This window comes from Bos indicus x Bos taurus, chromosome 5 (assembly GCF_003369695.1).
Source record: "Bos indicus x Bos taurus breed Angus x Brahman F1 hybrid chromosome 5, Bos_hybrid_MaternalHap_v2.0, whole genome shotgun sequence".
Lineage (NCBI taxonomy): Eukaryota > Metazoa > Chordata > Mammalia > Artiodactyla > Bovidae > Bos > Bos indicus x Bos taurus.
In genome coordinates, this window is record NC_040080.1 from 59,925,862 (window position 1) to 59,997,183 (window position 71,322).

Sequence of the window (71,322 nt, forward strand, 5' to 3'; positions counted from 1 at the left end):
TCTATGCTGCAGCTCCACCACCTTCAAGAACGGTTCCAACCTCATGATACAATATGACAGAGTGCCAGACATCAAGTCTGCATTCCACATAACAGAATTTTAAAAGTGTTTTTTAAAAGTCTCTCTTAAGGACACTTTCTAAAAGTCATAATTGACAATTCTGCCAGAACTTAGTTACATGGCCATGACTTCAAAGAAGGCTGGAAAATGCAGTCTACTGAGAGGCCATGTGTCCAGATAAACATTGAGGGTTTTACTACTTAGAGATGAAAAGAAATATATATATTGGGGAATAGTTAATGTTCTCTATGTGTCAGATATATAATCTTGAGAGGAAAGCAAGGCAAACTGTTAAGGAGTGTGTGCAGCACTGAATTAAGCTTGAGAATTCTCTACTCCCAGAATTGTTCTTTTTGGTACTTTGGCCACCTGATGCAAACAGCTGACTCATTGGAAAAGACCCTGCGGCTGGGAAAGATTGAGGGCAGGAGAAGAGGATGGCAGAGGATGATATGGTTAGATAGCATCACTGACTCAGTGGACATGAGTTTGAGCAAACTCAGGGAGATAGTGAAGGACAGGGAAGCCTGGCGTGCTATAGTTCATGTGGTCCCAATTTAGCGACTAAACAACAACAACCAGGTAGAGTCATAGAGCAGTAGAGCTGAAATGCCTACTGTTCATAATGCCCTGTAAATATATGTACATTTCTTTTCATAGAACTTTACGTAAATCATCTTTTTCATCCTTAGTAAAATCTCCTTTTGATGGGAGTTTGGAATTAGCAGAGGCAAACTATTATATGTAAGATGGATAAACAACAAAGGCCTATTGTTTAGCACAGGGAACTATATCCAATATCCTGTGACAAATCATAATGGAGAAGAATATGAAAAAATACATATATATACACATATATACGCATATATATGTGTGGGTGTATACATATAACTGAGTCACTTTGCTGTACAGAAGAAATTAACACAACATTGTTAATCAACTGTCAGTTCAGTTCAGTTCAGTCGCTCAGTTGTGTCTGACTCTTTGAGGCACGCCAGGCCTGCCTGTCCATCATCAACTCCCGGAGTTTACCCAAACTCATGTCCATTGAGTTGGTGATGATATCCAATCATCTCATTCTCTGTCGTCCCCTTCTCCTCCTGTCCTCAATCTTTCCCAGCATCAGGGTCTTTTCAAATGAGTCAGCTCTTCGCATCAGGTGGCCAAAATATTGGAGTTTCAGCTTCAATATCAGTCCTTCCAATGAACACCCAGGACTGATCTCCTTTAGGATGGACTCGTTGGATCTCCTTGCAGTCCAAGGGACTGTCAAGAGTCTTCTCCAACACCACAGTTCAAAAGCATCAATTCTTCCGTGCTCAGCTTTCTTTATAGTCCATCTCTCACATCCATACATGACTACTGGAAAAACCATAGCCTTGACTAGACGGACCTTTGTTGGCAAAGTAATGTCTCTGCTTTTTAATATGCTGTCTAGGTTGGTCATAACTTTCCTTCCAAGGAGTAAGCGTCTTTTAATTTCATGGCTGCAGTCACCATCTGCAGTGATTCTGGAGCCCATAAAAATAAAGTCTGACACTGTTTCCACTGTTTCCCCATCTATTTGCCATGAAGTGATGGGACCAGATGACTTCAATACAATTTTAAAAATATAAAATTAGGGCTTCCCTGGTGGTTCAGGGGTTAAGAATCTGCCTTGCAATGCAAGCGATACTGATACAATCCCTGATCTGGGAAGACCCCACATGCTGCAGAGCAACTAAGCCCAGGTGCCACAACTATTGAGCCTGTGCTCCAGAGCCTGAGCGCCACAACTACTGAAGTCTCCTTGCTTAGAGCCTGTGCTCTGCAACAAGAGAAGCCACCACAATGAGAAGCCTGGACACAATGAGAAGCAATGAACAGCAGCCCCTGCTCACTTCAACTGGAGAAAGCTTGTATGCAGCAACAAACACCTCCCACAGTCAAAAAATAAATCTTAAAAAAATATATATATATAAAATATAAATCTCCTGTTGCATATACACCCTCATAGAATCCTCATTTTAGAAAAGCAATGGAAAGCTTCATTTAAAAAACTCAATCCACCTTTAGATATGAATGACACTCCTATTTGTGAATTGCTATTATTGTACACTTATTTTTGGGTGTCCGTGGTATCATAGAAAATAATTCCTATTGTATATTTGTCTTTTGATTAATCTATTAATCTGTTTGAGGGATTCATATGTGTTTGTCTGTGGATATCTCTTCTTTAACACAGAGGCATAAACTCTATGGGTTCCTGGTGATTAATAATGGAAGATGATGATATTGACATTCTCTTAGTAAAACAAACTATCCTTTCTCCACTAGGAAGATAATTTGATTGTATATTCTTTTGCTAAATCAATTCTAGTGCATCATATTTGTTACCCTAGATTTGGTGACACCAGGAACCCTTTTTATGCCTCAAAATGTGTTTGCAAATGCCAATCATGTCATAGATTCTTAGGCTCTATGGAGTTAGGATTTATGCATGTGTAAGGTATTGGATTTCATAGTTTGAGAGGCTTCATTTTGTTCTCCTTTGGCTTGCAGGGGCCAACACAAGGATATCCTACTGAATAGCCTCTCTATCTGTGGCTGGGGCCAAATTTAATTGCTAGATAACTTTGAAACAAAACGGAGAGATGTAGTGCTCTCCAACTGCTCAATTCAGCTTCTCTAGAAATCCTTTCACCTTTAAACATGTTAAAGTTTCCCTCTCTCTAAAGACAACATTTTCTTAGCACCATACTCCTATACTCCTCCCTATTCCTCATTTTTCTTCCCTTCTCACATTGGTCACAGGTCTTGAGAAAGCAGCCCCTGTTCTATTTCCCCTCTACTCTTTTTATTGCTCAATTGCTGTTCTCTGTCATCCACCTTGAACTAACCCACAAAGGTCAACAAAACCACCATCTTCCCACCTCCATCCCATTGCCAAATTCAAGGAAGACTTTCTACTTCTTATTGTAATGGCCCTCTAGGCTGTATTTGACATTGCTGGTTGGCTCTTTTTAGTTTATTTCATGAGTTTCTTTTACTCTAGCACCACCATCCCCCACCTTTTAAAAAATGCAACTTTATTGAAGTAGAATTGAGAAATAAAATGTTAAGATATTGAAAGTGTGCGCCTGGTGATTTGGTATACATACACACGGTAAAAGGATTCCTCCCATCCTCTAGCTTTGTTTTCTTAAATTCTGGCACGCTCCAAGCTTCCCAGCTGTTTTCACTGCTCTTTTTGCACATGATCCCTGGGCTGAGTTTACTCACTGTCATAGTTTCACTCACCACATGATGATACTCACATATCTACCTGAACCTTCCCCAGAATGTTTCAAGGATGCCTCCACTCTGACTCCCATACATTCTCAAACTCCATTTGTCCCAAGTTAAACTTAGATCTTTCCCACTTAAGTCTGTCCTCTTCACATAGTCTCTACTTCTGGTTAGACTAGAAGTAGACTAACCAACCACTGAAGCCTAGAATCTAACAAATCATCTTCGGCTCCTTCTTAATGTGACACCACTTATCTCTTAAGTATTCCTTCCATTCTTTCCTCTCCATCTCTACTTATTAGATACCTATGTCAGGTCCCCAGCATCTTCTTCCTGGACTATTTATTTTAGCAGTGGAAGTGAAGTGAAAGTCACTCAGTGGTGTTCCACTTTTTGTGATCCCACGGACTGTAACCCCCCAGGTTCCTTTGTCTGAATTCTCCAGGCAAGAATACTGGAGTGGGTTGCCACGCCCTTCTCCAGGGGATCTTCCCAACTCCGGGATTGAACCCAGGTCTCCCACATTGCAGGTGGGTTCTTTACCATCTGAGCCACCAAGGAAGCCTGGCAGTTTCCAAATCTCCTGACTCTGGTTTTGATACCTCATACCCATTTTCTGGGGCTTCCCTGGTGGCTCTGACTGTAAGGACTCTACCTGAAATGCAGGAGGTCCAGGTTCGATCCATGGGTAGGGAAGATCCCCTGGCGAAAGGCATGGCAACCCACTCCAGTATTCTTACCTGGACAATCCCATGGACAGAGGAGTCTGAGGGGCTACAGTTCATGGGGTCGTAAAGAGTCAGATGGAGACTAACACACACACAGTCATTCTCTGAATGCTACCAGTGTTCCTTTAAGCATTCAAGATTAAATGTCCAGCTGTTCAAAGTCCTTCGAGACACATTCTTCTCCAATTTTCCCAGTTTCAACTCTGAGGTTCCATTTTTTAGGTAAGTCATCCTTCAACCCCTCCTCACATCCAGTATGCCCCAGGTCTGCATTCCCCTTGCACCACTGCACACTTTTATCATAAAATTCTCTCACTACAGTATACTGAGGTAATCGTTCTAAGTTTCTAAGATGAGAATGTGGTTTATTTTCGTTTTGATCTCTAGGGCCTGGAAATGTACATACTGGGTTGCCGACGTGGAAAGCAGACACAAAACGGTTTTAAAATATAAACCTTGATGTTGACTCTCTTTCACAGTAGCTTTTGAAATGCTTACATGAACCCTGCAAGGGAAAAAAAAAACTTTCTTTAGTGCCTCCCCGTCGGGGAATCGAACCCCGGTCTCCCGCGTGACAGGCGGGGATACTCACCACTATACTAACGAGGAATTGCACGACAAACGTTGTTCTGACAGTTCTCTTATCTCTTTTTACCCCGCCCTTCTCATGACCCACAATCATCAGTAGGCCTGACATTTCTACTGCTATTGCAACTTCCATCGAAGTTGAATGGAACTAAAATAAAAGCCTTCACTTATTTCCATCTGCTTACCCTTCCTCTAACTTCCATTCCCCTCCTTTTCTCCCCTCCTCCCACTTTGGGAGAAATATCGATCCACTTCTACACCCCTCGACACACACACACACACTCCCAGAGAGCAAAGCGCATGCCTTGTCGCACTGCACCATGGGACTTGTAGTTCCATCAATGCCACACCCTACTCTTTACTGACTTTAAAGAACTTCCTTTCCCAGCGGACGCCGCGAATTCCTCCTCCTCTCTTTACCTCACTCCCCCTTTCTCTCGCGCTCAGCGGAGTAGTCTGGTTGCTGAGAGCTGGGGTGCAGATCGTGTGCATCGGGACTCCTCACAGCCATGCCCGAGGTAGTGGATACGTGCTCCTTGGCCTCCCCGGCTTCCGTCTGCCAGACCAAACACCTGCACCTGCGTTGCAGCATCGACTTTACTCGCCGGGTACTGAGCGGGACCGCCGCGCTCACCATCCAGTCCCAGGAGGACAATCTGCGCAGCCTGGTACGGTGGGACATGCTCCCGGGTGCCCGCCTCTCCCTGGCCACCCGTCTCCCGTCTCTCACCCCGCTTCGGCCCCTTCCTGATGCCTGCCCTCCGCCTGCTTCACGCATCCGTAGATGCTCCTCCTCAGCCCACAACCCTTGTTCTGCACCTCCTCTTCAGCCTCAACTCATTTCTCAGTGCCCCGTCTTCAGCCCCCTACGCATCCCATATCGATCCCTCCCAGTCCAACTGGAGTCTCTGCATTCCTTCTTTACCCACTATGTATACCTGCCTTCTCCTCCACTCCTTTCCCCCAAAGCCTCCTTCGCAGTTCCTGGACACATCCTGGTGCCCATTCTACGCCCCGCTCCTCACCCAGCCCTCAAGTTTCATCTTAGCAGGAATTCTCCTTTCCCCGCTAATCCTAGCTCCCAGCGCTAAAGCCGCCCCCTGTAGTCTCCCCATTTCCTCGGCCTGCAGCCCAGAACTCCCTCCTCAGGCCCCAGAATTCTTCCAGTCCCCAGCCCACTTTCCTCAGTCCACACTCTCAGCTAAGTCTCAGGCCCTCTGTCCTGCAGATTCTCAGTCCCACCTCTCCCTCCCAGGCCCCTTTATTTCAACCTGCAGATCTACAGGATACGACCGGATCACCATCTCCCTGCCAGTTCTAAAACCCCCTAGAATTCCGAGCCCCGCTGTAATACTTTCAGTCTCTGCTTTATAACTCCAGGTGTAGCTGTCTCCGGATTCATGGTTTTTCCTACCTTTGCTTCTTACCACCCTTCTCTGAGAATAATTTAAGGAGGGGTGGGACATTCAAGCTTTCTAAGGATGTCTCAATACAACTGATTAATAGTTGGTTCCCAGCAGCAAGTAATATTGCACTTTCTTAGAAAATAAGGACTTCTCCAAGCTCTCTAGCCACCAGAATGATGAAAAACTTGTTTGGCTTTGTGAAGTGTTATTATTTTATCTGTACAACATAGCCTATTTCCAGTGTTCTTACTCAAACTGTCTGATAATATTTGAATTTCAAAGATAAGGATTTTTACACATAAGAGGAACAAGAAAACTAGCCATATATATTGCATAGTGTGGTGATGGCTACTACAGCCCAGCAATAAGCAATAGAGAAAGTATATTGTAAGCTTGATAGGGTGAATCAGTGGGATCCACTGATTGGGCGTATTAATAAGTTTAGATAAGAGTTGGTGGCTTTTATGACTTTTGCCTGCTTGAGTAATAGACCTGTATTTTGAGTTCATTGATATGAACCAATAAAGCACCTAACCTTCTTACTTTGTTATTTAACATCTTCCTAGACTAATTCTGGTTTGAAAAATTGGTAGACTCCTCTATGTATTGATTTGTAGTCCCCAGAAGTACTATAAGGAAATAAATAAATCAAAGTAGTATTAGCAAGATCACAACTATTTCCTTATAGGCTGCACTTTGTCTTCTTGAAATGCCAGGCTATCATTTATTATTGCAGACAGCTTTGCCCAGGTAGGATTGGCTGAACTGAAGTCCTCTTTCAATGCAATCTCTCCTTTTAGTAAAAGAAAGTGAATTTTGATAGTTTGTCACTGCTTAATGTGACCTTGCACTCCTATTTATAAAAATTAAACCTTTACCTCTGTTCCATGAGTAAGCTAGAGTTAGGACGCTTAAATTTTATGTCTGTTCAAAGTTCCAGTCTAAAAACCTGCCTGTTTTTTTGCATTCTGCAAATTTCAAGAGAAGATTTTTAAATTGCTAATTCCAACTAGCCAACTATCCAGTTTCCTTGGTTTTTCCTTCTCATTTCTATTTTTGATCAATTGCTTAATAACATTTATCAGTGAAATTTGAAGGGGAATTTCTTAAGTAATTTGGGAGTGCTAGCTGAGGTTAGGACTTGAGATACACAGCTTAAACATTGCATTTCCTATTTTCTCTTGGTCCAGGACTTGTTTCATGCATTAATTGGCATCTACTGTTCCTCTGGCACTGTGTTAAATTCTGGGAATGCAAGCCTAAGTAACATTCTTTTTCTTTTGAAGAGCCCTCAGTCTAATGGATAAAACAAATCCTTGTAATGTGGCACAGTAAGTGCTGCTGGAGAAAGCTGGGCCAGCTGCTGTAACAAACACAGAAGATAGGGAAAAGGTTTCACAGAAACAGTTAAAACAGTTTTCTGATACAGAACAGGTTTGAAAAGTTTAGGCAATACAAAAAATAGAAAATGTTCCACTGGGAAATGACCCAAATGATTCACCCTTATGGTTTTAGTGAAGTGAAAGTCACTCAGTCGTGTTCCACTCTTTGTGACCACGTGGACTGTATAGTCCATGGAATTCTCCAGCCCAGAATACTGGAGGGGGTAGCCTTTCCCTTCTCCAGGGGATCTTCCCAACCCAGGGCTTGAACCCAGGTCTCCCACATTGCAGGCAGATTCTTTACCAGCTGAGCCACCAGGGAAACCCTTATGGTTATAAAAGTAGTATAAACATAAGTAGTTTATATACATAAGATACTCCCATCAGGTTTTTACAGCAAATCAGATATTCAGAAACAAGTACTGGAATATGAGCAAAGGAGTACCTTTATTATTCTTAAGCTATAAAATCCAGTATTTCTGAATGTGCAAGAGTGGGAAGATAATTTAATTTAGAGTAAGGGCAACCATTGAGGGACTTCCCAAAAAGAGGAGTACTCCAAAAGAAATAATAATTGCCCTTTGGAAGGAAAACTGATGATACTCATAACAAATTTGGCTGCTCTTAAAAAACAAAGAGAAAGGGAAAAGATAATAAAACCAGGATGGAAATTTCTTCCCAGCCAAAAACTCTAGACTCTAGATAAGAATAAAATTGTTGAAATTTCCTCAACTTATCACCCAGTTAACTGATCCAAAAGAGAGGGGACTGGAAAGTGACTGTTTCTTGGCTGTCTAACTCCCCATGCTATTCTAGGCCAGATTTCAAGGGCAAGATGTCAGAGGTAGGAAGGTTAGATAGTGAGCAGTTCTGAAAGTTCACAGGGCCTGACCTAGGGTGATGGTGGAAGGAAAAAAAAAACTATGAGGACAGTGTGAAAGAAAACTTTGTTACTTGGCTATGTGGGGTTGGGAAGTGGGACCAATTGTGGATTATTTGAATATTTCAAATCTTAGGTAAGTTGAAGAGTTCCATCAGTGGAATAGAGACAACAGGAGAGAGAGCAAACTTGGGGTACAGAAGGGTGGCTTTGTTTTTAAAATCTTCAGGAGCCTATTGAATATGAGATGCTATTTCCCATGGAAATGTTAACCAGACAGTTAGAGATACCTGCTGAAGTCCTAGGGAGGGGAGGCAGCTGCGAAAGAGATGGGTAGTCACCTGCACAGAGGTTCCAGGTGAAGATGTGAGAATGAGCAAAACTAGGGATTGAATATGGTAAGTAAACTGAAAGCCCAAGGCTAGTTAGTGCATGGGGACATATCTAGATTTTGTAGTTAGATAGGAGGGGGAGGAAAAAAGTATTAGACAAAGATGTGTGACTTCACACATCATTGATGTGTGCAGCCAAGGAAAGGCCTTCAAACAGATGTTATGGTCCACTGGGGCCATTAGCAGCAGAGGTCCAGGTTACTGAACAGAAAAGACCTATTGATCAGGAGGACTGCCCTTCCTGTGTCAGACTGAAGAGGAGAAAGGGAGGATAGATTGATGAGGAAGTGGAAATAGCAGCCAGAGATAACCCTTGGAGTTTAAGGAAGGAAGGAGAAAAGTAGAATAGTTATCAGAGCGGGCAGAAGGATTGAGTGAAGTTTTAAAATTAATATAGGAAGCTGGAAACTTTAAGTTGTTTGGAAACAGCCTTGTGGAATAGGAAGGTTGAAGATTCTAGGACAAGCGATTAGTTGAGAGATAATGAAAGGGTATGGGTTCTAGGGCTTACATAGAGGAACATTGGGATGGAAAATCCTCAGACACTTGTTGCCACTCCCTTCCTGCCCAAAGCAGATAATCTGCCTGGCAAGTAGATATGCACTCCCAATCTCCCAGTAGCAGGGGTCCCCAACTTCCAGGGTCTAATGCCTGATAATCTGTGATGGAGCTGATGTAATAATAATAAAGTACACAATAAATGTGATGTGGATGAATCATCCTGAAACCATCCCCCCAACCCCCCTGGTCCGTGGAAAAATTGTCTTCTGTGAAACCAGTCCCTGGTGCCAAGAAGGTTGGGGACCGGTGCTCTGTAGGGCCATTTAAGCAGAGTTGCCGTAACCAGGTTGGACGTTCTCTAGATACACAAAGCAGTACAGTCTGCTTATTTGCCTGATTAGCACCAAGATTTGTTTTAATTTTGGGGTCTGTGAAATTAGTACAGAGCAGTAGGACTATATGAATTGTAGGAAGAAATACAAGGTAATATATATTGAGGAGTCATGATGAAAGACAAGTTATGGATGAGCTTTTTCATAGTAGAGAAGTTAAGTTTTAGGAGACAGAAGCAAAGGCATTTTCATTTAGATCTGACTTTTACTTAAAGCCAGGGCTTCCCTGGTAGCTCAGACGGTAGAGGGGAAGTTTAGAGAATGTGGATTGGGACCTACGCTGTCAACTCCTTTAATTCCTGTCTTTCACTCTGTATCTTACTCTGTTCTAATCTGAAATTGTAGTAAGACTGTGACTATCATTTAGTTTTTCCCAGTGCATAAAACAATTTTCTTATCATCTAAAAATACTGATTTATTTCTAGATTCTGGATACAAAGGACCTCACAATAGAAAAAGTGGTCATCAATGGACAAGAAGTCAAATATACTCTTGGAGAAAGACAAAGTTACAAAGGATCACCAATCGAAATCTCTCTTCCTATTGCTCTATGCAAGTATGGATATTCTTATCTTTCTCTTTTATGGCTAAATAAGGGGAATATATATTTTTATTTTAGTTTCTTTTTTCATTTCCTATTTTTAGTTTGTGTGTATGTAGTAATTGGTACACTCCTCCTACCAATCTGCTGTTCAGATCGAAGCTTATAGTGAAAATTATATATTCCTAAAATACTAAAGAAATTCACTGTATAAAATACTCAAAAATAGGACTTGATAACTGTTACTTCTTCACTCATCATGTTAGTAATACCTAGAGTGATGGTGGGAATGCCTTAAGGAAGCATTGCTGGGTCACCTGGGAAGCTCTTACAAGCTGTGTATTTTTCACCTCCTCGCCAGAGGCTGGCCAGTTTTATTAATGGAATAACAATGACAAACATAAGTGCTTGAGATGAGTGCTGTAGATGTATTCTTTCTTCTAATCCCTATAGTAACCCTTTGTGGCGTGATCTACATTTTACAAAGGGTTACTATAAGCGTTTGGGCTTCCCAGGTGGCCCTACTGGTAAAGAACCTGCCTGCTAATGCAGGAGATGTAAGAGATGCAGGTTTGATCCCTGGGATGAAAAGATCCCCTGGAGGAGGGCATGGCAACCCACTCCAGTATTCTTGCTTGGAGAATCCCATGGACAGAGGAGCCTGGTGGGCTACAGTCCATGGGTCACAAAGGGGCATGACTGAAGTAACATAGCATGCATGCACTATAAGGATTAAAGACTACATCTACAGTGCTTATCCCAAGATTAGTATGTAGAAATGGTTAGGTGAAATGGTTATGTGTTTGTCATTGTTATTCGATTAATACAAGTGACAAATGAGGAAAGGGAACCTCCGAGACAAAAGGTAACTTGTTCAAGAAAGTTAGCCAGAGGTGTCATGTTGGGAATATATCCCACTCCTTGGTATATTGGGGAGGGAATAAATGGTGGAAAACCACTGACCTAGAACAAAGTCAATCTAATCCCACCTTGTACCAGCCAGTGTTTTCATATCTTCTCTTCCCATTTAAGAAAAAGAAAGGAAACACACATAATTTGTGAGGTATATCATTAACCATATTCCACAGATGAAGCAACTATGGCATAGAAAGGTCAAATAATTTGCTCAAGTTCACAGCACAGCCAAGTTCACAGTCAGTGGTAGAGTCAGGACTCAAGCACAGCCGCTGGTCTCCAGGGCTCTTGCTGTTTCTTCATTAACAATGCTGCTCAATCTATCTGGGTGAAGGACCCAGTTTTTGTTAGTTCCAGTCCACCACAGGCTAATACTTTTGTAAAATGCAGTAAAAACTAATTACTAGGAAGAAGAGATTAAATACAAACACATATGCTTTTATCATAGATTTAACAGACATGAACATTTACTCTCAAGTTCTTGACTTAACTCTTCCAGAAACAGTTTGCAAACTAGCACTGCCCTGTATTATGCTCTGCCACCCCTGCAGTGGTCGTCAGCATTCCAGAGTTATTTCTTCTACCTTCCCACCACTGTAAAAGATTACCTGGTATCACAGAAAAAATGCTGGGGTGTTCACCTAATATTATTTCCTCTTACATCTTCATAAGCAGTTGCCATGTAGAAAAAAAGACTCATAGGCTGACACTCAGGTAAGAGCGTGCAAGGCAAACATTCCTAGAACTTACTCTCAAGCAGTAATGAGAGCTCATAAAATTCTGTTTATATTATTTGGTGTATATCATGTTGTTTATGTATTATGAATTAAAATTTTAGTTAGATTGAATTGTATACTACTAATGTATTTGTTCCTTTCATACAGAAATCAAGAAATTGTTATAGAGATTTCTTTCGAGACATCTCCAAAATCTTCTGCTCTTCAGTGGCTCACTCCTGAACAAACTTCTGGGAAAGAGCACCCCTATCTCTTTAGTCAGTGCCAGGTAAAAAGGACTTGGGATGGTTTATTCCCAGCTCATGCAACTGAATGAAGCAAAGTGGACAGTGGTCTTACGGATACTGGGATCTTACCTAAGATAGTATTTATCTTATAAAGACTACATACATTTTCATTTATATCTCTCACCATTAATACATTCATATATTACTTTTAAAAAGAAACTCCCTTTCATTTGAAACATGTCTACCTAGGCTGGACTATCTAGGTCATATTTATTAATATATTCATATCCTCAGCACCTACCATAGAACTTGGCATAGAGTGGGCACTCAGTAAACGGTCTTAAAATGAAAGGAAAACACTGTTAAACAAATATGTACTGGTTATGAAAACTGCTTAACAATAAAGGGAAGGATCAGATTTCCCATTCCTCTCCAGACACCCTTGTCCAGAGATAACAACTGAGTTGGTCTGTAGCCTTTCCAGATTTTTCTTACACATTTACAAATGTACACATTATGTATATATATTAATGTACCGTTAAGATGATATGATTTAGACTACATCTATTTTGTTTAAAAACTAAAATAAAGAACATACTTAGAGATAGTCTGTCACAAGAATAATACGTGTCAAACTCCTGAAAGAAACAAAACTAATTCTTTTAGCAATCAAATAGTTTACAATTAAAAGAATTTACTTCTTTAAACATTGACTATATTTCCAAGCATTGTGTAAGGTACTTTGCATATTTTATCCTTTAAATATTCCTCTGTGTAAGACACTATAGTAGGCTCACATTTGAAAACAAGTCTATCAGAAAAGAAGCAATGCTGGCAATGTTTACTTTTTATTGCCAAATGAAGTTTTATTTTTTGTCAAGAAACCCTCAGTTCACTAATCTGGAAGAGATACCATGATCTAGGCAAGAATGTACCGATTATACACTCCATCTCTTATCTGATTTTCATCAGTAATTATTATGGAATGTCCGTAAACTAAAGCTAGCAAGAAATGCAAGATCTGTGAGTCACAAGAATGTGAATTTTGAACATTTTATTCCATTTCTTGTTGGAAGCAGTTTTCAAAATGGAGGAAAGCAATTTCAGTTAAATTACTACAGTTGATAGGAAGCACATAGACATGTTTTGTTTGATGAGTTTGCTTATAGCTGTTCTCTATGCATATTTTCCTGGGTTTGGTCTTATCTAGTGAAATACACATAAACCTCACCCCTGGCATTGCGGAGTCACATAACCAGGAACCTTTAAGGAACCCTAAATGCATGGTCTTAGAACCTTGTTTGGGGAGAGCAGACTATCTGGTTCTTCTAGTTCAACTTAATCCAACTAGAGGTGAGGTCACTTGGACTCCTGTATCTTTAGAGAATCTATTAGATCTGAAGTGAAAAGAGCTGGTGTCTGGAGGATAGGAGGAAGTTTGCAGAGGTGTGAAGTGTGTCTGGGATTTATAACAACCTCAGAGAGAGAGGTGAGTGTCAATGTTCCTTCTAGCTCAGTGAGGTTGGGTTCCCTTTGCTCACCAGCAATAGATGCAGACTTATCTGACAACAGGCCAGGGTATGAAATCGTAGGTACTCTGGTCATTCCTCTTGATGGAATTGATCATTATGACAGATGGATGTGGAAGCAAAGAAACGCTCTACCTGTTAGGTGAATGGATATGTTTAGATGGTGTTAAAAGAGACTTTTCTTTCTCCCTCCTGTCTTCCTAGTGTTTATTTTCAAGGTTTGCCACAAGATCAAAATGTCAAGACCTTAACCACATTGTCCAAGCTGTGTTTCTCAGAAAACTGGCGTCCCATTAGACTTTAATAATTAACTGAAAGAAAGTGGGTTTTGTGTTGAAATAAGTATAAGAATTTGAACAGGTTTCTTCAGAGCCTTCAGAAAGCTAATGTTCCTGGTGACTCTCCCAGACAGGCATGTAACATGCCATGGTTCTCAAATTTACTTCACTAAAGAGCCCTTTTTTGACAGGGTTCTTAACAACTTCTCATTGGGCACTACTGTTGCTCAGGAATCATTGTTTAACCTTGCTTCATGCTCCAACTGAAATGTGAGGGTGGGGCATACATTAAAAGGGGAAATTAGATTTTTTTATCCACAGATCTACTTTTGCTACTTGAAAAGAACTGAAGAAATGTGAGACATTTTTACTTTTAAAAAGAATGTATCTAAGAACAATGCTGCAATTGTAATGACTTCTTAATGACTTGATTTATGAGTCAGGGAAACAGCTGTTTCTTTTTTCCCTCTCTCTCCCAGGCTATCCACTGTAGAGCTATTCTTCCTTGCCAGGACACTCCTTCCGTAAAATTAACCTACAGCGCAGAGGTAACTATTACTGAAATTATTAGCTGAATTAATTGTTCTGTATGAGTATTTTTATAGGGACTACATTAAATCTATAGATTGCTTTGGGTAGTATAGATGTTTTAGCAATATTAATTCTTCCAATCCATGAACACAGATTGCGTTTCCAAAATGAATCAAATAAGTCAATAATGATAAGAAGAGATAATAATGTTTTTTTTAGCTAGCAGTAGTTTACTTATTAAATTCTGCCTGAAATATGTTAGAAAAATGGATCTCATTTTGAACCTCTGTTCCAAAGGCAGTTTCAAACATAAATGTAAAAAAGGGAAATGAGTGTCATTCTGATTTTAAAAAGAATTCAGAGGCTTTCCTGGTGGATCAGTGGTGAAGAATCCACCTGCCAGTACAGGGTTCGATCCCTGCTCCCGGAAGATCCCGCATGCCGCAGAGCACCTAGGCCCATGTGCCACAACTATTGAGCCTGTCTCTAGAGCTGGGAGCCGCAACTAGACCAATGCTCTGCAGCAAGAGAAGCCACGGCAGTGAAAAGCCCGCACACTGCAACCAACAGTAACCCCTGCTTGCTGCAACTAGAGAAAAAAACCTATGCAGCAACCAAGACCAAGTGCAGCCAAAAATAAATAAAATAACATACACAAAAAAAGAATTCTAGACCTAAAATCAAGAATTTGGGAGCAACTCTTTTTAACTTTGAAAAAAATTTGTAGGATTAAATGCTCTATAAATGCACTTTGGGCATATCGTTTCAGTCGTGTCCTACTCTTTGCAACCCCATGGACCATAGCCCACCAGGCTCCTCTGTCTGTGGGATTTCCCAGGGAAGAATACTGGAATGGGTTGCCATTTCCTCCTCCAGGGGGTTTTCCCGACCCAGGGATCAAACCCACATCCCTTCTGTCTCCTGCATTGCTGGTGAATTCTTTACCAGTAGCACCACCTGGGAACTAGCCATGTAAATATCTATCTAGGTATCCTAATGGGTGTATATTACAGACTTATTTGTATGCATTTCCAACATATTCTTGTTGTAGGTACTGCTAACCCTTTTACGAAAAGGTGGACTATAACTAATAAATACTAGCCCAGAGGCTAGACTTACTCATACCAGGCAAATGGAACTGAGGACCATCTGGTATTTATGGAAACATCTTGATTCCCACATTGTCCCACCACCAAACCACCCTGAGCATAACGCTGCAAAAACTACAGTTGGAGGCCAAGAATCCCAGGATCTGGGATCTTCTCTACCACTGAATAACTGCATGATCTTCGGCAAGTCTTGTGACCTCACCACCTCAGCTTTCTCATCTGGATGATGTATCACTGCCTAAATGAAGGGAGGAACTGGAACCACAGTAGTCTCTAGGCTTTTAGCTCCAGGATCTGTGGCTATAGCAGCGCTGGTTCTGGAGCTCCTGATTCTGTGCTTGTCGCAGTAATAGCTTTGAGGGCTGGGCCAGGGTTCGATCCTGGGTTGGGAAGATCCCCTGAAGAAGGGGATGGCAACCCACTCCACCATTCTTGCCTGGAGAATCCTATGGACAGAGAAGGCTGGTGGGCTACAGTTCACAGGGTCACAAAGAGTCGGACACAACTGAGCGACTAACATTACTACGTGCAGACAGAACAAGAAAGTCCACAATTGTTGGGATGGATGCTTGCTAAGTCACTAATACTCAGGGGATGGTCCTTTATCCTGGCATTCATTAGAAGTGACACTTTCAGAATCATGGAGCTGGGGTACACACACCAATGACCATAGGTTTGCTCCATAAGGATCTTCCCCATACAAGGTTCCAGAGAAGATTATTTCACCTTTCTCAGCAATAAGCTTAAGTTCCTCACACTCAAGACCCTTAAAAAGTAGAATTTGGGACTTCCCTGATGACACAATGGATAAGAATCCACCTGCCAGTGCAGGAGACACGGGTTCAGTCTCTGGTCAGGGAAGATTCCATGTGCCACGCAGCAGCTAAGCTTGTGCCACAGCTACTGAGCCTGCCTGCTGCAGCTGCGAAAGCCTGCCTGCCTGGAGCCTGTGCTGTGCAACAAGAGAAGCCACTGCAGTGAGAATCCTGCACACTACAACTAGAGAGTAGCCCCTACTTGACATAACTAGAGAAAGCCTAGCACAGCCAAAAATACATAAATTAATTAAGATATTTTATTTTTTTATTTTTTTAAATTTTATTTTATTTTTAAACTTTAGATATTTTAAAAGTAGAATGTTGTAACTCTTATGTTTTAAATATTTAAATTTTCAGAGTTGTATTCTCTGTTCTAAAGTGAGTATAGCATCCTTTTGAATCTCTCCTGAGGGTATAGAGGGGATCAGGCCTGGTGACTGCCATTGCCAGGTGTGATAAAAATATTAACATAATAAAAATAAATGATTAAAATAAATAATGTACGTTCTTTGTAAGTAACATAAATTTAGGTTATTTATTCCTCACAACAATTCTATGAAGTATGACCCTCATTTGATTTAGGAAATGGAGGCTCAGGAGGGTTATTTACCCAAGTCCATGCAGTTAGTAAATGGCGGAGCTGGGATTTTAATCTAGTTTCTACCAGATGCTTTCAGTATGAATAGGTGAATGAAAATGTTGATATTTCACATTCATTTTTAAAGAAGCCAGTTTTACATACGCTAATTCTGTTTATAAAACTGATACGTATGACTGTACTGAGTTCATAGTCTACTGGATCAAGAGTCAAGAAGGCGGAAGAGGTTATTTTATGTAGAACATTTTATTTATAACTGGTAATGACTTTTCTTCTCCATTAGGTGTCTGTCCCCAAAGAACTGGTGGCACTTATGAGTGCCATTCGTGACGGAGAAGCACCTGACCCAGAAGACCCGAACAGGAAAATTTACAGATTCAGCCAAAAAGTAAGATCTTAGGGTCTAGATTTTGTGTTTTAGTTGGTGGTGAACTCTAAATAGCTTCTTCCCATTTGGAAAGCAAAATGGCTTTTGAAATATTTCAGAATTTAGAATGCAGCTTCTGCTTTTTTTCTCTATCTCTTGCTCTTTTGAAATATTTAATTCTGCTTGCAACATTGTATTGAAGAAGGAAGCTGCTGGGTAGGTATGGTAGGGGGTGTGCCTGATGCATTTTTGCTCATCTCAGTCAGTAGCAGGTTTCTTGTTCCTAAGTTACTTTGACCTGCCCTGGTACCGAACTATGGGTATGTATTGGCGTAGTCTTCACAGATGGAAGAGCGCTTAGACCAAAAAACAGTTTCAGTCCTTTAAGTTACAATTCCTAGGTAGCTGGTAGTTTGACTTCTTTCTTTGACTTTTAATGAATTGTGTCTGTTGTCTGTGTGTGTGTGTACATTAATGCTTTTTAAAATCATCCTCCTTAGCAGAACTTGTCATTGAATCACAGTGGACAATTCTGTCCCCACACCAGCTTCTGGGATTCTAAAACCTTTAGCATCCTTTCATTGCTGGATTATTTTGTGTCTCTCAAATATGCCAGGAGTGATTTCAAAAAAGCAATTTAAAACGAAATTTTTTAATTCAAGAAGAAAGGACAAAACAAAGAGGAAAGCACAGTTGCCTTCTTATATGTTAATTTTTGTGAAATGCTTAAGAGGTACCTTGTAATACTGTGCAGTCGTATTTTTCACATTTCAGAAGCTTTCCTTCCATAGGATAAAAGGAAAATAGATGTTTTGAAAGTTTTTATATTACAATTTTGAACTGCTAGACCCCTCAAAAATGGGAACCATTTGAGAAGTACCAAAAGAAAGTAATCTACACTAATGTTTGGAGATTTGAAAGGAAACTTTCTTTTGAATATGAATTGTCTTATTCTGTTAACATTCCTAATCACTAATTCGAGCATGTACTGTGTGTCTTGTTTGCCCCTTCAGGTTCCAATCCCCTGCTACCTGATTGCTTTGGTTGTTGGAGCTTTAGAAAGCAGGTGAGCTTTTGAACAAATTTTGAAGTATACACAAAGATCAAACCTTAGGTGTTTTGACCCTCTGTCAGGATTTATTGTTAGATCACTTTTGTGTTTCTCAAGATAATAAGCTGACAGCTCTAGAAATATTCAAATCTAATCATGAAATGTGAATCACAAATTAATTTTAAATTAAAAGATCTTTACCAGTCACCCCTTGGACTTTCCAAGTATTAGAGAATGAGCATACTCTTACTGTTAATCTGGAGTCTAAAACAAGTTTAAACAAGTCAATCCTCATAACCTCTGTTTTTTCATCCTTCAAATTACGACATCCCCCTTCCTACCTCATTGGGTGATTATGTGCAATAAATGAGATAAAGTATTTTAAAGCACTTGGAAGCCTATGAATATTACAGAAATATAAGATATTTTGTTAAAATTTTACCAGCAGCTGCTGCTGCTGCTAAGTCGCTTCAGTCGTGTCTGACTCTGTGTGCCCCATAGACGGCAGCCCACCAGGCTCCCCCATCCCTGGGATTCTCCAGGCAAGGACACTGGAGTGGGTTGCCATTTCCTTCTCCAATGCGTGAAAGTGAAAAGGGAAAGTGAAGTCGCTCAGTCGTGTTTGACTCTTATCGAACCCATGGATTGCAGCCTACCAGGCTCCTCCATCCATGGGATTTTCCAGGCAAGAGTACTGGAGTGGGGTGCCATTGCCTTCTCCGTACCAGCAGCTAGAGTGCCCTTTTCTTAATTTCTTGTTTGTTCCTATTTCTAAACAACTGAAAACTAAGAATGGCTGTATAGTAATCACATTCTTTAAATTGCCAGAAATGTGGACATGGTGGACATGTCAGACAAACACAGCTTCTGGTCCAGCTCTCGAAGTTAACTATGAACATCCCAGGGTAGCTCACTTCTCAGGATGAGCATCTGTGAGCATCAGGATGAACACTCACCAAGACATACCCACGTCTCACTTCAGAGGATGCTGAAGGTTTTGGGGTTTTATCTTCGTCACCTAAAACCTAGAAATAATCATATGTACTTCAAAAGATTTTTGTGAGGATTGATAGACCCAACATAAGTAAAGCTCCTGACGTATAGGAGGCACTCACTAAATAATTGTCATCATTGTCATAGCAGTTGCCAATTAGCAGGTCTCATTAGGTACCAGCTCCAATGCATCAGGCTTCCCTTGTGGCTCAGCTGGTAAAGAATCTGCCTGCAATGCGGGAGAGCTGGGTTCAATCCCTGGGCTGGGAAGATCCCCTGGAGGAGAGAAAGGCTACCCCCTCCAGTGTTCTGACCTGGAGAATTCCATGGACTGTGTTGTCCATGGGATCACAAAGAGTCAGACACGACTCAGCGGCACTCACTAAATAATTGTCATCATTGTCTTAGCAGTTGCCAATTAGCAGGTCTCATTAGGTACCAGCTCCAGTGCATCAGGCTTCCCTTGTGGCTCAGCTGGTAAAGAATCTGCCTGCAATGCGGGAGAGCTGGGTTCAATCCCTGGGCTGGGAAGATCCCCTGGAGGAGGGAAAGGCTACCCCCTCCAGTGTTCTGACCTGGAGAATTCCATGGACTGTGTTGTCCATGGGATCACAAAGAGTCAGACACGACTCAGCGACTTTCATTTTCACTTTCCAGAGCATCATCCTCTTGAATCCTCACACCTCTGTGAAATGAATACAATTACTCTTTCTCATTTTACCAATAAAAAAAACTCAGTGAGTTTAAATAACTGGGTCAGAGTAGCATAGCTAGAAAATATCAGAGCTGGGACCCATCCTAGGCCATCTGATGTTGGAGCCCCTGTAGCTTAGAACTCTGCTGTCTGGAGGAGCAGCCACTAACCACATGAGGCTTGATGTGCTATAAATGTAAACCACACACTGGATTTCTAAAGACTTAATATGAAAAAAAAGAATGCAAAATATTTTACTAATAATCTTTTATGCTGATTACATGTCAAAATGATAATATTTTTGGTATATTGGGTTAAACAAAATATAGTATTAAAACCGATTTCACCCTCTTCATTTTGCTTTTTTTTTTTTAAAAAAAATGTGGCTACTAGACAATTTAAAATTACACACGTAGCTCACATTTGCAGCTGTCATTAATTTATATTACATAGCCCTGGTTACCATTTCTACTCACAGTGGTCTACAGACCAATAGCTTTGGCATCTCCTGGGAGTTAGTTAGAAAGGCGAGAACTTCCCTGATGGTCCAGTGGCTAAGACTCCATTTTCCCAATGCAGGGGGCCTGGGTTCAATCCCTGGTTGAGGAACTAGATCCCACATGTTGCAACTATGACCTGGCACAGCCAAATAAATAAATATTTTTAAAAAGGAATAAGAAAGACAAGTCCTTGGGTCCTATCCCAGACCTACTACATCAAACTTTGTATTTGCACAAGCTCTCCAAATAACTGTAAGCACGTTGATGTTTAGAGGCATTGCCCTAGAGTCCACTGCCTTTCTGGGGAAGAATATCAAGGCAAAGTCTTATTGTTTGGTATTTGCATTGCATACAATTTTCAAGATGAAATTTAGATTAAAAAAATGTTTGAGTTATAGTCCTATATGTGATATATAGTTATATTTGTTTCTTCCTTGTATTTAAATTGTGGTTTTAAGAGAAACACAAAATTATAATAACTAGCTGTAATATATAGTTCAGTAGTCACTTGTGTCATTATTGAAACAAATCTCTAAAACTTTTTCATCTTGAAAAATTGAACCTCTGTACCCTTTATACAACAGCTCCATTTCCACCTCTATAACCACTGTTCTGTTTTCTGTTTCACTGAGTTTGACACTGAGTTTGACTCATAGATAATCAGAGAGTATGTGTCCATCAGTAACCGCCTTATTGCACCATGTTACAGCATTTGACAGAATTTCCTTCTCTTTCTGTTTGTTTATTCTTCTATAAAAGCGATCAACCTTTAAGTGCATAACAGAGTTTACATCCACTTCTATCCTAGAATAATCTCTTATTGAGCCATGACTGGGTTTCTACAGTTGTAACATTGAGGGAAGAAAAAACTAGATCCCTAAGGGTCTTACTTGAGCCAGTGAGCTAACCTTTGGGGGCACGTAACGTCTAGGTTTTCATGTGGCTCAAGCTGCTCCCCTTTATAGACAAGCAGATTTACTGCCGCATGTACAACAGGAGGTTTGTACCTCAGAAAAACCACTTAGCCTCACCTCCTCCCCATAAGCATGTGGTAAATCATACTCCTGTCAGGATTTGTGTGCAGACACTTTAAATCTTTCCTAGAACCAGGTGAGTAATTTGCCCTGAATTTCATTTTTATTGAGCCTTTTCATTTTGCAGACAGATTGGCCCAAGGACATTGGTATGGTCTGAGAAAGAGCAGGTGGAAAAGTCTGCTTACGAATTTTCTGAGGTTGGTCATAAAGTTACCCTTTTTAAAATAATAGTGATAGAAAGTAGATTTAAGATTTTGAGTATGAAACGAATGGTTTTAAGTAATGTGGTAAAAGAGTCAAATAGTGTATCTATTTTATATGAGTTTGCAGTTGATGCGTTTTTGGGGTATCATTTTCATTTAAAATAGCATCATTAACTCATAGCCTTCGTAGAAAGCAATGTGTACTTTTAAGAAAATTATGATGGCAATGATTAAGATGTACAAATATATATGCATTCATTTTCCAGACTGAATCTATGCTTAAAATTGCAGAAGATCTGGGAGGCCCATATATTTGGGGGCAGTATGACCTATTGGTCCTGCCGCCATCCTTTCCCTATGGCGGCATGGAGAACCCTTGCCTCACTTTTGTAACTCCTACTCTGCTGGTAAGTGTAAATGTTTCTTCATCTAAAGTTGAATTTGCTTCAAACATACACCTAGATAAGAAGAAACTTCAGCTCCTAATAATTTTTTTAAAGTCTTTTATTTATGTAATCTTTGTTTCTGATTTTATTGTTTCTTGTAGTTACTATCATCATATCAACTTCTAACTTGGCCATTTGGGAGAAAATAATATAGGTTCAAGGTGCTTTGGGATGCTGGGACTGGAAGGTTGTGTAATAACAGTCTATTGATGGATTGTGTATCCAGAGAAAGAAACATTTACAGTTGGCATGTAGGTTCTGGTTAAAGGCAAAACAAAACTCCATTTACCATGACTAGGGAAGAATTAGCCCATAGTATATAGCTATATTTTATATGCCTTTGTAAGCTACTTTAAATCCTTCCTAAAACCAAGTGAGTAATGGATTGGCAACTAAATAAATAAAATACACCTTAGTAGACACAGGACACTACAAAATTTTCTTAAATATCCTGTGGGTTTTAAGGAGAGAATGAAAGAAAATTAGGGTACATTAAAAAAAATGGAAGAGGAGAAATGTTTCTGGGAAATTAGAGACAAGTATACTGGCCTCTTGGTATTGGGAAAATTCCCAAGATTAAGGAGAGAAAGAATAATGCTATTTTTTAGTCCTGCATTTTTAAAAAATTTCCTCAATACATGTTGCTTTTGAACTATTTGGAGTACAATAGCAGAAATACAGTGAACCATAAATGGCAGACGTATGTCTTGACATAGGCTGTCGTTTAGATATAGTCTGAATTTGATTTCTGAAATACTAAGGTAATTTTCTTTATTTTTTTAGGCTGGTGACAAGTCACTCTCCAATGTAAGTTAAAATGTATTATCTTGTTGCAAGACATTACTACATTGTTGTTTTTTTTTCTGAACCCATCCAACTTTATTTTTTTAATTAATTTATTTTTTAATTGAAGGATAATTTATTTACAGAATTTTGTCGTTTTCTGTCAAACCTCAACATGTATCAGCCATATACTACGCTCTTAATTGCCTTAGATTTAAGAACATTTTATGGTTTGATCTCTTGATATATTTATGAAATATTATTTAATGGAGTGATGTATCTATTTAGTATTATTAAAATAATGTTGAATTTCCATTTTTTAAACTCTACAATACTTTATGTTTGGCTAAATTGTGTTTTTTGTTTTTTTGCTGAACTGAATAATTCCTTGAATATTTCAGCTAATGTTAAAAAAACTGAAAATGTGGGGAAAAAATGAAATGAACAACATGGAATTGAAAAAAGTAGAATGCTTACATAATAAATTATTTTAGACTTAGATAATCACTTCCTCTATTTCCTTTAGGTTATAGCACATGAAATATCTCATAGTTGGACAGGAAATCTAGTGACCAACAAAACTTGGGATCACTTTTGGTAAGATTTATTATTATTCCTTCTTTATTGGTTCTTGATTTTATTTCTTTCCCTGCCTTCCACGTCTCTGGATTGTGTGTATATCTTTGTTATCATCTCTTTACAGGGTTTTTTTCTTTAATTCTGTAATATTTGGCACAGTGTCAGATAGAAAAGAAGTTTTCAGCTGATGCTATTTAGTTCGTGGTGTGGTCACATTTTAACACAGGGACGCATAGAACCAGAGCCACAGCTTAACTTCCCACACTGCCACCTTCTGGGCTGGGCTTCCCATTGCTCTGAACTGAATGCAAGGAAGCCACGCAGAGCAGTCTGCTTAGAGTGGAGTATTCACACTTTACAATTGCTTTGCTCTGTAGAAACACCAAAAAGAAAAGATCTTGTTGATCACATGCCTTTTTTCCTCAGCTGTGCCAGTGTTTTTATTCTTCAATTTTTTTCAGGTTAAATGAAGGACATACCGTATACTTGGAACGCCACATTTGTGGACGACTGTTTGGTGAAAAGTTTAGACATTTTCACGCTCTGGGCGGATGGGGAGAACTCCAGAATTCGGTAAATAAGTCATACTTCTAAAAGCATCCATCCCAGGTTGTGTAAGTCAAACTCAAAGATTCAGTTTGTAAGGCAGCTTTACTTTACACTGTACTAAATGGCAATAAGAAAGTCATTTTTACTAGTGTGGGAAAGCAAGCGGATGCTGGTATTATGTTCTCTTGTTACATGTTAATCCTTATCCTGTGTATGGTGGTGTTCATGACTAGTCGGAGCTTACTGGGCTTTGCAATGAATATATTCAATGAGTTTGAATTTTATTTGGCATATTTATGTCATGTTTAAATGCTCTCTCCTGAGAGCTGAATTTGCTAACCAGGCACTGAAACATTGTTCTAGTCTAGGCAAGAAATATTACAGAATCTTACACTAGTAGCCATTCCATTAATTGATTTCCAGAAATGTGTGCTAACATATCCTATAATTACCACTCTCTAAATTCTCCTAAAATTTAGATTCCCCTAAAGTTATGACACTAAGTAAAGTAACACTTCCTTACTGGCTTGTCTGCAAGGTGGTAACCAGACTTCATATTTGAACTTTTCTCTGTGTCCCACAGATAAAGACTTTTGGGGAGACCCATCCTTTCACCAAACTCGTGGTTGACCTGACGAACACAGACCCTGACGTGGCATATTCTTCAGTTCCCTATGAGAAGGGCTTTGCTTTACTCTTTTACCTTGAACAGCTTCTTGGAGGACCAGGCAAGTAGTTGGCGTTTTCTGATTTTTTTTCAAGAGTAATAAAGTTTTTAACTATTGTTTTTTCTCTGTCTTATCCTTCCAGTTCATTCTTTATGTAGCTGCTAAAGAAATCTATATCATTTTCTGACATTACCTCTCTATTTGAAACCTTGAATAGCCCCTGCATTCTGAATTGTACTGCTTCACTTCAAAGGAAAAAAAACCTCTTCAATATTTTAAAAATTAGGAAAATAGCTTGTGCTCATTGAAAACACTTAATGTGGTATAGAAGGTTATAGGTGTGACAAGTGAGAGTCCCTCAGTTTAGTGTATATGGCTCCAGATCTTTTTCTCAGTGTAAATGAACAGACAAATAAGTACATATACTTATTTTAAATACAGAAAATGGATCATATTATGTATTTGTTCTATATTTTTTTACATTTGTTTTTTAATTCAACAATGGTTCACATATATCTTTCCATAACAGAATTTACAAATCTAGCTTATGCTTTTTAATACCAATTGTATGGAGTTTATGTAACCTTCCCCATTGATGAGCATTTAAAAGTACTCTCTTTTGGAAAAGAATATGAAAAAAAATATATGTATACACACACAGATATGTATAATTGAATCACTTTGCTGTATACCTAAAACTAATACATTGTAAATCAATGATACCTCAATTAAAAAAATAAAAACTTATGGTTAGATAAATAAATAACTGTACTCTCTTTTGGACTTTGACTTGATAGACTTTGAAAGCCCTTCCTCATCTGGATCCATCCTGCCTGTCCAATTTGATTTTCCTCCTCTCTAGTCATACTCGGATCATTGCTTTTAGAATTTATGTTGTGTATTCCTTTTCTGTGTCTTATGTCATCCTCTTATCTCTAATTAGGATTTCTCTTCTCCCTTCCACCAAATTACATATGTTCTTCAAGGTACAACTTAAATTCTACCTCTACTTTTGAACATTTTGACATTATTCTATCCTTGTAGCCCTCTCTGCTTTTCCTTTTCTCTGAATGTTCTCTGCTGTTTGGTACAATGTGCCAAAAAAATATATTAATTATTTATCTATTAATTGACTTTTTTTTCTTCTTTTTAAAAAACCTTAGAGGTTTTCCTAGGATTCTTAAAGGCTTATGTTGAGAAATTTTCCTACAAGAGCATAACTACTGATAACTGGAAGGATTTCTTGTATTCCCACTTTAAAGATAAGGTTGGATTTTAAGAGTTTTCTTATTTTGCATGCCTAATCTGTCTTTATTTAATAGCTATTTGTTAGGCCGATTTGAGTTGCCTGATAGTGGTACTGGCCAAGAATTTAAGACTCAGTCTTTCATTGAATGTTTTCCTATTTAAAATGTGGTCTCAACAGGATGAACTAATGTGTAGAATTTTCCTATATCAGAGCAACTTGCAATAATATGTTCAGAGATTTGTGTGTATACTTGATTTTCCTATTTATTTAAAAGAATACTGCCGATTAATATACATTTATTTCAGAGAGACTTAAAAATTATCTTGCACATCAGTGTAGACAGAATTATACATTTGAGGACCTAAAAATCTGTTTTAGATTTTTTTTTTCAATAGAAAAGACTGTTCTGTAGTAAACTGCGTGTGCCTTCTCTTCTCAGGTTGATATTCTCAATCAAGTGGATTGGAACACCTGGCTGTACTCTCCTGGACTGCCCCCTGTAAAACCCAAGTAAATGCTTACATTCTAAAGCTTTCCTTCTCATTCTCTGAAATCCTAGAGCTCCTCAAAGTATCTGAGAGAGTTTTATGCCTTCCTTAAGCTATTACTAGTTTGTAATAAGAGTTGAGTTCTTAGGTGTTAGAACCTTAACCCTGGGGTCAAAAAAGTAATTTCCGTAATATTATAAATATAAATTAGTTAAAGTCCTTGCAGGTATTTACTGAGAGGCCTTCTCTGGTGTCTCAGTGGTAAAGAACCTGCCTGCCAATGCAGGAGATGCGGGTTTGATCCCTGGGTCGGGAAGATTCCCCTGGAGAAGGAAATGGCAACCCACTCCAGTATTCTTGCCTGGGAAATCCCATGGACAGAGGAGCCTGTCAGGCTACAGTCTATGGAGTCGCAAAGAGTCGGACCTGACACAGCAACTGTGCCTCCTTTCTGCACAAAGACAGTGAGAGATACAGAAAAGAATAAGATATTACCCTTTTCTTGAAAACCTTTGTAGTAAGAAAAATAACACAAGAGCCTTATGTTCATTATTACAACAGTTTCATAAATTACCATCCCCACTTCCAGAGGAGGTATATTAGGCTTAGCTAGAGTAAAGGGTCTTGTCAAAGGTTGCACAGGAGATATGAGAGTTGAGATTTAAACTTTGGTTGCCATCAACCCATTATACTGCCTTTTACACAAAGCACACTCCTTAAAGCAGGGGCCTGAACCCTGGTCTTCCAAGAGTCCTGTTCAGAGATGCTGACTGTTCCGTGTTGCGGCCAGGAACTTGCTGTTCCCTCTACCTGAGTACTCTTTACCCAGTTAATTCCAGTCTCAACTCAAGAACCACTTTCTCATGGGAGCACTCCTTGACCTCTCTAACTAGGTCAAGTCTCCCATTTTGGGTTTCTCGGTGCTGTAGATCACTTCTTCACAGTTGTTGCCACGACTGTAATCTTAAATTTATTTGTGTAATTATTATTTTTTTTTTTTTTACGGCGGGACGCGGGTCGAGGGGAGCCTGAGCTCAAACCGCGTCCCTGCGTCCCCGTCCTCCCCTATTTGTGTAATTATTAAGTCTTTCTCCTTCACTCCACTGAAGCACCAGGAGAACAGGCCTTATACCTGGGTCACTCGTTACTTTTCTTAGGACCTTGCCCTAAGAAAGGATTGCTTTGCCTGCCTGGGCTAATCCTTATTTAATTTTTTTTTTGACATTGAGAAGGAAGTTTCAGGCACCAAGAAACAGACCAGCTGAAGATTTTTTTTTTTTTTTACTGTCCTGCTGTTTCTTATGAAATCAGTACTAAGTCATGTTCTGCTGCTGCTGCTAAGTCACTTCAGTCGTGTCCGACTCTGTGCGACCCCATAGACGGCAGCCCACCCGGCTCCCCCGTCCCTGGGATTCTCCAGGCAAGAACACTGGAGTGGGTTGCCATTTCCTTCTCCAATGCATGAAAGTGAAAAGTCAAAGTGAAGTCGCTCAGTCGTGTCCAACTCTGTGACCCCCCATGGACTGCAGCCTGCCAGGCTCCTCCATCCATGGGATTTTCCAGGCAAGAGTACTGGAGTGGGGTGCCATTGCCTTCTCCGAAGTCATGTTCTAATTGAAGGTAATTTACATTCTGAGCAGTCAAGGACCTCTGGTCCCACTTTGGACTCGAGGGCAGTCAAAAGGTCCTGCCCACTGCCCACAGCCTGACTACTTCATGAAAATAAACTGGCAGCTTAATTCAGAAAAGATCACTGCTGGGAACTCTCTGGTGGCACAGTGGTTAAGGCCCTCACTGCTAAGGGCCCAGGTTCAATCCCTCGTCAGGAAATTAAAATCCCACAAGCCATGGGGCCACAAAACAAAATGCAAACAAAAAGGTCACTGCTTTGACCCTTTTATTATCTTGCCCCATGGCACAAAGTCTGAAAGCAAGTTCTGTGGTCACTTATAATCAAACTTACCTCATTTAGGCCCTGCAGGACAGGTACCCCTCTGTGTTCTAACAGAAACATTTCACATCAAGCAAGCATGACTTACAGACAAAGAGGGATGTTTTACAAGAAGTTCACACACATTACATGGTCTTTTTCATTGTTGCAAAATGCATGATTTGTTTTCCAAGCTGAGAACTCATAAACCTTAACATAAGTTGCTTTGCTTAATGATCAGGGTTCGTTAATTCTGCTTTCTTCTGAAGAGAGAGGAACAAAATCACAAGATTTTGGAGTCTCCCAAGGGTTTCACCATTATTTCCCCATCATCTAGGACAGTGCCTATCACGCAGCAGTTACTGGCAGATCTGGTGGATGATTAGATGGGTGGAACCATGGGAGGTAAAATCCACGAAGGCAAGGACCTTGTGGTGGTTGCCAGGTTGTCCTGTGTACCCGCAACTGCTCCTGCCATCAGAAAACACTGCATATGCTCAGCCCAGCCCCTTCAGCACATATTGCTGAAGCGTGTGACAGTCTCTGCTACGAGGTTTTGGCATTCTCTCCAATGCATAATCCAGTGTTGGGGCTTCCCTGGTGGTCCAGTGGTTAAGAATCCGCCTGGCAGGGCAAGGGACAGCGGTTTGACCCCACACGCCTCACGGCAAGTAAGCCAGTCACCACAACTACTGAACCCAAGTTCTAGAGCTTGTGCTCCACAACGAGAGAAGCCGCTACACTGAGAAGCCTGCATACCGCAGTGAGAAGACCGCACACAGCAGTGAAGAGTAGCCCATGCTCGCTACAGTGAGAGCAAGCCCTCACGTAGCAACAAAGGCCCAGCACAGACAATAATAAAAAACAAAATAATCCAGTGTTTCATGAACTTGGTATCTACTTGGATTTCTGTGTTCTTAGAGGATATCAGTCATATTTAAATCAGGTAGAAGATTTCCTATTGCCATCACTCTGGGGTTATTTTCAAAAGAACTCTGAGATTTAAGAATGTTCTATAATTTCAGAATGGCATTGATGCAAAAGCATGTGGCTTTGTATAAAATATAAGCTCTAATATTTTTTCATTGTTGCAGTTATGATATGACCCTGACAAATGCTTGCATTTCCTTGAGTCAAAGATGGATCACTGTGAGTAGTAATGTATGGTTTTTGCCTCCTTTTTGAATTGTACAAATATGTCTCTACTCAATGAAGTGGGAGAGTGGTGCTTTACTTATGAACTCATGTGCTCGGAAAGGCTATTCATTCAGTCTGGTTTGTCCAAAATAACATATACCAGCCCCCAGTGTGTAAAGTTAAATTTGAGGGGAAAACAAATGGATGTTGATGGTATTGGTTCTGATTTTTCTTGATCTTAAAAGGGAAAGGGAAATATAGGCCTCTTAGGGGAGAGGAAATGATTTTTGGGAACGATGAATATAGGGGCCCTTAGAAGAAGAGATAGGGAGGCACAGTTTCCCCCAAAGTCTGGGACTGGAGTGTAAGAGAGGAGTAGAAAGCTCCAGGTATTAGGAGAACCAAGGGAAAGCCAGCAAAAGGAAAAGAAACCAAATCAGGAGTAAGGCAAATCAGGAAAACAGAACGGGAAACCATGACAAAGATACTCTGGTTTTAAATAAAATATGAACATAAGAAAATACAAAATTCAACAGTTTCCTGTCAGAGCAGTGGGCTGGCTGTACACATATGTACCTCCTCTGTTGGTACTTGGCCCTCCCCGTCTCGTTCTTCTCTCCACCCACCTGGCCCTGCCATGTAACCGTGACCATGAATTGTGGTTTTATCTTTTCCCTGCTCTTTATGATTTTACCACTAATAAGTATATCCTCGATAGTTTAAATTTGCATGTTTTTAAGCAAAGAATGAGATCTGTAACTTCTAATATTGACGTCAGTTTCTAAAAAGGGAATAAGTTCTGATATTAAGGGCATTTTGAAGGGGAGGAAGCTGTAAAATAATGTTTCTATGCAAAGATGTATATGCATACATTAAATTTTCTGGAGGGATATACAAGGAACTATTAATATAGGTTTCTGAGGAGTGGGACTTAGAGACAGGGAGCAAAAGCAGAGGAATTTTTCATTTGGTCCTATTTGATTTTTTTTTCAAACCTTTGCATATATTTCTTTTTTTTTTTTTTATTTTTAAACTTTACAAAATTGTATTAGTTTTGCCAAATATCAAAATGAATCCACCACAGGTATACATGTGTTCCCCATGCATATATTTCTTTTAAAAGAAACCCTAGTTTAAAATAATTTGAAACTATTTTAAAAGATTCTAAAAATACCCATTTTGATAAGCTTTATTAATATTCCTTAATCATTTCCTCAAAGATAAATCACAGTAAATCCTAAATTGAAAAGTACAGAAGCACTTTTTTTTCCTTAGACAATTTCCAAGATTTAAGCAGGGGAAAATAGAATATGTGGAGATGAAGGGAGAGATCTGTTTGTGGACTTATGTGTTCCTTAGTGTGGTATTTTAAAGAATATGCAATATGATTTTTTACCCACATTTTTGAATTGGCCTGTAAATTACCTGCCGTGTATTTTGCAGTGTTTCTTTACTTTGGAAATCTACATAATGCAAATGGCAGAGGATGTCAAAAGTTTCCTCCACTCTTAACAGTCTAATTTTTCTTAAGTAATATAGATCTAGGAATCATATCAGCTCTTTAACTTACACTGATGCCATCTCAGAATGATTTATAGCTAATGCTTAATTTAATTTTTTTATAATCTTATGTATCCTTGTATTTCTCTTTCTTAACTTTTATGTCAGATAAACCAATACATTTTGTTGAGTTCTACATGAATGTAAATAATCAGGCAACATTTATTTCAGGCCAAAGATGATGATTTAAATTCATTCAGCTCAGCAGACCTAAAAGACTTCTCTTCCCATCAAGTGAATGAATTTTTAGCACAGATGCTCCAGAATGTAAGTACTAGCTCAAAATATTAGAAATTAAAATGGGCATAAAGGCATAGCATTGGAAAAGTATTAATGTAGAAACTAACAGAAAAAAATGATTTGTTAAAATTCATTTGTTTACTTAAAAACATTTGTTGATTGAATGCCTGCTATGTTTAATACAGTGTTGAATATAAAAGTATGTAAGAAAGAAATATCCCATGTCCTCAAAAAGTTTATAAGCTACTAGGAACGGTCACACATGCAAAATTTAGCAGTAAAAGGAATTTTAGGTGTCATTTGTGAAAAAAGGGAAGAAGGATTCCCTTCCAACCGGGGTAATCAGGAAGGATTTGGGGGAACTGGGGATTGATCTGAGCAGAACAGAATCAGCAGGGAGGTACAAATTCAAGTCAGACAGAGCGGAACATGACAGAGCGTGGCCGGTGTTGCAAGAGGAGGAAACTGTGGGTTTGGGAAAGAGGTTAATGGAGAGAACACAAGAAAGACTGCTGGGACCCGATGTGACAAGTCTTGAATGTCAAGCTAGAAATGTTAGATGTGGTTCTAGATAGGAGCAAAGGATTTCACATTTTTAACGACGAGTCATCTGGTGGCTCAGACGGTAAAGCGTCTGCCCGCAATGCAGGAGACACGGGTTTGATTCCTGGGTTGGGAAGATCCCATGGAGAAGGAAATCGCAGTCCACTCCAGCACTCTTGCCTGGAAAATCCCATGGACGGAGGAGCCTGATAGGCTACAGTCCATGGGGTCGCAAAGAGTCAGACACGACTGAGCGACTTAACTTTCACTTTCATCTGATGCAATGGTGATTATGACGACTATTCCTCTGATGCTGGGGAGGCTGGATGGAATGAGGAATGCTGGCAGTGAAGTTAGTTGGGAGACTCGAAGGAGCCCAGGACAGGAGGGAGGGAGCTGGTGGGAAGGGAAAGAACAGGAGAAGGAGATCACAGGATGGAGCGAGGGGTTTGGGGACTCACTGGATTAGGGGTTAACAGGAAGAAGTCCAAGCAGATTTGAAGGTTTCAAAGCCAGGGGATTAAATGAATAGGCACAGCTGAGAGGAGATGCTGTATGTTGAGTGGGACACAGTGAGGTCTTTCTTATTGTAAGACAGGTCCTTAGACCTAAGAACTTAGGTCTAAGGACCTTGAGAGGGATGGAGACTTTTGAACAGAATTTCCTGTGGAATTGATACAAGATGAGGAATAGCATTTTACAGCAACAGGGGCTTTAGAGTATTTTTTAGTGCATGAAGCCGTCATCACACACTTCTGTAGCCCCTCCTGCCCTGTCTCCTGGAACTGCGAAAAGAGAAATGATGGGGTGACTGGGGAGCAGGCACATCAAACACTGGAGAGGAAGGGCACTGAGGACGAGACCATAACCAGCTGGCCAGCCTGGCTTGACTTGGAGCTGAGTTGAACTGAAACGATTTGGGAAGGGTCTCGCAGTCAGTGAGAGCAGAGATGGTTAATGAGTGGGAGTGAGGTTCTGTAAGAAAAAGTCATGGCTGGAGCAGAGAGTTACCGACTACCTCGTGGTTCCTCAGCCTGCATCATGCAGGCACCACAGACTCTCCACTTGACCAAACTGAACTCTTCTTTCTCTCCTTCACCCAAACTTGTTCTCCCTTTAGGGCGGGTTAACCTGGGCACAGGGGCTTCCTAGATGGCACAGTGGTAAAGAATCCACCTGCCAGTGCAGGAAATGGAAGAGATGTGGGTTCGATCCCTGGGTTGGGAAGATTCCCTGGAGTAGGAAAGGGCAACCCGTTCCAGTATTCTTGCCTGGAAAATTCCACAGACAGAGGAGCCCAGTGGGCTATAGTCTGTGAGGTTGCAAAGAGTCAGACATGACTGAGCACTCTCTCACACACACAACTTGGTCACAAGAGTTGATGAATCCCCTGAAACTGTACACATAAGTTCATATTTATATATGTACTTTCCCCTTAAGGAAAGGGTACATATTAGTCATCACATTCTGAAAAGGGTAAGATAAAAATTTAAAAACTGCTATTTTGTAGGGATATAGATAATTTAAAAGGGATTTCAGAGGAAACATACAAAGATAACACTGGGGGAACTCAGTGAGGGAAAAAAATTAACTGTGATTGAATCTGGAGAATAGAATAAATTTAAGATATGTAAAGTATAAGGAAGAACTTGAAAGATTCTGGAAAGGGTCTGAAAGTTAGTATTTATACACATCCAAAAGTCTCAAGAGAGTACTTCTCATTTAATTCTCCATGTATCTTGCAAATTAAATTAACCCTTGGCTCATAGTGCTTCCCTGGTGGCTCAGACGGTAAAGGATCTGCCTGCAGTGCAGGAGACCTGGGTGAGGAAGATCCCCTGGAGAAGGAAATGGCTACCCACTCCAGTATTCTTGCCTGGAGAAATCTATGGAGGCTGGTGGGCTACAGTCCATGCGGTCGCAAAGAGCTGGACACGACTGAGTGACTAACACTTTGCCTCCTAGCAGGACATCCATATTCAGAATAAGTTTGCACAAAATTTATCTTAGTGTGCATTTGTTTATTTTTATCTAACTAATTGCTATATTATACACTTGAGGATTTTAATCTGGCTAAGAATTTCTCTCCCACTCCTTTCTTCCAAGGAATCCTGTTGAAATGATACGTTATACTTCTTTATTTTGCTCTAGGCACCTCTTCCATTGGGGCACATAAAGCGAATGCAAGAGGTGTACAACTTCAATGCCATTAACAATTCTGAAATACGATTCAGGTACATCATTTTAACTTGTCTCTGTGGAAGAAAGTGGAAAACTAGTTTAACAGATAGAGAAAGGGGAAGCAGCATGTGAGACATACTTGAGTCTCGAGAAATCCTTGTTAAATTCACTGCATCTATATACAGAGTTATAGTGGTCTTTAAGGAATAGTTGCAGTGTCTGTAATATGATCATATTAGTTTTTGTTAGAATTCTCTGTAAGCTTCTCTTGCCTTTAAAAAAATTAGAATTAAGGATCCAGTGGTAAATCAGCACTCTTCCACAACTAACCAAATGGGCTCTGAAATGGGAACAGTCAGAAATCTTTGATTCTGTCCATCTTTCTTAATTTAAATTTGGTAGTATAAGCCTGAATCAAAGTTTAATTCCTTCAGAAATTGCATATGTTAGGCCCATGAGCACCTACATAATCCAAATTCTAAAACATGATATTTTTCAAGAACACACTTTTCTTCCTTCTCTTCTCCAATTATTGAACGATATATATAAGGATTTGAGATTCTCAGAATAAGGACATAATATAAAGTGGTGTGCAGTGCAGCTATAATGGGATTATTTGTCATTACAGAAGTTTTCAGATGTGCCTGTCATATCCTGTTCCCACCTCATTTCCCACCCCATACCACCTAAAATCCTCCTTTTAGATGGTTACGACTCTGCATTCAATCGAAATGGGAGGAAGCAATTCCTTTGGCTCTAAAAATGGCAACTGAACAAGGAAGGATGAAGTTTACACGGCCCTTATTCAAGTAAGAACCAAGTCTCCCTGTGCTTTGACTTTACATTAAGAATGGGAAAGAAAAATCTTAAACAGATATTTTTGTTGTTGCTATAATACTTTGTAAAGTGCAATCTAAAAATAATATTTTAAAATTTGTTAAAGATTATAGATATAATTTTGGAATAGGAGTTAACACTTCTAAATGTTTTAAATTTGAGATGATTTCGTTAGCTTTTTAAGAAGATTATCTGTTATGGGCCAGCCAAATAGGATTAGATGCTGCTGAAAAGGAAATAAATCGAAGGCAATCTTATATACACAGGAAGATCTTTAAAATCAAGTAGAAGATCATTGGTGAGTAGGGAAGCACAAGAAAAAAGTGTCTGAAGTTAAATGCAAGAAGGATCAAGCAGGTAAAGCCAAACCTGTTTAATTCAAATGTTGCAATTAGGTAGAAGAGTAGGTTGCTTGACATTTAATAAAGGAATGCTTGGTAAAATTGAAAAAAGTTGTTATCGTGGCCACAAGATACAATTTAAAAATACCTCAGTGAAATTATTTTGACTATGAATTTGACAGGAATTCTGAAAAAATATAATCTGGCATACGTATTATTAATCTGTTTGCTTTGCAAGCCATAATAAAATTTGCCAAAACAAGTCAACAAGTCATTATCTTTTTTTTTTTCTCAATGCAGGGACCTTGCTGCCTTTGACAAATCCCATGATCAAGCCATCCGTACCTACAAGGAGCACAAGGCATCCATGCACCCTGTGACTGCCATGCTTGTGGGGAAAGATTTAAAAGTGGATTAAGGACCTGCCCATTGCTGATGTCAGATATTTCTCTTTTTAAAATCAAATTCATAAAAAAATACAACGCTTCAGCTCACATTGTAACTAAAAATGTCTTTTTAGTTTTGGCTTTTTATTGTTTTGTCAGTGATTTTTTTTTTTCATAAATAAAGCTGAGCTACCTCCCCCTGCTGCAGCCCTGGTGGCGTGTTCTTTGTACAGTGAATTTTAGCAAAGCTTAACCTTTTGATTTATAAATGTCAGGTTTTTCAATTATTTCATATTCATTTTCTCCCTATATGAAGCTACTTAGCAGCAGCAGCAGCAGCAGCATGGTCACAAGATAGACATGTCAACATATTATTATTTACCTCTTTTTTAAGCTCTCTAATTTGAGTCTTCTGCACACCAAAAATTCAGCATAATTAAGATTTTTCTTTTTAAATAAACTTACACATGAATACTTGGTTAGATTTGCTCATCACCCAGCTGGTGGACATAGGATCAACTCCCTTACCAAAAGTGTATAAACTTGGGGGAGCACTCTGCTCCCCATACCTGGATCCCCTGCTGGCCTGTTCTCCTGTCTGTTAGGGTCAGATGGTCAACCTGAATACCCTGCTTCTTCCCTCAGGTATACCTGACAATCTATTCAACCTGCCTCATCTCCTTAGTGATCAGCAAACATTCTCCACCAACAAACAGCATACAACACAGAGGAAGAAAGAATTAAAAACAATACAACAACTTGATCCAAGTGAGAGAGTAACAACGTACCCCCATGAATGTAATGAAGTGCCCTAGGGTGCCTCAGCACAGAGCTTGGAAACCACTGGTCTATTAGTTAGGATGCTTTGATCGTAAGTGATAGCAACCCCGATGACTAGAGTTCAGAAAGAGAAAAGGATTATTTTAAGAACACAGGGTAAGGGGAGGTTATCAGCATCTGAGGACGGACAGAAGGGCCCTGACACCAGGACAGGAGAGACATCAATACTCTTATCTTCCATTTCTATTTGCAAACAGTTGGACACGACTGAGTGACTGAACTCAACTGGCCCACCTTGTATAGTCTGGCCACCCCTAACTTTACTGTTGCAGATAGTTCTTACCATGTGGAGAGACTGTCCTAATTCAAAATTCCCATAGGTGAGACTGACCCAGCTTTGATCCACCCATGGCCAAGTAAACTCTAGCAAAGAGGAATGGTATCTTGAAGGATAAATGTGGTTGGGGTATATCATCGTTAAATACCCTCCAAAAGTGCTAATGTAGTAAAAAGAGGGGGGAGGTCTTAAATTGAAGCAAACACCTTGACCCTTCTTGTAGTCCTCAGACTTCCCTGCTTTCACTGTCCCAAACAGTTCTCTCCCTTTGGGCATGTTTCTACACTGCAGTGCAATTCTGTTTTTCAAGCTTCTGCTCTCACTCATCTCCATGCCGGGACTATCAGAGGACAGAGTTCAGCTCAAATTCATGGGATATAATCACATTCTATGTGATTGTGTGCATGCTCAGTCACTCAGCTGTGTTTGACTCTTTGCAACACCATGGACTATAGCCTGCCAGGCTCCTCTGTCCATGGGATTCTCCAGGCAGGAATACTGGAGTTGCCATTTTACCTCCTCCAAGGGGTCTTCCCAACCCCAGGGATAGAACATGCATCTCCTGCTTTGGCAGGCAGATTCTTTACCATTGGGCCACCTGGGGAGCCCTAAGTGATTGGACTTGAGCAAATCCATGGACACAGGTGATGCTTTAGGAGTCTTCCCTTGATCTATAAGCATACCCCATACTTTAAGCTAATGTCATTGATTAGTGATACTGAACATGAATTGGGGCCAGGGATACATGAGGGTGGTCTTGAAGGACGGGATGGAGGAGGTAGAGGGCGCTAAAGACAAATGTTCATAGGGATTTACCTGGAGCCAGTTCAGTGGCAGCTATGCTTATTCAGCTAATACACTTACTCAGCTCAATGTACATTTAACTCAGCTAATAAGTATATGGCAATCCACTCCAGTATTCTTGCCTGGAGAATCCCAGGGACAGAGGAGCCTGGTGGGCTGCCGTCTATGGGGTCGCACAGAGTTGGACATGACTGAAGCCACTTAGCAGCAGCGGCAGCAATAAGTGTATGTAGAATGTCTTTGTACTCAGCAAATACACTTACTCAGCTCAGCATACCCTTACTCAGCTAATAAGTGTACGTTGAATGTCTTTGTGCCAGGCTGGGTTCACACATAATTTCTGAGTGAACAAAAATAAGTAATTTCTGCTGCTACTGCTGCTAAGTCGCTTCAATCGTGTCCAACTCTGTGCGACCCCATAGATGGCAGCCCACCAGGCTCCCCCGTCCCTGGGATTCTCCAGGCAAGAACACTGGAGTGGGTTGCCATTTCCTTCTCCAATGCATGAAAATGAAAAGTGAAAGTGAGGTCGCTTAGTCGTGTCCAACTGTGTGTGTGGAGAAAAGAGAATCATCCAACGTGGGAATGTACATTGGTGTAGCCACTGTGGAGAACAGTATGGAGGCTCCTCAGAAAACTAAGAACTTCCACATGATCCTGCAATCCCACTCCTGGGTGTATATCCAGACAAAACTATTCAAAAAGATACTTGCACCCCTGTGTTCACAGCAGCACTGTTCACAATAGCCAAGACATGGAAACAATCTGATGTCCATCGACAGATGAAAAGATAAAGATGTGGTACATATATACAGGCACTTCCCTGCTGGCTCAGTCGGTAAAGAATCTGCCTACAATGCAGGAGACATGGGTTTGATCCCTGGGTTGGGAAGATTCCCCTGGAGAAGGGAACGGCCACCCACTCCAGTATTCTTGCCTGGAGAATTCCATGGACAGAGGAGGCTGGCAGGCTACAGTCCATGGGATCACAAAAAGTCAGACACAACTGAGCAAACTTTCACTTTCTTTCTTTCACATATATATATATATAGTAGAATACTACTTAGCCATAAAAAAGAACAAAATAATGCCATTTGCAACAGCAGGGATGCAACTAGAGATTATCATACTAAGTGAAGTAAGTCCAAAAGAGAAAGATGAATACTATATTATGTCACTTACATGTGGAATCTCAAATATGATACAAATGAACCTATCCATGAAACAAACAGAATCACAGACATAGAGTATAGACTGGTGGTTGCTACTGGGGAGGTGGCTGGGGGAGAGAGGGAGTGGGGGGCTGTGGTTGGCAGATGTAAGCTGTTACATATAGTATGGATAAACAAGGTCCTCATGTATAGCACAGGGAACTATAGTCAATATAATGTGATAAACCATAATGGAAAAGACTATTTTAAAAAGAATGTATATATGTATATACAACTGAATCATGGTTGCTGTACAGCGATAATTAACACTGTAAATCAACTATCCTTCAATGAAAAAAAAATAACTTCTTTATAATGGTAAAGAAGAAGGAAAGCAGCCTAGAAAAGGGCCATTTACCCCCACTGAAGGTTTTAGGAGAAGGAAATGTTAACCCACTCCAGTGGTCTTGCCTGGAGAATACCAGGGATGGAGGGGCTGCCATCTATGGGGTCGCACAGAGTCGGACACGACTGAAGCGACTTAGCAGCAGCAGCAGCGAAGCAAAGAAAGATCACTCATGATGCAATGAAGATCTCGTGTGCCTCAGATAAGACACAATGCAGCCAAATATTTTTTAATATATTGTTTTAAAAAACTTTTAAAAAGTCTCAATGATAGTCATCACAATTTTGTAGCATTTCCATTGTACCAGGTGCTGCTCTAAGAGCTTTACATGTATAAACTCATTTAGTCCTCCCAAAAGCCCTTTGAAATAGGTACTAATATCATCTTCATTTTGTAGGTGAAGAAACTGAGGCCCAGAGAAGTCAAGTAACTTGCCCAGAGGTCACACAGTCAGGAAATGGTGGGGCCAGGATTTGAGCATGGGTAGGGATTCCCAGGTGGCGCTGGTGGTAAAGAACATGCCTGACAATATAGGAAATGTGAGACCCAGGTTCTATCCCTGGGTTGGGAAGATCCCCTGGAGTAGGAAATGGCAATGCACCCCAGTATTCTTGCCTGAAGAATCCCATGGACAGAGGAGCCTGGTGGGCTCCATGGGGTCACAAAGAGTCAGACACAGCCACAGCAACTTAGCACATACAAGGCATAGATACTGCAAACACTGCAGTGAGGAAATTAGTCCTGCTGGGGTCCTGCCCCGGCTGATCCAGGGTATTCGAAGGGGAGATGGCTTCGGCGACTATTTAAATATTCATCAAAGATATAAAGAGTAATAGAATGAGGATAGCTCAGTAGGAAAATTTAGTGGAGAAAAGAGGCTGAGTAGCTTGGTTTACGCGGGAGACCAATAAAACTTCAAGACAAGAAGCTTGCACCACTTACGCAGGCCACAGGCGTCCTTCCATTCTCCCGAAGGAGAGACACTGAGGCCTCCCTGGTCGGATCTTAGAAGCCCAGGCATAATTAGTAAGCATGGCGGGTTCTGCGCTCCAGATGGAGACTCAGCCAGAGTGAGAGAGAGAGAGACATGGGGAGACCAGTCTTTTGAGGAACTGATCCCAATTCTTTATTTTCCAGAGTCTGTTTTTATACACTGAGATGTTACACAAAAGTCACGTGGGGACAGCAGTCCTGACTTTTATTAAAGTCAGGTGCTTCATACAAATGTATACAGAGGTCTTAGGGGTGTTACATCATCTTCTGGCCAGGGGGGCCTGATGACAATTTATGACCTTCTCCTTGTGACAGTGGTCAGTCAACCAGAACAGTTTTTTCTCCAAGGGTGATTATTCTTAAAACAGATGCCACCCAAATAAAGTTACATTCCTATAGGGTGAGGGTGTAGTGGGTTTTAGTTAAGGAAAGAATTTACTTAGCTTAAGGTCTAATGTGATTTATATCAAAGGTTAATACTTATTTCTTCTATATATTCATTAATGTGTGTAAGGGCAGGGGATGTGGAGTCTTAGCAACAAACATTGGCTCAACAAATGAAAAACCCTTCACCAATAAAATTTCTAATCAGCCCACTATACTTATACTGATGGTTTTCTAACTTTTCTAAGGAACCTGTTTTTAGAAGGTTTAAAGCATCTCGTGCCTCTCACAGTTGGGAGGCTGTGAGCAATCACATGTGGCCGGACAAGCCTGTCAGGCAGGCCAGAGAACCTTCAGAGGAGTTTGTAGGTTAAAACACTCTTGTCACGCCCAGGAGTTTTTATTAACTGGAGCTCTAAATTAACTCCTTCTCCGAAAGAGGTGGTGGGGGACAGCCCCCCGTAAAGTCAGAGGTGTAGATGAGCACAAAGTAGTAAAGTAGGCAGGGTCTGGTTATGGGGGTAGATGCTCGAGGATTTCCAGGGGGACTCCTGAGGCTCGATCCCGCCTTTGCGTATGTCGAGCCTCCTTCCTCATGACCTTTGTCACGGGCGGAGTACCTCACTCTGGCCCCCAACAAGTCCCTTTGCTTTTGGATGAGGAAACACAGGCTGGTCAATAACTTACTGCTCCAGGATGATAAGTGGTGGAGCCGCACCCCACCTATGGCTGTCTGAGCTGTTCACCTCCAGTCCACGGTGGCTTGTCACCCAGATGGTGACCTTGAGTTGTGAAGATGATCTCTAGAGGGACAGCTTCAGAAAACCTTAGTTGTGGTAAGGGCAAAGTTGCTCAACAGGTATTTGGGGAATAAACAAATGGATGAGGATTGCCACACTTCCTGGTGTGGAGAGCATTTTACAGTTGAGTAATTCCAGATAAACACAGGAACATGGTGTTTATAAGCGGCCGGCAATGAAGGGACACAGACAGAAACCAGGGGAGGGAGGAATCAGAGCCCCTGCAGAGAGAGGTCAGCAGCAGGGCCCACAGGTGCCAGGACCCCCAGGCTGGAGACCGCAGGCCTGTCTGGTAGCAGACGTGGAGGGCAGGTAGCCGGCAGCGGCAACCCTCACTCTTGCTCCTCGCTCAGTGGCAAAACTCAAATGGACACCGTGGGGCCCTCAATAAATATTTATCCCCTGCGGGAATGAGTCAGGGAAAGGAGGGGGGGGTGTTTGAAAGTCCATCCTAGGTCTGTGGACCACACCTCGGCAGTGACTCCCAATAAAGCTCTCCCTGCCCGCACGGTGACTGTCACAGGCAGAGGAGCCATGCCCAGGTACACGGTGCACGTTCGCGGAGAGTGGCTGGCCGTGCCCTGCCAGGACGCGCAGCTCACGGTGGGCTGGCTGGGCCGGGAGGCTGTGCGGCGGTACATCAAGAACAAGCCTGACAATGGTGGCTTCGCCTCGGTGGACGACGCCCGCTTCCTCGTGCGCCGCTGCAAAGGCTTGGGCCTGCTGGACAATGAGGACCCACTGGACGTGGCCCTGGAGGACAATGAGTTCGTGGAAGTGGGTGAGTGGCTGGAGGGGAGGGGACGCAGAGCATGCAGCCGGGCATCGTCAGGAGAGATGGTCCCTGTCCTTCCTGTGTATAGGCGGTGTGTGCTTAGTCACTCAGTCGTGTCTGACTCTTTGCAATCCCATGGACTGTAGCCCGCCAGTTTCCTCTGTCCATAGGATTCTCCAGACACGAATACTGGAGTGGGTTGCCATGCTCTCTTCCAGAGGATCTACTCTGGTGAAAATGCATGCTGCCTGAGCATCTTGAATTCTCAAACACCCTTGTGAGGAAGGCAGTATTCTTATCTACCTTTTACAATGAGGTAGCAGACTCAGAAAGGAGGAGAGTTACTTACTAATAGCAAAAACTAGATCTGAACTCAACACTGCAGGGCTAAAGACCTTTGCTTACTGGATCATTTTCAAAGTCCCTTTGCTCTTCAAAAGAACCTACCAGACAGGAGGCCAGTAGCATCATTTTAAAACCAAGTTAAATCAATTCTGTTTAACAAAACTGTCAAACACTAAGATAAATAGGTTTAAATATTAAATCTATTAAATGCATTGCAAATACTAAATATTAAAAGTATTATATATTGAAACAATAGATTTAAAACAAAATAAACAAAAGATTTAAAACAAAATGGAAGTGGAGACTGAATCTTGAACTTTCATTTAAACCTTTTCATGCATGTTTACATCTCTGACTTTTTGCTGTCTGAAAGCATCTGAAGTTGTTTTAAAGCGGTCATTTCTATAGAACTTGAAGGTAATTGAAGAGCTCTTTTCTTGGTTTACCGGTAATGCCAAATGTGATTCTGGGTTGTGATTCGTAAGAGTATCTCTTGCACTCTTGTTTCAGTTATAGAAGGAGATGCTATGTCTCCCGACTTCATTCCCTCGCAGCCAGAAGGAGTTTACTTGTATCCTTTCCTGCAGGCTCCTTGGTCTGCTCTGGGGGCCCCTCCCACCAGTGATGGGGCTGGGGGCTTTTCCATATTCCCCAGTATTATCCTTTACCTGACTTCAGATACAGCAAATACCGGGAACCCGAGAAGGTAAGTTTCAAACCACTTCCTTTCTGTTAAGAAAATTAAGTCCCTCCCTCTCCTCATTTAAGTGGGGGAGGGCTAGCAAAATTCATGAGCAAAACATAACCCATGAGGACAGGGCATTATCCAGCTCTGTGTAACAGGGAAAGACATTTTGCTTTTCCATTTATTATTTTTAACCTATTTATTTTTGGCTGTGCTGGGTCTTCATTGCTGCACAGGGCTTTGTCTAGTTGCAGTGAGCAGGGTCTTCTCATTGTGGTGGCTTCTCTTGCTGCAGAGCATGGCTCTAGGCATGCGGGCTTTAGTAGTTGTGGCAGGTGGATTTAGTCGACCTATGGGATGTGGAATCTTCCCAGACCAGGGATTGAACCTTTGTCCCCTGCATTAGCAGGTGGATTCCTAACCTCTGGAAAACCATGGAAGTCCTGCTTTTCCATTTCTAATTTTTCTTCCTTAACCTCCTCTTCAGCAAGCTGTCTTTTCAACTACCATATTCATGTTTCATAGTAGTGATAAAACCTCTGAAGTGCCACAGCTTGATTCTCCTCGATGCTTCCCTGCTCTTTTGTTTGAGCAATTAAGCTGTTCATGCTCACGGAGATCCCCTTCTTTTTGTGCAGTACATCGCCTTAGATGGGGACAGTCTGACCACAGAGGACCTGGTCAGCTTGGGCAAGGGACACTACAAAATCAAGGTATGCTGAATAGAGGGGGATGATGTCCTAACCTTTCTTGCTGCCCATGTAAGTCTTCAACATGTTCAGCTCTGCCCAATGTCTTCCTAGCTTACCCCCACTGCTGAAAAGAGGGTGCAAAAATCCAGGGAAGTCATAGACAGAATCGTGGAAGAAAAAACTGGTATCTTTTTCTCTTTGTGTTACATATTTCTTTTTACAGACTTAAAAAATGCAGCCTGCGTCCAATTGTATGATGTCTGTTTTTTATTCTAGTTGTTTACGGCATTACTACGGGTTTTGGGAAATTTGCCAGAACTGTAATTCCCGTCAGTAAACTCGAGTAAGTTTGATTCACTCCCCACCAAAGACACACACATTCACATAAATTCGATTCACTCCCCACCAAACACACACAAACTCTCATCTTAGAGACTCCTTTCAACAATGGAAATAATTAATACTTGCTCCGATTTACAGACAAGGAGGGTGAGGCTCAGGTTAACACACACGAGTTGACGTAGAGAATACAGACTTGCTGGTTTCTTCCATTGCTCTATCATGCCTTAATCTGTCCCTCCAAAGATTTGACTATTTTCCCTTCATTTTCCCAGCTGAGAGGGGTTTCTTCACTTTCTCTTCTAGGGAGCTCCAGTTCAACCTAGTACGTTCACATTCTTCAGGTAACTCATTCCAAACGTCCAGTGCCGCCTAGGTTTTGTTTGATTTGATGAATGAAGTGCAGTCAGCCCTCAGTATCTCTAGGTTCCTACATTTGCAAGTTGGATGATTCAACTAGTCTCAGTTGTCGGTTGAATTCACAGATAAGGAATCTACAGGTGCTAAGGGCAGACTGTACTATGTTGCTTTACATAAGGGGGCAGGGGGTGGGAGGAGCTGAGGGGAGGGGAGGGGCGGGGCTGGAACCCTGCAGGGATACCTGGGGGTGACCATGCAGCACAGTATCAGACATCCTGTATCAGCCACCAGCAGCTAGCACCTTCCAAAGAGTAGGTGCCATTTCTGCTGCCAAGGAGGGAAGAAGAGCATCAGACATGATATCCTTTCAACTGAATCCCAGAAAAAGGAATGGGCTAGACGGAAGGATAGAATTGGGATGAGGAGCATGAATACAGTCATGCCAAAGAGTGGTGCAGTCAGGGGACAAAATTACAGCTGGAACTCAGGGATGAGTGGATCTGGATGTGGTGAGAAGGGAAACTGTCAAGAATTGCCTCCCATCAGACTGCAAGAGACCTTGTGTGAGAAGACTGGACACCATTCCAAAGGTGTTGGGGAGGGCTCAGGCTCACTGAAGCTTCCAAGGAAGAGAACTGGGGAGGCAAAACTGGAGTCTCACATTTGACTGGAAGATGAGACTTGAAGAAGTGGGACAATCAGAAGGGAAGGCAGGGCAACTACCTGAACCAAGACCTGGAGAGCAATTTGAGGTGGAGGTGGCTGGGAGGAGGAGGATTTTGTTTATCTTAGAGATAACATCAGTTCTGTTTTGTAGGCGTTGGAAAACCACTAAGCCCTGAGAGATGCCGGATGCTCTTGGCTTTAAGGATCAATGTCTTAGCCAAAGGATACAGTGGCATTTCCCTGGGGACCCTCAAACAAGTTATCGAAGTATTTAATGGTAATGCAATGGATCCCCAAATGACCCTCCATGCAGGCTGGGTGGGTACCACAGGCAGACTTGATTGACAGGGTGGTGAGATATTGGTGAGATAAGACATAAACTAATGAAGATGAGTGGGAAGTGGGCTTGGCAAGAAGGAAGATAGCTATATGGGGCAGAAGGTGGGGGGCGGGCAGGGGCAGAGACTCTTACTCCTGTCAACTTTCATCCTTCTCTATCAGAACAAACCGCTTAAGTCTGGCCTTAAATTCAGAGCTGGAGAGAACCCTTGATTCAGTGATGCTCAAATGCGGTTAGAGAAGTTATTCAGATCATCTGGGAAACACGATGATTCCTGGATGTCCATCCCAAAGACCAATTCAGTACTTCTGGTTGGTGCCTGGGAATCTGAACTCTTCATGCTCCCCAAGTGGTGGGATCGCCAGACTTAAAAATAACTGAAATTCAGCCTCTTCCAAAGGTATAACAGAAATATAGAGATGAAAGGCTCGCTTGTGATCATGTAGTGGTCTAGTGATGAGAGAAAAATCAATTCGACTTTTCGGGGCTTGTTCTTGGGAAAATTCCAGTGTGGAGACAAGATGTGACATTCTTGGGAGGCCAAGCCTGTTCCTTCCCACAGATAAGGATAAGCATTCTAGGTCAGTGGAGGCTCAGGGACCTGTAGGGTGAAGGAGTGGGTGCAGAAGCAGGGCTGGGCAGTCACATAGCACAAAGGGCGTGAGAGATTTCCCATGCTATAGGCACAAGTGACCTATAAATGCCAACAGTGAACAGTAATTTGAATGAACAATCTATAGCATACAAGGCTGTGCTGAAGAGACCAGCAGTGATTTCAACACCTATTTCTACTCCCGACTCTAAGCCTAAAATCCCAGATAGTCCAGCTTCAGCCGTGAACCCACCTATGCTTTATGGGTGAGTCTAAGGCACCTCTGGGTCCTAGAATTCTGAGAATTCCCCAGGGTGAACTATGGCCTGGAAGCTGACCTACGGATGGCACGGCTTCATCCCACTGACATCACTTAGCAGTTGTAAAAACAATTGCTATCAGTAGTCTGAACTTACCTTGGAAATATAGCCTTTTTGTTTGTTTATCTTAGTAAATTAATGGGAATTTCCCTTTTAATGGGGGTTCCCTCATAGCTCAGTCGGTAAAGAATCTGCCTGCAATGCAGAAGACCAGGGTTCAATCCTGGGTCGGGAAGATCCCCTGGAGAAGGAAATGGCAATCCACTCCAATATTCTTGCCTGGAAAATCCCATGGACAGAGGAGCCTGGTGGGCTACAGTCCATGGGGTGATAAGAGACAGACACGACTTAGCGACTAAACCACCACCAATGGGAATTTCATCTAAAACAATACATGTGCATTTAGAAGTGGTGGTAAGCTGGTTGACTAGGTGACCAGGAATCAGGCAGAAAAGCAGAGATTAAGTTGCCCATGACTTTACCTCCCGCAAAGAACCCCTGTTAATACCCTGGTACACTTTATCAACAATTTGTAAAACAATTTTAAAATTTTATTTATTTTTGGTGGCATTGGGACTTGGTTGCTTTCAGTGGGCTTTTTCTAGTTGCAGGGAGTGGGGGCTACTCTCCAGTTGCAGTGCACGGGCTTTCCCCTGTTGAAGAAGTGGTGGCTTCTCTTGTTGCAGAGCACAGGCTCTAGGCACACTGGCTTCAGTAGTTGCAGCACGTGGGCTCAGAAGTTGGGGCTCATGGGCTTAATTGCTCTGTTGCATGTGGAATCTTCCTGGACCAGAGACCAATCCTATGTCCCCTGCATTGGCAGGCAAATTCTTAACCACTGAACCACCAGGGAAATTCTGTATTACTTTTTTAATGTAATAAACATTTCAGTTCAGCTCAGTTGCTTAGTCATGTCTGACTCTTTGCGACCCCATGGACTGCAGCACACCAGGCTTTCCTGTCCATCACCAACTCACGAAGCTTGCTCAAACTCAGGTCCATAAACATTTACTTGATTTCAAATAGTCTCCAATAGGTTTTAATGGCTACACAGACCATTTGGTTCAATGGAATTCTCTTAGCTTCCTCTATAGCACATTTTTTACTTTTTGCTCCTAGAAATAAGGTGGCAATGAACAACAGCTAGTTCCTGATCACATCTTTAAGATACATTGCTAAATATTCCAGAAATTTCTAGGTCAGATTAGAAGATGTACAGTAACAGTAAACAAAGGGGCAGAGGACCCAGGGGCAGAGAAGGAAGAAGGGAAGAGATGGTCATTGTGGGATACATGTTTCAGATCACCTTTCTTCTAGGCATTCTGATCTTAATTCCTTATGTATAGCGTTCTCCCGACCTCTTCATACAGCACATCTGAGCATGTCCTGGCCAAAACCTGTCATCCTTCCCATTGTCCTTAGAATAGAGTCTAAACTTAAAGTGGCTTATGGAGAAGGCTTTGCTCCCAGGAGGGTCTGCTTTCCCATCTTCTTTCTCTCTCTCACCTCTTTCTTTCTACAGCAGCTCAGCCAGGTCCCTTAAGCATTACCTGTCTTTCCCTGGGTGTCTATGCCATTTGTGATACTAGATCTTTTGGGATAGGTTGGTCTCAGTGTCAAAGCGAGGCTGGCTAGAATGAAGTACTCTTGAAGTAACCAGTGTCTCCTTTTCTCCCAGCCTCCTGCCTGCCATATGTTCCAGAGAAAGGAACTGTTGGTGCCAGTGGAGACCTTGCCCCACTCTCTCATCTTGCTCTTGGGCTGATTGGAGAAGGGAAGATGTGGTCTCCAAAGAGCGGCTGGGCCGATGCTAAATACGTAAGACTAATAATAGCTTCCGTGGCAGTCATTTCCCCAGGCTGGACACCAGGTAGACTTCCGTGTTTTCTAGCACTTCATCTTTTCAGCAGCCTGATGACAAAGCATTCCCACTCTATGGCTGTGATAACTGAAGCTTAGAAGTATAGACTGAGTCAGGAGCCCAGCCTTAGTGCAGTGCGTGTGTGCGCGCTTAGTCACTCAGTTGTGTCTGACTCTTTGTGACTCCATGGCCTGTAACCCGCCAGGCTCCTCTGTCCATGGGGGTTCTCCAGACAAGAATACTGGAGTGGGTGCCATGCCCTCCTCTAGGGGATCTTCCCAACCCAAGGATTGAACCCAGGTCTCCCGCACCGCAGGTAGATTCTTTACCACCTGAGCCATTAGGGAAGCCCCTTAGTGCACTACAGGCGTCCAACTAAGCTATACTCTTAGCTTCTCTACACAACCGTCAGCCTCCTAGCCTTGGTGATCACCTTGGTAAAAAGGTAAAGCTGCTAGTGTTCACTGCAGGAACTTCTTCTGCACCTAATGCACTCCCAGTGCCTATCCAGGAGGTCACACATTGTTGGAGGTTTAGCTAGTTGCTGGTCTAATGTGTACAGAGCTGTGGATCATGGCCCTGATATAAGGCCCCTGGAAAGGAGACTCCATATCCCCCCACACCCAAGCTGTCATCCTGGTGGTCAGTCAGAAGGGCCTGGGTTTGACAAAGCTTTAAAATTTTCTTTATTCATCTATACATTCATTGAGGCTTTCCTGCTGGCTCAGATGGTAAAGAAATTGCCAGCAATGTGGGAGATGTGGGTTTGGTCCCTAGGTTGTCAGAGCAGCCCAAACAATTGTTTGACGTGTCATCTCTGACCTTTTGCTGGGAGGTCCTCTAACACTGAGTCCAGGGACAGAAGCCCAAGGAGGAAGAAGTCAAGAGAACAGGTGGTCCTTCTAAGAGTTTGAGTTCCAGATCACCTTCCTTCTTTACAGACTAATCTTGATTATTTCTCTATGTCCAGTATCCCCCTCAACCACCTTCACATAGCAATTCTGACCATGTCCTGGCCCAAACTTGTCATTTTTCTCATTGTCCTTAGGATAATGCTTAAAATGAAAGTGGCCTACAAGAGTCTTGACATATTATTGCCATATTGCCACACCCCCAGCCACCTGAATCCTTCCCCACCAACACTGCACATCACAGAAGCTAGAGGTGCCCTGCAGCTGGAGTGTGCTGTGTCTGAGGTGGAGGGGCCAGTCATGTCCACCCTTCTTTTCCTGTTTCTGCTAAGCCCTCTGAGAAATTTCCTTCTCTGCTCTTCTGCTTCTTTTCCCTATACCCCACCACTGCCAAGTTCCTTTTGCCCCTCCTTTGTGCTCCCCCAGCATCTTATGTGACTATTTTCCACTGGACCTTACCCACTTCCTACCTCCTGGAGCACTTAACCTATGTGCTATGACTGTATTTGCCTAAGACTGTATTTAACCTATGACTGTGTTTGCCCTTGAACTTGTCTGTCTCCATTTTTCCTACCCTCAGACCCACATCCAGGACAGAATTAGACATGTGACTGGTATTTTAATAAGCTGTGAAAATGATTGTGCTACCTCTGTCTTCTTTCTTCCCTGCTGCTCCTTCCCCAGAAGAATCTTAACCTAGTGACTGCTTTCACTTCTTTTATTTCAGAGGAAGATAATTCTGCTCATTTCCTCTGAGGATTTTGTGTCTATCTCTTAGGCCATACACTCCGCTTTTCACTGGTGGTCACACATATGCCATACAAGTGAGAAGCCCTGCTCTGATAGCGTGAGGTTCTGCTGGTGTTAAGATAAGTAGGATGAGGGTGGAGGACTTTAGGTCAAGCTCTAGAGGCCAGGGAATGTGGGCAGAGTTAGCAGCCCAGCCTTGGAGCATCTGCATCTGGATGTGCACATGTGCTCAGAAGCAGCAGCTAAAAAAAAAAAAAAGTGAATCACTAAAGTGCAAACTGAATGCAAAGGGCCTAGAACCCAGTATTCAGGATTGATTTTGTATACACTAGCCTCTGACAATTTTAGGTACAAAAGTTATTCGAAAGCTAAGTCTGCTTGCAGACTAAAGAAAAGAACTAGAGAATAGATCAGCGAAGATGAACAGAGCGAATTTACGTAGGTCTAATCTTTTAGAAGACAGACCTTTGAGCTTACTTTTATTAGATTCTACATGAAATTAGAAATATGCTGGTATTTCATTTGATACCCATTTTCACTGTTTAAATCATTCTACAGGTCCTCGCAGCTCATGGATTGAAGCCAATTGTTTTGAAACCAAAAGAGGTAAGAGACTCAAGGAAAAGTTGTTCCTTTTAACAAATCATTATGCACTACTTTTAGTCTCAATATCAGCCTCACTTGTTTCTTAAACATAGCATCCATGTTTGCTTAAGTTCGGAGAAGGCAATGGCATCCCACTCCAGTACTCTTGCCTGGAAAATCCCATGGATGGAGGAGCCTGGTAGGCTGCACTCCATGGAGTCGCTAAGAGTCAGACATGACTGAGCGACTTCAGTTTCACTTATCACTTTCATGCATTGGAGAAGGAAATGGCAACCCACTCCAGTGTTCTTGCCTGGAGAATCCCAGGGACAGGGGAGCCTGGTGGGCTGCCGTCTATGGGGTGGCACAGATTCGGACACGACTGAAGTGACTTAGCAGCAGCAGCAGTTGCTTAAGTTGGTCACTGAAGAAAGGGCTCTCCCTTATTTACTGAAAAGCCTCTCCAGTGCAGAGATGCTCAGGGATTCTTTTACAGGAGAACTTAAACTTCTAATCAGGATCTCTAAGGATCCCTGAATGATACTGTAAACCAACATCACTTAGGATGCTCTAAGTTAAGAGCCTCAGATCAGAAATTTTTCAAGGTGTCTTATCTGTAATGATGAGAACTTGAAATATAGCATAATGAAGAGCTAAAGGTTTTATATGCCATCTACATTGGAACTTCTCTGCTGCTTCATGACAGGGAAACTATTCAAAGCTATTCCATTTGCCAAATTTTATATGATGACACTCATCCTTGAGTAGTTAAACAAGCATCACTGCCCTGCACTTTAGAAACCATGAATCAACATCATTCAGCTGAAGGCAAATTTTCATCATAGGAAAGCGAAAGCAGTGCTTATTACAACAAAAAGCATTAGGAAATGTCTCTTGCATCACCTGAAGGGTCTGGCACTCATCAATGGGACACAGATGATCACCTCCCTCGGCTGTGAGGCTGTGGAGAGAGCCAGTGCCATCGCTCGGCAAGCTGACATAGTGGCGGCCTTGACCCTCGAGGTTCTCAAGGGCACCACCAAAGCCTTCGATACTGGTCAGCATGGTTCTGCTGTTTGTTTGCTATTCATTCAGCCAGAGCTGGGTGGGGCGTGGGATGGGATGGTCAAGGTCTTTGGACATGGGGGTGGCAGGGGTAGATGGTGGGGAAGAAGAAAATCCAAGTGCCTGTGGATTTGCAGGACTGCTGCAGTTTCATCTCAGTTATGCCACACTTGATCCTTGAAACAACCACGTTTCACAGACAAATGTTGACCCAGAGAGTTATGTGACCTGCCCCAGACCACCAGCTCTGATTCCCATCAAACTACTTGTTGTCTTAAGGATCTGTTGGCAGGATTTGAGAATTGGTGTGGAATTACAGCTAGTGCCCATTAGAAAATTGGGAGAGAAAAATTGTACAAGTGATAGCTTTTCTAGACTTTGAAGGACTCTCCACTCTTATATGTAGAAGGACCAAAAAAAAAAAAAAAAAACCTGTCTAAAAATGACTTAATTAAACTAGGCCACTGAGCTCCCTTCTGTTATGAGCCTAAATCTTTTCAGGGTAGGGCCAGTGTCTTGAGTTGAGTTCCCTATGGGCTCAACTCATAGTTTGCATTCAGATTTTTAAAGTAGAAAGAATAAAGTCAATATAGAAAATCTTGCTTTTGGAGTTAAGTTTCTAATTCTGAGCAATGGTTAAGGAGCCCTGGGGCTTTTCAGGACCAGGTCAGCACAGTGGACGGTCCTGTGCCAGTGATGGTAGTTCACTCAATGTAAGAACTGCTCAGACTTCTCCTCCTTCATCAATTCTAGACATTCACGCTGTTCGCCCTCATCGTGGGCAAGTTGAAGTTGCTTTTCGGTTTCGGTCCCTCTTGGACTCGGATCACCACCCATCTGAAATAGCAGGTCTGGGCATGCCTACTTGAACTTATTTGCTTTTGAAAATAATTGCAAAGAATTGCTAACATGCCCCTTGCCATCCCCTCTACCTTTTCCATAGAAAGTCACAGGTTCTGCGATCGTGTTCAAGATGCATACACCTTGCGCTGCTGTCCACAGGTAGACAAAAACCCGACAAGTCTCTATTCTTTCTCCCAATTTGAGATAGCGATAGAAAGAGAGGAAGGTGTCAGGAAGTTGTGTAATGTTAATGGTAATCCAGATTTCTTTACGGCCTCTATTAAAAATGATGTATATCATATATACCCCCATTTGTCCAATTATTATGAAGTTTCTGTTCTCTATGGTAAGTTGCTTGTTTCCCTTTGAATTGCTTTGCTCACCCCCCCTGTAGAGAAGTTCAACAGACAGCTTGTTGTTTAGGTTTAGTGCCCTAAGTTTAAAAAATTCTAAAAAATTCTTATTAATAATATCATCCTAACCAGTCAATGGAGTTTTACTGGTTCTCCCTATTAGAACTGCCAGGGATATATCGGAAAATCCAACCACAATTCGAGGGCATATCCATGATTAGATCTATCTGCACTTAACAGGCAGACATAAACCATTGTAAATGAACCTGTGAGTCTTAACTTTAAACTGTAGTGAGGCAATGTGTATTGCAGATGTTATAACTCATTTGCAAATAGAAATTACTAGGATAAGGAGCTAACCTCATCTCAAGAGTGAGACAGTTTTTCAGGCTGTACCAAGTTCCAAGCCATAGTGTACTAAAGAATCCTCCATAGAATAAATTAAATGAACATGATTTAATGAAACTTAATTTTTTATTTTCATTTCATTTTATGCTCTTTTCCTTCTTCTCAGCAAGTTCGGTTCTAGCTCAGCTAGACTGAAAAATGTCTGTGGGGAATGATTGACATATGAGCTCTACAGTTAAGAATAAATTCCAGTTTAAATGTTCTTACTGTTCTAATAAGAATATCAGACTATGTGACAGGCACCAGACTCAGTGTCTTCCATGAATTAACTCATTTGATATTGTCTTTTAGGTCCATGGTGTGGTGAATGACACAATAGCATTTGTGAAGAACATCATAACCACGGAAATTAACAGTGCAACAGATAACCCTGTATCTTTTAACTGCTTACTAAGCTGTAATTACAGAATTTCAGATGGTAATTTTAAGATCTGACGAAGATCTTAAAATTGTATAACCACTCTGGTTCTCCATTTCATAGACTAAATGCCTGGGCCCTGAGGTTAAATGCCTCTATCAGCTGTAGATCTGAGCTGATAAGTGGCAGAAACAGGTCTGTGAATCTTGCCTCAGGTTTGGAGTCTAACAGGCTGTGCTTCCAAAACTGATGGATGAAAGATTAAAGGGGATATTTCCAGCATCAGCTGAAGGGTTTCACGAAGGCATTTGCCCTAAAATCCATTGCTGAGGTTGTTGGTAGAAGGATGAAGACCTATATCACAAGTGTGATTGTGGCAACCCTCAGTACCATGGCATTTATAGAAGCCTTTCTGGGGTTCAGTGATACTTTGGTGTACTACACAGAAGCCTTTTAACATTTACCTAAGTATTGATCAGAGTTATGACTTTCCCCATCCTGAGTTTATTTCTGATGTGGTGAGTGAGTGCTAAGTCACTTCAGTTGTGTCTGACTCTTTGCGACCCAATGGATTATAGCCCACGAGGCTGTCCATGGGATTCTCCAGGCAAGAATACTGGAGAGGGTTGCCATGCCCTCCTCCAGGGGATCTTCCTGACCCACGAAGAAGCCACATGTCTTATGTCTCCTGCATTGGAAGGCCGGTTCTTTACCACTAGTGCTACTTTACTCAAATCAATGTTCCCATGTTTGTACAGAGAAGAGGAAGGATGCCTCCATCTCTTAAGGATGGAGCGCTCCTTTCCTTCACAGTATGGGTTTCTCACCGCCACCTTGTTTTTGCTACAAAATGTTCTGTGTTGACTTAGTTCCTTATAATTTGATGTGAGCAGTCAGGAGTCATACTGGCAAAGTAATCACAGAATCAGTACTGCCTTTAAAGACCATCCAACCCCTTAGGAATCTATTTCGTCTCCCTCACGTCTGCCTCAGTTCTTAACATTGGAGAAAGTACTGATGAGCAGCCCTGAGAGCCCTGCACAGCCCGGGCTAGCAGACAGCAGTTGTGTGAGGCTTCTCACTAGACCTGTTCAGTGTGGCTTCTCCGACATGCTTACTTCAGGCTGGGTTCTGTTTTGTTTCATGTACCTTTGTATCCCTGTATGTCAACACCTACTTGTGCAAAGACTCTCCTTCTCTCCACCCTGCCTTTTTACAAGGGCTGCCACCTCAATGTTAAAAATGAGCGATTAGGGAGAGACTTATGCTCCAAGTTTTCAGCAAGTGTTATGCAGAAGCCTTAACCGATTTTGAAAGATGGTCTTTGCCAGCAGGGGAGAGACTATTTCTGGAGGAAACTTCCATGGTGAATATCCAGCCAAAGTAAGCTTTTTAGAATTGCTCCTGACCTGACCCTGAAAGCATATCCCATCATGCGTGAAAGCATTAGTCACTCCCTCAGTCATGTCCAACTCTTTGCGACCCCATGGACTGTACCCTGCCAGGCTCCTCTGTCCATGGAATTCTCCAGCCAAGAATACTGGGTGGGTTGCCATTTCCTTCTTCTGGGGATCTTCCCGACCAGGAATCAAACCTGCATCTCTTATGTCTCCTGTATTGGCAGCAGCTTCTTTACCACTAGAGCCACCTGGGAAGCCCCTATCCCAGTATAGGCCAACCTAATTGAGACACTCTTTCAGGCCCTGGACTATTTGGCCATTGGTGTCCATGAACTTGCCTCAATTAGTGAAAGAAGAATTGAAAGGCTCTGCAACCCCTCCCTCAGCGAGCTGCCTGCCTTCCTGGTGGCTGAAGGTGGTCTGAATTCTGGATTCATGATAGCCCACTGCACCGCTGCAGCCCTGGGTAAGGACCCTGCCTTTTGACCAGAATTCAAGTCCATCCATTTATGGGTCTTTCCATTTTACCTGAAAGTATCACATTCTGTCTTTGAATGAGATCTAACTTTTCCACCACCTCTATGTGCATCCTACCTCTCTCAATACAAAAGCATGTTTCAAGAAAAAATATAAAATAAAACCTAAGCAACATTATACTGAAGTGTAATAATACACTAATGAGGTTGTAAATAGGGAGGTTTTCATGATTTCTCTGTAGGAAGCAATGTGACAACACATGTGAACTTCCTTTTTGTGGCTTTTCCCCTAATCTCAAGTTGAAGAATATCAGAAGGAAAAAGACAAAGATGATTATAGCTACTGGTGAATCTTTCACTAAAAACATAAGGATGTGATTAAACACACAAAAATGCTTATAAGAAACAAGATGCCCTCTATGAAAACTGAGCTGGAAAATAGCAGACTTCTGATTCAAGACTGTAAGGGACAGAGAAATAACATCAGAACAGGACCTGGCACAAAGGGCTTTACTTATATTTACTCCCTTAATTGTCAAACAATACCAAGAGGCAGGTACTATTATTTCCTCTTTCACAGATGGATATTTGAAGATCCAAGAAGGTAAAGAACGTACCCAATATTGCACAGCTACTAAGAAATAAGGCAGAGTTCAAACCCACGAATTTTGGCTCCCAAATCTATGCTCAGACTTCAATTAATGAGGATTTCATTTTGATCAGTACTTAATCCTATAATATCGTTGCCAAATTTAACAAACAGAAATGCAGGATGCACTAATATAAATTTATGGAAGTTAAATTTGAATTATTCAGCACATTATTTGTTAATAAAAATTATTTTTTTATCTGAAATTCAAATTTAACTAAGCATCTGCAATATTTTTGGCAAGCCTACCCAACGGGGCTACCCAGCATGGCAGTTCAGTAAGAGCATAGCCTCTGGGTCTGAATCCTGTCTCCACCCATTTATCAGCAATTTGATATGGAGCAAGTCTCTTAATCCTGTTGACCCTTAGTTTACTCCTGTGTAAAATGGGGGTGAAAAACCTACCTAATAGGGCTGTTCTGAGGAGTAAATGAATTAATGCATAGAAAGCCTTGGAACTATATCTGGCATACCGTAAGCACTAAATATTAGTAGTTACTATTATTCCTCACCACTTTTTCAGTTAAGTCTCACACTTAGACTCAACACAGCTAACAAAGAGCCACTGAATTCATCTTCTGTCCAGTATCTTCTATCTGCTCACTTACTTCCTTACTAAAAAAATCCCTTTAAAAGGCAGTGACCTTTCATATTAACACGCGTGCATGCTAAGTCGCTTCGGCCATGGCCAACTCTTTGAGACCCTATGGACTGCAGCCTGCCAGGCTTTTCTGTCCATGGGATTCTCCAGGCAAGTACACTGGGGTGGGTTGCTATGCCATTCTCTAGGGAATCTTCCTGATCTGGGGATTGAACCTTCATCTCTTATGTATCCTGCATTGGCAGGCAGGTTCTTTACCACTAGCGCCACCTAGGAAGCCCCACATTAGCATGGTGGGGTGGTCATTGATTTTTAGAGAATGTTGTGAAGTTGGGGCGTCTCCTTTGAATGTGTTTCGCTGCCCTAGCTGTTTGAAGTTGCTTGGCTTGCTCTCATTATAATTAAACTAGTGGTTTTCTTTTTTTTTTTTCTGGCCACTTGTAAGTTACCTTTCTAAACAAGCGCCACCAAACCAGGTGATTCATATTGCAGTGCTGAAACCTGAAAGTTCTGGGCAAAATAGGATGAGTGAATCACCGTAGTTTGTACTGGATTATCCCTGGATACCCTATAGCATAGAAAAGAACTCAAAGCTGCTCTCATAGGTCAAAAAGAAAAGTGGGGGAAAAACTCTTGACTTGGACATTTCCTGGCTTCTGAAGCTGGGGAGAAGGAACTCTGTATTCTAGGTCCTTGGTGCTTAAGTTATAGTCCCCTGGCCAAAAATACAGCCATCACCTGGGAATTTGTTAGAACAGCAGATTCAGGCCCCACCTGAAACGCAACATTCGCACTTTAACAAGGCTGAGTGACTCACAATAAAGTTTGAAAGACAGCAACCTAGGCCCAACTCTAGACGTCCCCCCACATCTCCAAGACATCCCCAGCTGTCATCGAGCCCTTGCTTAAACTGAGTACATCCACTATGTCATCATTGGACAGTTTCAATTTTAAATCTTCTTGCTCAAGGTCTGTGGGTCCAGCCTCAACCTGCAAATGCCATCCCACCTCATCTGCTGTCATAACCAGATTCTCCTCCAAGTCCTGGAAATGACCATCACTTCCTTTTCCCCTTAGTCTCCCTGGCATGCCAAATGCTTGCAGTGTTTTCAGCTTTGCTTTGTAATATGAGGGTTCCCTTCCCAGTCCCATCTCAGAACTCCCTACAATTTTAAGAGTCCTTCTTACTTTGGCGGGGGGGGGGGGGGGGGGGGGTGGGAAACCCACATGACTTCCTTTTCCCAAAGTAACTTTGGAACATCTAGTTCTTTGATAATGACCATGAACTCCTGGAGAGGGTATCCCGCACTGAGGAGCACTTTGGGGAGCCATGTGTCATTGGCACATTTTTCTATTAGGAACAAAAATATGTTCCTAACTTAGTTTCTGGCCTCTTGCAGTTTCTGAGAACAAGGCTCTGTGCCACCCCTCGTCTGTGGATTCTCTCTCCACCAGCGCTGCCACGGAGGATCACGTCTCCATGGGAGGATGGGCAGCAAGGAAGGCCCTCAGGGTCATTGAGCATGTGGAGCAAGGTAACCCCAGCCAGCTGGAATGCAGGCCTCACCGATGACCTCTATGCCAATGGTCCTCAGAATGGAATCCCCATCAGGACATCAGTATCACCTGGGAACCCAGGGCCTGCCCCAGACTTGCTGACTCAGAAACTCTGAGAACAGAACAATCTGGACTTAACAAACCCTATAGGTGATTTTGATGCTGGCTGAAGATTAAGAATCCATACTTTCTGGCTAAGCCAGTTCATCAGTTGGCTTTTTAAAAAAAATGAAATAATTTTAAAACATTCAGAAGTGGAGAGATAGTACCATAAACCTTCATATACACCTCACTCTAATTCAACAGTTAATACATTATACTTCATTTCTTAAAAAAATTTCTCAATCATTTAAGCAGATCCCTGTCATCATGTTTTCTTCCTGCACACTTTCTCTCTCAAGTACAAACGTTTGCTTTCTTACCCACTGCCATTATCACATCCAACAAAAATCAACAGTAAGTCTTGGTATCATCGAGTACGTATTCAAATTTTCCCGATTATTTCAGTGTCTTTCCAGTGTTTGTTCAAACCAAGATTCAAGACCCACTCTTTAAATTTAGTGGTCAAGGTTTTAAGCTTCTTTTCATTTACTCCCCCTTTTTTAAAAAAAATTCATGTCATTGACTAGTTTGAAAACCAGCTTAGTTTTCTGAGAGACCGACATTCTTGATTTACCTGTGAGCGTGCTTGTGGTGGTATGTTTGGTCTGTCCCGTTTCTTGTGGGTTGCAGTTGGTCCTAAAGACTTGACAAGATTTAGCTCCAGCATTTTTTGGCAAAGATAGTTCACAGGTGGGGCAATGTTGGGTCAAAGTATTCCAGCCTTCTTAATCACTGCTTGTTTGTTTCTTAAAGAGAAACTGCCTTCCTTTAGGCATTGTTCTCTAAATTCCTCAATCTTTGCAACTGTACTGGAAGCAATTGGCTGACAAAATAGCATTATCTTAAGATAAATGTAAGAGAGTTGAGTATCCTTTTTTGGGGGGCAGGCAACAGTTCTATTGAGGTATAATTCATATACTATACAATTCACACATCTAACTTGTACAATTCAGTGGGTCTTAGTAGAGTTGTGAATATACTCAGAGTTGTGAGTCGACACCACAGTCAACATTATAACATTTTCATCATTCCAGAAAGAAACCTTGCACCCTTTATCCATCACTCTCTCATCCTCTCTATGTGGTCTTGTTGGGAGCCTTTGAAATTGAAGGTTTAAAATAGACATTAGAGAAACAGTTCCGTGGCAACCAAAGACTTATCTGCTCATTCACTGACTCCTTCAGTCTTTTGATGATGGTGTATGTGCCAGGTATTTCAGGCCATAGGGAACAGCAAGACTGAAGACAAATGGAAATTTACACAAGGGTGGAAATAGGAAACAGAGGTTATCCATCTTGATCAGCTGAAGGGAGAAGGAGAAAGCTGATTTACCTGGGTAGTCCTCGGCTTCTCAGCATTAAAGATGCAGCCGAGGGGTTAGAAAAGTAGATTTAAAATGGTATACAAATACCAAGGCAGCTTCATTCTACCGATAGACTGAAAACCAACTATCCTTTAGTTGGCTGGCAGCTTGCGTGGGGTTTATACCCCTCAAGCTTGGAGTCACAGTCTAACCAGTCATCCCCTGTCCTTGTTTCAGTGTTGGCCATCGAGCTTCTTGCAGCCTGCCAGGGCATAGAGTTCCTCCGCCCCTTGAAAACCACCACTCCACTGGAGAAGGTCTATGACCTGGTGCGCTCTGTTGTGAGGTAAAACCAAACAGATCCCTGGAAAGTGACACCACTTCAGAACTGTGGACCCTGGCAGTGGTTAACGTTGGCTGACGGTGTGACGTGCTTTCTCTGCAGGCCCTGGATAAAAGATCGCTTCATGGCCCCAGACATCGAGGCAGCGCACAGGCTGCTCGTAGAGCAGAAGGTAAGTGGGCTGCCTGCCTTGTTTTTTAGTTTGGGGTCTTTAAGAGGGAGCAGGGCTTCCCTGGTGGTTCAGTTGGTAAAGAATCCACCCGCAATACAGGAGACCCATGTTCAGTCCCTGGGTTGGGAAGATTCTCCTGGAGAAGGAAATGGCAACCCATTCCAGTATTCTTGACTGGAAATCCCGTGGACAGAGGAGCCTGGTGGGCTACAGTCCATGGGGTTACAAGAGTCAGAGATGACTTTGTGACTAAATCACCCCACCACAAGGGGAAGCAGGGTGGGGGTGGGGAGTAGAGAAACATTCTCTTATTCTTCTGTTTCCTGGCTGTTTCTTGGAAGTGAACCAAAAGGTACTCGTGCAACTTTTAAGGCCACTAAGAAGCTATTTGACAAACTCACAAGTGCCCCATGTTGCATCCAAACATTGACTGTCTAAGGATTAGGAGCTGAAATGAATTTTAAATAGAATTTTGGGACAAGTATTCATGGGGAGAATATAAGATGAAAGTTCATAGGTTCCTCCTCACCAAGAAGGTTCTCTTTTATTCAAAAGCACACTCTTTTTCTGTAATGCTGCCCCCAACCTGGTCCAGCAACTGCACAGACCTGAAGGGAAAACACACTTCCCAAGTTTTTATTCAAAGGGCTCTGGGTCTACCTCCTGCGCTGGTGTGTCCTCCCCATCAGGCTGGGTGAGATACGGGTTCTCTTTACTGCTTCTGCCCTCTGGTTCCATTGACTACAGACTTGTCTAATTGAGACAGATGCCTAGAATGCAGACTTATTTTTAAAATGTATTTTAAAAGCTCTTTAAACCTTCTGCAGTCATTTGTAGCCATCATGCCCCTTAGAGTCGCTTGACTTCCTTTAGAACTACTGCCCTGCTCTTGAGAACAGTTTTTTCGTTTGACCTTCACTCCTGTCATTTGTAAGTGTTCCCCATACCCTTTGAGGGGGAATTCCCTCGCTTGGCTGCCAGCTTTGGTGCTAGAAGAGAGGTAGGCGAGAGCTCAGCCTTTTTTCAATTGAAATATGCTTGACATACATCATTATATTAGTGTACAACATGTTTTGATCTCTCTATACATTGCAAAATGGTTATTACAGTTAGTTAACCTCCATTCAGTTCAGTTCAGTTCAGTCCCTCAGTCGTGTCTGACTCTTTGCGACCCCATGAATTGCAGCATGCCAGGCCTCCCTGTCTCGGAGAAGGCGATGGCACCGCACTCTAGTACGCTTGCCTGGAAAATCCCATGGACGGAGGAGCCTGGTGGGCTGCAGTTCATGGGGTCGCTAAGAGTCGGACACGACTGAGCGACTTCACTTTCACTTTTCACTTTCATGCATTGGAGAAGGAACTGGCAACTCACTCCGGTGTTCTTGCCTGGAGAATCCCAGGGACGGGGGAGCCTGATGGGCTACCGTCTATGGGGTCGCACAGGGTCGGACACGACTGAAGCAACTTAGCAGCAGCAGTAGCAGCAGGCCTCCCTGTCTATCACCAACTCCTAGAGTTCACTCAGACTCATGTCCATCAAGTCGGTGATGCCATCCAGCCATCTCATCTTCTGTCGTCCCCTTCTCCTCCTGCCCCCAATCCCTCCCAGCATCAGAGTCTTTTCCAATGAGTCAACTCTTCACATGAGGTGGCCAAAGTACTGGAGTTTCAGCTTTAGCATCATTCCTTCCAAATAAATCCCAGGACTGATCTCCTTTAGGATGGACTGGTTGGATCTCCTTGCAGTCCAAGGGACTCCTAAGAGTCTTCTCCAACACCACAGTTCAAAAGCATCAATTCTTCTGCACTCAGCTTTCTTCACGGTCCAACTCTCACATCCATACATGACCACTGGAAAAACCATAGCCTTGACTAGATGGACCTTTGTTGGTAAAGTAATGTCTCTGCTTTTCAATATGCTATCTAGGTTGGTCATAACTTTTCTTCCAAGTAGTAAGCGTCTTTTAATATTACCACACAGTTATTTTTTTCTTGTGATAGGAACTTTTTAAGATCTGTTCTTTTAGCAAATTTCAAATACACAATACAGTATTATTAACTATAGTCACCAAGCTGTACATTGCATCTCCAGGATTTATTGATTTTATAAGCAGAAGTTTGTACCTTCTGACTACTGTCAAATCATTTCCTTACCCACTCCTCCACCCTCTGCTTCTGGCAATCACCAACCTGTTCTCTGTATCTATGAGCTATTTTATTTTATTTTAGAGTCCACATACAAGTGAGATCGTATGATATTTGTCTGACATTTCACTTATGATGACCTCAAGGTCCATCTGTGTTGTTGCAAATGGCAACAGCTCCTTACTTCTTATGGCTGAATACTATTCCACTCTGTGTGTGTGTGTGTGTGTATCACAGCTTTTTTTTATCCATTCATTTGATGGTGAACACTTAGGTTGCTTCCTTGCCTTGGCTATTGTAAATAACACAGGAGTGAACATGGAAGTGCAGATATCTTTTCAAGGAGGTTAGCTTTTGAAACTGGAGAAGGAAATGGCATCTCATTCCAGTATAATGCCTGGAAAATTCCATGGACAGAGGAGCCTGGCGGGCTACAGTCCCTAGGGTCGCTTTCGAAAGAATACATTTTCTAAGGTAATACAGACAAATAGGAAATGCTCCTTTCCTATCAGGGGCAACCGAATAAAAAGCAGCTATAATATAAACTAAAAACTGGATCTTCATTTGAGAAGGTGTTATGCTTGAAAGGGAATAGGTTGGCCGGTGGGGGTAAACCCTGAACAAGGCTATGAAGCTGTGCTTCTTGAACTGTAAAGAGCACGTGGTTTTCCCAGGGACCTTGTTAAGATGCAGATTCAGATTCAGCAGGTCTGCAGTAGGGCTGACATTCTGACTCGTCCCAGGTGATGCTGCTGGTGCAGGGGCCATGCTCTGAGGAACAAGGGTCCAAAGAACAGAGTGCGTTGGTGTGGAACTGGGGCAAAGAGGAGATCCACTGCCTTTTATCATTAAAGGCTTGCCTCAGAAAACACACAGTTCCACCCTTGGGTAACTTTCCTTAATTCCACCCATACTGAATCCTCTAGGTTTTGTTTGTTCACTGGCTTGTTTTGCTTTAGAAGAGCAAACAGCTGAAAACCTTAATGTCACTTTAGAAACATTCTGAACTTTGTATTTTAAAAGCTGTTAAAGCAACCAAAAACGAATTGACAGGTCAAGTGTCAAATGGCTTATGATAAAAGCGAGCAAACAGTTGCTATGTATCTAGTCAGGTAGAGATAATGCTTTGACTTCAGATGAAGTTGTTTATGCATGTGAAAACAATGTTGTCAATACTTTGCTCTGTCCTTGCATCTCAGGTTTGGGAAGTAGCTGCACCATACATTGAAAAATACAGAATGGAGCATATTCCGGAATCAAGACCTGTTTCTCCAACAGCATTTTCACTGGAATTTCTGCACAAGAAATCTACCAAGATCCCAGAGTCTGAGGATCTTTAATGCTTTTTGTCATGAATTAGAAGATTAGATAGTACTTAATTTTATAGCAAATAGTACTATGCTGAAGGAGAGACCTGAGACCTTTCTCAGGCGGATCAATCTATTATATAGTTTGGGTCTTATAATACCTGTTCTGGTTAGGCTGGTGATAATATTACATTTACTAAATTTAGTGTGTTCTTGTTGACCTGAGTTAGAGATGTAAACAGTGTTTCCAGGTTATAGCACTTTAATTATTTCTTACAATATCTACAGGTCACTCATTCCTAAGGGTGAGAAGAGTAACCACAATTGTGTGGATGTTTGACTCTGGACATTAGATGAACTCAAATCTTGAAACAGATTGATGGCATTCTTTTCCAAAAACATTAGACTTCTGTGAATCTTTCTTTTGTTTTGGTTTTTGGTTGTTCTTTTTGTTTTTGCTTTGACAAGTTCTAGTTAACTGTGGTGGATTATACTAAGCCATGATATGATAAATGTTCCTTAATATGTCTTTGTAAACAATACTTTTTAAGTCATAATTTGTTCTCAAGCTGCTTTTTGTTTTATTAGTTGAATTGTAGTAAAGAATAGTCAATTGGTCAACAAGAGATTCTGCGTCAAGGAGTTAAGGAATGAATAGAAAGATTGCTATTAGAGTGGTTCTCAATTAACTGTTTCATATTTATCAGATGTCACTATGCATATCAAAGAAAGGATTCAGATGCTTAAACTGTAGTAGGAGGTTAGTGTTATTGCTGCCTTATTACGTGTTAGTACTTTGTTCATGTTCTTGTAATAACCTAGCTTAAGAAGCCTCCTCATTTCACAGGTAAGGAATCTGATGTTTAGAAGTTAATCAACCCCCTCTCTGTGATGGTAATCATTAAAACAAGGCCCTGTTGACAGAGATCAGATGGGCCTCAGGATGTTACTCAGTCTGTTCCCTCCCCACTGAAGAAGATAAAGGACCTCTTGGGAAGGCTTAAGTGTAATTGTCCAAATGAAGGATGAATCCAAAGACTTCTTGACTCCCTGAGGCTATGACTCTGCACCCTTCCGTGCAAACAGGAGCAAAGCACTTTCCAAGTGCAGTGAAACCATGGCTCTAACCACTGCAGTTGGTCAAGGAAAGGGCAGACATGCTTGCCCGCTTTCCTACCTGATGACAGCCTAAAATGTGTCCAACATGTATTTCACAGCAGTTTTTCCTAATTGCAACCTGTCCACAGGAAAGGTGGAGAGAGAGGTACAAACCAAAATGTGCTGAGGAACCTGTAGACCTGTAGAAAGGTGGTTCTTGATGCTGTTCTTTGCTGAAATGTGGACACAGGAATGAAGTTTATTCATTCTTATCCACAAGTTGCAGTGGAGCAAGTGAACCCAGTGTTTTGATGGCTGTTTGTCACTTTGCTGTGGGGTGTGCTGGTTGCCAGGGCTGGTCCTCCGGGACCCTTCGTTATTGAGTTTTCTATACAGATCTGTAACTGTGCCCTCAAGGGAATTTCAAGGTAAATGTGGAATAAACTAAGTCTTACTGTCTTATGTCATTGCTGTGTTCTTAGATTTTTATAACAATGTATGTCACCTCACCAGGGAAAGGTTATTCAAGTTGCAGTTAATTACATTTGTGTAAGATTTTTGTCACTGAATGTTCACACAGTACAGAGTGTCTTTAGACAATGTGATTGATTTGGTAGACATTCTTTCTCTCTCTTTCCCACTGAGGAGCCCGGAAGAGCTGGAGGCATCATGATTTTCATGCAGGTGAGCTCACCTGGGCTTCTTTACCTGCTCTCTTAGGGCAGCCAGAGAAAAAAACCGAAAGCACAAGGGCTTTTCAAGCTCCTTTTGTGCCACATTTGCTAATGTCCAGTTGGCCAAAGCAAGTCACGTGTCAAGCCCACATCGGTTTGGGAGAGTAACACATGAGGGCATGTGATTTGGGGCTGTTGCTATAACAACCTACCACATACATGAAACTCCACGCATAACCTGAAAAATTCCAAAGAAGCTACTTTTCATTATTACTTAAAGCTGTGTCTCATTTCTGAACCTGGTCATTGAGTTATTTTTTATTAAAGCTTCTAATTATCTCATGAATAGCATGATCATTTTACACTTGGGAGTTTACTTTGGTTGAAGGTACTCATTTATTAAATGTAAACATTTAATGTTAACATTAACATTATACCAAAAAAAAAAAAGAGTTGGAGGAAACTCATTTCAGCTCAGGGCACAGGCCTGGTTTGTCTCAAGATGGTCCCATTCCCTCTACTGGGTGATTAGTTCAAGAGATATTAGGGGGGTACAGCTTGGACCAATGAAACAGAAGAATTTTACTGGAGGTGAGACAGGCCTGGGTCCTGGGACCCTTTGTGGCAGTGCTGCAATGCTTATACCTGGACGCACCTTTTCTTGAACAACAAAATACAAAGAAACTATATGGGACTAAAATGAACCATGTGCATAGTCAGTTGGGACAAATTCTGGACAAAAGCTGCAAAAAGATTAAAAAAAACCCAACTGCAACTTTTAAAGAGCCTGGAGCAAAAGAAGGAGGTTGCGAGCCAAAGCAGGGTACTGGGCATGTCCCCTGCACCCACCACCACCTAAGCCACTCCTCTGGCCAACCTCTGGACACACCCCTACCCTCACTCCATATAAGGAACAAATTCCCCCCACCCCTCAGGGAGCCAGTGAACAAGGGACCCTGCTGATTGTTCTCGCCCTCCCCCTCCCCGCAGCCCCTGCTGCAACAGGAGCCCTAGTAAAACCCTGCCTGAATTTCTTGTCTGGCCTCTGGTCAATTTCCATCGGCTAAGGAGGCCAAGAACTCTGGTCAGTAACAGAGGCTTCTAGAAAACTCTTTCTCTCCTGAGAGCAGGCTTTCTCCCTGTCCTGCTTGACCTGAATGAGGAGGCACAGCCCCTCTGACTGTTGCTAGACTGCCACCCCGGGGGGACCTAGCCTTGGGGTGTCCCCAACACTGTAGGACAGAGCAGGAGCGGGGGAAGGACTCTGGGTCTTCAGGGGTCCTAAACTGCTGGATAACCAGTCCTGAAGCCTGTCCTTCTTGTGAGTTTCCAAGGGGAGCTAATAAGCTTCCTTGTTTTTCAAGCCATGGTCAGGTAGGGGGTGTTCATATTTCACTGTGCCATTTCGAGAGCTTTCATCCAGACTTCTAGCACCTGATACCTCCTACTCTCTCCACCAAAGGACTTGGTTAAGGTGTCTTTCCAGAGTCCACTCACACAGCACATATCTGACTGTGTTGACTAAAACCAGATTCTTCTTTCTACAACAAAAACTTGTCCTGGTCCTAACCTGTTCAAAAACTTGCAGTGGCTTCCCATGACTTTAAGAATGAAGTTCCAATGAGTGAGCCTGACATGCCAAGTCTCGTGAAACCTGAGTCAACGTTAGAGTCCCAGTATCCCCACTCTAGGAGGACTCAGACCTGCCCCCCTCCTGAACACCCTCATGATCCCCCAACTTGGAGCCTTTCCTTCACATCAAAATCCTTCCAAGCTCCCAAGGATGGCAACGCCCCTTTCCACCCAATCATGACACTGTTTCTTGTTACGTTTTATCTTTACTTCCCCATAAGCATCATCTTTTGACATCACATCCAGTCAGTTCAGTTGCTCAGTCGTGTCCAACTCTTTGCGACCCCATGAACCGCAGCACGCCAGGCCTCCCTGTCCATCACCAACTCCCGGAGTCAACCCAAACCCATGTCCATTGTGTTGGTGATGCCATCCAACCATCACATCCTCTGTCGTCCCCTTCTCCTCCCGCCCTCAATCTTTCCCAGCAACTGGGTCTTTTCAAATGAGTCAGCTCTCCGCATCAGGTGGACAAAGTACTGGAGTTTCAGCTTCAACATCAGTCCTTCCAATGAACCCCCAGGACTGATCTCCTTTAGGATGGACTGGTTGGATCTCCTTGCAGTCCAAGGGACTCTCGAGTCTTCTCCAATACCACAGTTCAAAAGCATCAATTCTTCTGCACTCAGCTTTCTTTATAGTTCAACTCTCACATCCATACATGACCACTGAAAAAACCATAGTCTTGACTAGATGGACTTTTGTTGGCAAAGTAATGTCTCTGCTTTTTATTTATTTTTTTTCTCTGCTTTTTAATATGCTGTCTAGGTTGGTCATAACTTTGCTTCCAAGGAATAAGCATCTTTTAATTTCATGGCTGTAATGACCATCTGCAGTGATGACATTACATTACAGAAATGACATTACATTAAGGAATTCATATGCTCTTTCCAATATGTGGAACAAGTACTTTCTTTAATACTTCATTCCTGGGTTGGCCTGCTGAGTGTATTTTAATAAGTACTTTCCACTATGACCATCTGTATGCTTGTGCAGCCATTCATTACTTCATTCATTGATCACCTCCTATAAACCAGTCACTGTACTAGATTAGGGGAACATGACCAGGCCCTTTCCTCTCCTAACACACAGTTTAAAGAGAAAGACAATTCAGCTGCAATGCTCTAGAGGCACTCACAGAGGAATGGGAGCACGGTGGGCATGGGGAGGGACTAGCTCCGATTTCCCACATTAAGAAGGGAAAGCACTCTAGGTACAGGAAAAGGTGCTGTGAGGTCTGCAGCAGCAAAAGCAAATGGAGGTTTTGAGGCACCATGTGTGGTTAGGGTCTAGACCGCAGCCCTTCTCAGACTCAAGGGGGCAGACAAATCACCTGTGGATTTGTTAAGACCAGATTCTGATTCAGTAGATGTGGAGTGGGGCTGAGGTTCTGCGTTCCTAGCCAGTTTCCATGAGTTGCAAGGGGCTTGTAGGACACTGGTCTGGGAGGAATATGGCAGTTTCAGGTGGACATCCTCTTCTGGTTTCTTTCAAAAAAGGCAAGAATGCTACTTATTTAGAGTTAATGTTTCCTAGAAGGAAAATGGGCTTCCCTAGTGGCTCAGATGGTAAAGAATCTGCCTGCAATATGGGAGACCTGGGCTCGATCCCTGGGTTGGGAAGATCCCCTGGAGAAGGGCATGGCAACCCACTCCAGTATTCTTGCCTGGAGAATCCCCATGGACAGAGGAGTCTGGCGGGCTGCAGACTCCTGGGGTCACAAAGAGTTGGACATGACTGAGCAACTAAGCACACACAGAAGGAAAATAAGAAGTGCTTAACTTGCTTATTCCTAAGTGTAAGGATATACTTCTGCATAGCTTGGATTCTGCTGCTGCTGCTGCTGCTAAGTCACATCAGTCGTGTCCGACTCTGCGCGACCCCAAAGACGGCAGCCCACCAGGCTCCCCCGTCCCTGGAATTATCCAGGCAAGAATACTGGAGTGGGTTGCCATTTCCTTCTCCAGGCTTGGATTCTAGGACAGACCTAATCTTTAGTGTTGGCCTTTCTAGCTATCTCCTGCACCCCAGACTCCCACTGTTAACTAGGAGACCAGTCACAGGCGAGGTATCACCCACAGCAACCATGCGCTTCCCACACCCCCTTTCAGCTACTTCACCAAGCATGTGAGGAGCTGAGCTGCAGAGACTCTGCGCTACTAGCCGGTGATAGCGATGGGCACTGTCACCTTTAGCCTTCTGACAAGGGATCTCTTGATTTGATCTATACTGAATACAGTAAAGACTCATTGATTCAGGCTCTATCCACTTGAAATGGGTGATAACAGCCTTCAACAATATGTGAACCGTGAACTTCCAGATGTTCAAGCTGGTTTTAGAAAAGGCAGAGGAACCAGAGCTCAAATTGCCAACATCCGCTGGATCATTGAAAAAGCAAGAGAGTTCCAGAAAAACATCTATTTCTGCTTTATTGACCATGTCAAAGCCTTTGACCGTGTGGATCACAATAAACTGTGGAAAATTCTGACCTGACACCTGACCTGCCAACTGAGAAATCTGTATGCAGGTCAGGAAGCAACAGTTAGAACTGGACATGGAACAACGGACTGGTTTCAAATAGGAAAAGGAATATGTCAAGGCTGTATATTGTCACCCTGCTTATTTAACATATATGCAGAGTACTTTATGAGAAACGCTGGGCTGGAGGAAGCACAGCTGGAATCAAGAGTGCCGGGAGAAATAGCAATAACCTCAGATATGCAGATGACACCACCCTTATGGCAGAAAGTGAAGAGGAACTAAACAGCCCCTTGATGAGAGTGAAAGAGGAGAGTGAAAAAGTTGGCTTAAAGCTCAACATTCAGAAAACGAAGATCTTGGCATCCGGTCCCATCACTTCATGGGAAATAGATGGGGAAACAGTGGAAACAGTAGCTGACTTTGTTTTTCTGGACTCCAAAATCACTGCAGATGGTGACTGCAGCCATGAAATTAAAAGATGCTTATTCCTTGGAAGCAAAGTTATGACCAACCTAGACAGCATATTAAAAAGTAGAGACATTACTTTGCCAACAAGGGTCCATCTAGTCAAGGCTATGGTTTTTTCAGTGGTCATGTATGGATGTGAGAGTTGAACTATAAAGAAAGCTGAGTGCAGAAGAATTGATGCTTTTGAACTGTGGTATTGGAGAAGACTCTTGAGAGTTCCTTGGACTGCAAGGAGATCCAACCAGTCCATCCTAAAGGAGATCAGTCCTGGGGGTTCATTGGAAGGACTGATGTTGAAGCTGAAACTCCAATACTTTGTCCACCTGATGTGAAGAGCTGACTCATTGGAAAACACCCAGATGCTGGGAAAGATTGAGGGCAGGAGAAGAAGGGGACGACAGAGGATGAGATGGTTGGATGGCATCACTGACTCAATGAACATGGGTTTGGGTTGACTCTGGGAGTTGGTGATGGACAGGGAGGCCTGGCATGCTGTGGTTCATGGGGTCACAAAGAGTCGGACATGATTGAGCGACTGAACTGACTGAACTTACTTGTCTAGTCATTTCTTCCTAAACAGAACATACTTTGATCATGAAGCTGTGATAATTAAGATGATGAAAGCATTTTAAAAGATTTCAAATAAACTCATAAGGCTTTAGAGACACCCATTTATATAATCATCCACTTTTTCTGTATGTAATCCACTTTCTTCTGTAATTTGTTCACTTCCTTAAAAGCTCTAATAGACAACAGAACTGACTGGTTTCTCGTGTTGCTGTAAAGAACAACAATAATAGGGACAGCAAATATTTATTAAGAGCTATAAAATTTTCAGACATTTGTAATTAATGTGAAGAATCAAAAACTTAAAAACAATTTAAAAAAATTGTATTATTGGATTTGATCAAAATACATCCATTACAAGAAGGTCCCTGTACTTGTGTATAAAATGACAAGTCTTGAACTCTGCCATGAAGCTCTACTGTAAGGGTTGAGAAGAAATTAGAAATAGAAGAACACCCTCCCCTCAGAGGACACTAATGAATTAATCTGCAGAATATTTATAACAAACCTTTGTGAAATTAATGTTTGAGACTATCATCACAAATTGTTTACCTGATTATATGTCTATGTGCACATGTTAAAATAAGTGAATCCCTTTGGTTTTTCAACTGGATTAACAAAATATTGAATTATATTTAAGTGACATCATTCTGCTAAACCACTAAGGTATTTTAACTCTTAATATAACTGTATTGACTTATGCAGTCGAAGAGTCTCCTCTTTCCTTATAGATCTATCATTTTTTATAGATGACTTTTCCTTTAGCTATAACATAATCAATTAATTCATGATGGCCTCCAAAC

General features: G+C 42.0%; 3 protein-coding genes and 1 non-coding gene across 6 annotated transcripts in view; 2 read left to right on the top strand and 2 right to left on the bottom strand.

The window, feature by feature from the left end:
* Positions 1-4,592: 4,592 nt before the first annotated feature.
* Positions 4,593-4,664, bottom strand: TRNAD-GUC. Its single transcript has one exon. It is a non-coding gene; the product is annotated as a tRNA-Asp (tRNA).
* Positions 4,665-5,055: 391 nt separating this feature from the next.
* Positions 5,056-35,854, top strand: LTA4H (leukotriene A4 hydrolase). Of its 2 annotated transcripts, XM_027542107.1 has the most exons (19): positions 5,056-5,311; positions 10,022-10,152; positions 11,937-12,057; positions 14,303-14,371; positions 17,163-17,267; positions 18,260-18,312; positions 21,646-21,718; positions 21,991-22,131; positions 22,954-22,977; positions 23,480-23,550; positions 23,994-24,105; positions 24,665-24,809; positions 25,913-26,016; positions 26,438-26,508; positions 29,511-29,565; positions 31,285-31,380; positions 34,048-34,130; positions 34,782-34,886; positions 35,556-35,842. In XM_027542107.1, the coding sequence occupies exons 1-19, from the start codon at positions 5,153-5,155 to the stop codon at positions 35,671-35,673; spliced, it is 1,836 nt and encodes a 611-aa protein (XP_027397908.1). In that variant the 5' UTR covers positions 5,056-5,152; the 3' UTR covers positions 35,674-35,842. The 2 variants fall into 2 exon arrangements, with proteins under 2 accessions (XP_027397908.1, XP_027397909.1); XM_027542108.1 differs by lacking the exon at positions 34,048-34,130 and having other exon boundaries at positions 5,057-5,311; positions 35,556-35,854.
* Positions 35,855-41,469: 5,615 nt separating this feature from the next.
* HAL (histidine ammonia-lyase) lies at positions 41,470-65,164 on the top strand. Its single transcript, XM_027542109.1, has 20 exons — positions 41,470-42,077; positions 42,927-42,987; positions 43,095-43,122; positions 43,740-43,814; positions 43,905-43,977; positions 44,070-44,136; positions 44,439-44,476; positions 45,310-45,435; positions 48,089-48,228; positions 50,491-50,538; positions 51,427-51,574; positions 52,336-52,431; positions 52,526-52,584; positions 53,478-53,558; positions 54,862-54,927; positions 55,245-55,410; positions 58,071-58,205; positions 59,870-59,978; positions 60,078-60,147; positions 63,492-65,164. The coding sequence occupies exons 1-20, from the start codon at positions 41,831-41,833 to the stop codon at positions 63,630-63,632; spliced, it is 1,974 nt and encodes a 657-aa protein (XP_027397910.1). The 5' UTR covers positions 41,470-41,830; the 3' UTR covers positions 63,633-65,164.
* A 5,584-nt stretch (positions 65,165-70,748) lies between these two features.
* AMDHD1 (amidohydrolase domain containing 1) overlaps positions 70,749-71,322 on the bottom strand; it is a 39,009-nt gene continuing 38,435 nt past the window's right edge. The window contains exon 9 of one of the 2 annotated variants that reach the window (XM_027542110.1): positions 70,749-71,322. This exon is cut by the window's right edge and continues 21 nt beyond it. In XM_027542110.1, coding sequence (XP_027397911.1) covers positions 71,256-71,322 — 67 coding nt within the window. In that variant the 3' untranslated portion in view covers positions 70,749-71,255. The other variant, XM_027542111.1, reaches the window with a different exon arrangement.

Coding starts and splice junctions, on each gene's coding strand:
- LTA4H (XM_027542107.1), top strand. CDS start 5,153: ATGCCCGAGGTAGTGGATACGTGCTCCTTGGCCTCCCCGGCTTCCGTC. Junction 22,978..23,479: donor GTGACAAGTCACTCTCCAAT/GTAAGTTAAAAT, acceptor TATTTCCTTTAG/GTTATAGCACATGAAATATC. Junction 24,106..24,664: donor GGGGAGAACTCCAGAATTCG/GTAAATAAGTCA, acceptor TGTGTCCCACAG/ATAAAGACTTTTGGGGAGAC.
- HAL (XM_027542109.1), top strand. CDS start 41,831: ATGCCCAGGTACACGGTGCACGTTCGCGGAGAGTGGCTGGCCGTGCCC. Junction 42,988..43,094: donor CAGCCAGAAGGAGTTTACTT/GTATCCTTTCCT, acceptor ACCTGACTTCAG/ATACAGCAAATACCGGGAAC. Junction 51,575..52,335: donor CACCAAAGCCTTCGATACTG/GTCAGCATGGTT, acceptor CATCAATTCTAG/ACATTCACGCTGTTCGCCCT.